The following is a 71,409-nucleotide window of genomic DNA, read 5'->3' as shown; positions in this document are numbered from 1 at the left end:
GGGCGCATACCGGCTCGAAAGGCTCGATGGAACCCCCATCCCAAGAACATGGAATGGAGCTCAATTACGCAAATGTTACATGTAGATCAATTCCAAACTTGTAAAGAAAAGGCCTAGAGCCACTTCTAATGGAAATGATTCTCCTTTATCACATTGTGTTGATAGCCTTACCTTTATATTTATGAACTTCCCACACTGATATGCCGGTATTCACCGCATAAATATGGGAAGTAAGTCGTTGCGTGTGGAAGGCGGCAAAACCCGCATAAACACAAAAAACGGTAAAAATTTCTAAGGAAAAGATAAGGAAAACCTTCATGCAGGTCAGTTATAGGTGAAGTTTGGTCATCCCACTCAATGAAAGTGACGATCCTACCCGCATAATCATGATAGAGGAAACTAAACATTAACCTATTAACAATCGCGCATCGAAAGGTTAACTTATTCAAAACACTTAGAAAATTTCTAAGGAAAAGATGAGGAAAACCTCCACGCAGGTCAGATAGAGGTAAAGTTTAGCCATCCTACTAAGTGAAAGTGACGGTCTTACCCGCACAATCACGAAAGAGGAAGCAGAACTTTAACCTATTATCTGCCACGTTGAAAGGTTAACTTATCCAAAGTACTTGGGAAATTGCCAAGTTAAACTAGAATATGCATGAGCAAAACATATAAGGATTACAAGGCAAGGCATTAACAAAAGATTTATATTCCATAAAAATTCAAGTATTACAAGAATAGCTGGGCACATACCCGCGTACAAGAATATAAATCTATACAAAAATAAAAATCTGTTCTAACAGTGGGAAGGGATCTAAAGGATCAAGCTTCAGGACCACTCCCACTTGAACCCGCACCATCAGTAGAGTGTGGCGGTTCAAGGAAAGCCTTGAGGATAGCTAGCCCATCATCAGCAGCAGTAATCTCCTTCACCTTCTCCACCACCGGATGCCGGAAGGCAGCGTACTGGTTCACTGCTTGGTCATAAGCAGCTTCAGTATCCACATCATATAGAGGGAAGTTGGAAGGCGGGATGCCCTTCTCAACAAACCCTAGACCAAACAAGAAGCCAGCCTTTTCCCCATCCTCATGGGAAGCGTTGAGGGCTGCGCTCATGGCATCGTCATATGATGTGTTCGTAAGAACCCGATGCACAACCTACAAAAAAGTATATCAAAAACTCTTCAAAGGAAAAGCGTAAAGAAATTGTGAAACTGCGCATACCTGAGACAACGCTTCTCGAAGAAGCCATTCCTTGGTAACCAGAGCCTCCTAGAGGGCAGCTTGAGCTTCATCTCGGGCGCGTTTGGCTTCGTTTTTAGTAAGGTTGGCAAGCAACACATCTTTAGCTGCAGCCTCTTCAACGCCCTTCAGCTTACGCTCAGTGTGGTCAAGCATGCCCCTCTGGTCCAAGATCTCTTGGAGCTTCTTGGCGTCTTCCATGGCCAAGGCATCATGAGCCTGCTGGAGCCTCTCCAGTTTGGCTTTAAGCTCCTCATTCTCGGCGCGCAGAGGCTCAGCAACAGCTTCAGCCTTGGTGGCCCTCTCGGTCGCGTTCCGCGCAGTTTCCTTAGCCAACCGAAGCTGTTCGTTAACAGCTTGGGTAGCCTTGGAACGGGCCTCGAGACGGGCCTGAACTTCAACCTCGAGGGCCTTGAAGGCCTTTTCCTTCTCCGCAGCAACGGCGGAGAGTCTCCTATTCTCCTCCCGGATAGCCCGCGCCTGAGCTACTTCTTGGATACGCGCCGCCTTTAACTTGTCGTTTTCACGACAAAGCAACTCGACGCGCGGCTGCATCCGGGCAAGGAGAATCCGAAGCTCGTTTGTCAGCCTACCCTCCTGGTAGCTTGACATAGCTTCCCCCAGCGCACCACTCGGGGCGGCGTGGCGCGCCCACTCGACGCAGTCCACAGCCGTCCGAAGGGTTGTTCCCCGGCGGATGTTCCACCGTGGAACTTACACCTCATTGGAATCCGACACTGTACAAAACAAAAAACAGTAAGGAAAAGATGATATATAAAAAAAAGGGATAAAAGGGATATAAGGCCAAGATAACCCCACGCACCTGTAGGGTCGACAACAGGTCGATAGCCACCAAACCCATCACCTGAACCTAAGGGATATCCATCCAAAAGGTCAAAGAGATGGGAAAGAGGCAAAGATTGGCTAGACGTCCCAACCCCGAACATACCTGAAGGACCGGCCGCGGTCGCCGGCGCCGGAGGAGACATGGTGGAGGCCGCCGCGGTAGAAACCAACGGAGGTGAACTCACCGGAGGTGAACTCACAACCGTGGCCGTCGCCGCGGAAGAACCCGCAGAAGAAACCACCGCCGGCTCAATGAAGGATTCCGTGAAGATGGCACTGACAGCCGGCGGGGATGATGTTACAGTTGGAACAGTTGCCTCAACGGGATGAGCAACTGAACCAATACTGCAAACAGGCGTAGCCGCCTGGGTCATCGCCTCGGGTAGGTTGACCAAACCTACCGTCGTGGGTCCAGAGCTGCTCCTTCCCGTTCCACTCTGGAATGCGGTTGCATCCACGCCTGCATGAAAACATATTTAAATATAATGGCGGAAAGATATGAAGTTAAAAGTAAATGAAGTTTATACTTACGAGTCCTCTTGAGCTTGAAGGTGCGAACAGGCGGGGACGAACCCGATGGAGCCGACCTCTTCACGCCGGTCACCGTCGTTGTACTGGGCTGCCCGGAGGTGACAGCTGTCTCAACCTCCGAAGCAGTGGTCTCACCACCACTAGGGTTCCCCGCCGCCTCTTCCCTTTCGGTCTCCGACTCAGACCGGTTCCCCTGATCGGCAGTGGAGGCAACCTTCGCCTTGCCCTTCCCGCCAGCAGCCTTCTTCTTCCTCGCGAAGAAAGGACCATCTGTGGATTCCTCATCAGAAGATGACAAAATTAGAGGAATTCCAGCATAGGTTTCAGCATTGAGAGGGCGAGGGTTAAATAATCTTTTACCTGGCCGCATGGCGCTCAGTATCTCGTGGCCTGGCGGGTAGGCCTCCACAAACCGATCCGCCGTCTGCTCAAGGATGGACAACTCGTTCTCGTCAAGAGCACGAGTACCCAACCGAGCGGGACCACCGCTCTCCCGCGGCTGCAGAAGAGACTGCAAGTTGTTTCCCTCTGAAAATAAAAACAGAACTGGTTAGAACAAAAACCCTAAATTAGCAAATAATATGAAGCATACCGTAAGGGATAGAGTTCAAACCGTATTCGAGGACGATGGGAATCTGTGGCGCTTCCGCCCCGGCATCTTTCCACACCCGGCTCATACCGAGCATCACCATCCCAGACTCCGCGAAGCGGTAAACTGGAGTCTGGATCCGGGATGACTTGGCAAACCATTCCGCCTCCTGGTAGTTGGAGGCGTGAAGGCTGGGGAGTGCTCTCCCGTTCTTGAATGTCATCGCAATAGGGACGACACGGGCAGAGATGTAGAAGAACTCCCGCTTCCAAGACCGAAGACTGCGCTCGGTAGCACAAATCTTCAAACCCTTGATCCGGGTGACCAAGGTGTACCAGCCTTGGATGCACCTCCAGGAGTAGAAGGTCATCAGGCGGTCGACATGGGGCTCCACACCCAGAATGAGGCACACCCATTCAAAATGGCGGATCTTGGCGATCGCCATTGGGTGTACCTCCGACAGGTGCACACCGTGTCTCTCCAAAACACGGTATACAAACTTCGTCAATGGGAACCTGAGATTCCCATAGACGAAGAATGCAGCATATACCCCTATCTTGCCTTTGGGGGCATCGTACACCGTCTGATGAGACGCATGAAACTCAGGCTCGAAAGATTCGAGCATGAACTTCCTGACGATGTACTGATAGAGGTCGAGGGGAAGAGCACACTGGCACTCGCCAGCAGTACTCTTATCGTCCTTGTCAGAAGTGGACGATGGGTTCTCGGCATACACGTCAGACTCCTCGGCGGTAGCCTCAAGATCATGAGTAGACATGCTTTAGATGCAAAGAAGGAACGATTTCAGGAGAATGCTCGACAAAAGTTAGAGTATTCGCCGGAAATCGTTTAGAAGAGTGAAGTGAAGGTGTGGCTTAAGATGCACCCTCCCCCTTTATATACGCATCGCAATGAATGCGATGAATTTAATGCGGATGAGAGAGAGAGCGCAGGTGCAATGAAACTATGACACGTGGAAAGAGCAAGCTGGCAACAGCTGTTGAAAGGACGCGTGCCGTAAAATTCGCGCCCACGCGCCTAAAAAAGCGTCTGGAATGACCATATACCATCACGTCACCATAACTTCCTGCACGTCCTGAAACTGTCAGAAGAAACCGTCGGACGACGCTAACGTCCCTTCAACAGTTTGGACTGTTCTTATCCTTTCACCAACTCTTCGAATTTCAAAAAGATTCAAAAATAAGAGGGGAATACACCCCTTTACCTTGGCAATCAAGTAACCATAAGACGGGTGCGGGTACAGTGTCAAGGCATAACCCTTCACATACTTAGCACCCGCAAGGAATTGAAGCCAAGAATACCTTGGAAGTAAAGTAACTATAAGACGAGTGCGGGTACAGTGTCAAGGCGAAACCCTTCACATACTTAGCACTCGCAGGGAATTGAAACCAAGAAGGATCTTCTGGGCCATGCTTGTGGAAAGGGATATAACATCCCCGCATAGCGGGAACATTGAGAACTAGGTTGTTTGATGCTCCAAGATGGAATTGGTTGTTTAAACATAATTGATCACTATGTCAAACTACCAAAACCTCTTGGAGAACATATACAACTGAAACTCAACGCTCCTGACTTGCGAGGAGGTTACACACCTACCCGCATCATACCCAAAGATCAAGCAGAACAGTGGGAAATTCTGCGTGACATTAGGAAAACCGCGGGAAGAATTCTCACGGAAAACCTTAAAACTAAAAACCCTTTTCAAAACCCCTTGCTTAAGTCCAAAAGTTCACCTCACTTATTAACAATTCATGAGAAGAACATTGGACTGGGGGGACTTGAAGAGGTAGGTCCCAGCAGAGCCCAGTTGGACCCGCAAGACTCACCTTGAAGAGGGACGTCTGCGCAAGGACCAACTGGTTCCGCAGGACCAACCATGCTCAGAGATGAAGACCTTACGCGCAGTACGCCAGCTGTTCCCGCAGGAAAAGCCTCCCAATGGTGAAGTACCCCGCCTGTTCCCGCAGTTGCGGATACAAGCCATCAGGGAAGGCTACCAGCACTAATAGCAAGGCTACACGCACAAGGCACTAACTCTCAATAATTCAGTCACCTGAAGGAATGAGCAAGGCGGGAATACTCTCGCCCAAATGAGCCAGTCCGTACGCTTCTGGAAGATCTTTTGTACTATACCTGCCAAGGTATGGACAAAATAGACAAGATCTGACCAAAGCAGCCCATGAACCAATCACAGGGTGACAGCTCACTGACAACAGTACGAGGAGCACGCTCTAGTACAAAATGTCACTATCAGCCGCTGCCTACTCACCAACCCTTGTCGTGGCACGTACATAGCCTGCAGTTGGTGGAAAAGGAATAGTACACAGCCGGCCATGTCACTATCAGCCGCTGCCTACCCACCAACTACCAGCATGGAACGTGCGTAGCCCACAGTTGGTAGAAAAGGAATATTATACAGCTGGCTGTACCTGCTTGGAAACCTACCTTCGGCTATAAATACTCCAACACCTTGGAACGGTATCATTATCTGGTATCTCATCTTCTCTAGCAATCTCTCTCAATATATACACATATTCAGAGCAATCTAGTCTGATTCTCACGCTGGAGGGTGGTCACAAGGAGGAACCCCCCCACCCCCCCTTCTCAGTGACGAGCTCACGGTGTCTGTTTTGCAGGTCATTAGAAGAATAACCATCTTTGCCGGACCTAACCCTCGTGGGAAACATCTATTTAACCCCCAGATTATCCGTAATCTGCCGGGGTCAATTAGTGTTTCTTCAGGTTACTTGCCCTACAACATGATCACCTTTAATTAACTCTTTTTAGAAGCGATTTATCCCGACCACCCTTAAAGCATCAATTGGCCCCCGACCACCCTTAAAGCAGCAATTAACCCCGCCAACTAGATGTGAATCTATACCTCATCCTGGCTGCAACTACGTACCACCCTTATTGAGAAAAACAAGCCAAATGAACGCCACTAACGTGATATACTAATATAACCATTCACAATCCAAAATAAAAAAAAAAGGTGTAAATTGTACATGCACTGGCTGTTTTTTTGTCACACCGGAACCTTATGAAAAACAAACTGTATTAGATTATTTGACTTTATGAAAGAAGAACAAAATTATATATTTTCCGAAAGTTTATATATAAAAAAAGAATTATTGGTAAAATTATGGTATAGATTATATTTTAGATTACCAATTAAACTACTAATTTTAAATATTTATATATTCCTCGGTAACCGAATTATGAAAATATGCATGAGATTAACCAAAGTTTTATTATAAAAACAAGCAAAGGCCAATGAATTCTACTTAACTGTAGCAATGCACATTAACGAGACTAACATGCAAATAAATATATTTAATTAGGATTACCATAACCAACACCAATTGCATGCCATGCAAATCCATCAACTTCCACTATAAATAATGAAGCACTTGATCAATCTTCAACCATCCAAAAAATCAATCAAACATCCAACTATCCAACCATGATAAAGCTTTTAGTTGTGTCAGTACTCGCCTTGGCAGCCACCCTAGCATTTGCTAAGGGTTCCGCTTACAAAACCACCATCACCCCCGTCGTCACAGATGATAACAATTGGTATCTTGGACGTCCAGACCGCCTCAAAGACAACTCTAAAGGCTCAGCACATGCTAATGACTTGCGTTGGACACTTCAAGATGGCCTCAGGGAGAACCCCAAAGGATCGGCACATGCTAACGACTTGCGCTGGACACTTCAAGATGGCCTTACGGAGAACCCCAAAGGCTCGGCACATGCTAACGCGCGACTTGCGCTGGACACTTCAAGATGGCCTGAGGGAGAACCCCAAAAGCTCGGCACATGCTAACGACTTGAGATGGACACTTCAAGATGGTCTCAGGGAGAAGCCCAAAAACGACTTGCGCTGGACACTTCAAGATGGCCTCAAGGAGAACCCTAAAGGCTCTGCACGTGCTAACAACTGGTATCTTGGACGTCCAGATAGCCTCAAGGACAACCCCAAAGGCTTAGCGGATATGTGAGTAGCACCGATTAATTATCTTGATTAAAAGAATTAGCATGGATGTGAATGTAATAATAATGCATGGTTGCTTATTAGCTTGAGATGTGTGGCGACCTTACCTTCGTTGTAATAAAAACACTTCACTTCCACTATGAAATGAATTCAGTTGGTCATGGTCTTCAATCTATATTTTTTTTTTCTCTTTTCCTTTTTTGGTTAACAAGGGAGATAACTTTTTTATAACTTATAAGTGATATATCCGAATTAGTAAGATGGGGGTGTGGGCATGTGGTTGCACCTATAATTTGTATAGTATATAAGCGAATATAGTGGCGAAGCTTGAACAAAAACACTGAGAGAGGGGGTGGCGATTCTATTTGTGTAACAAATTATTTAATGGAGGGTGACGGAACCAAACTTGTGAAAACAAGTAAACTAACACTATATAGCAAAATTTTCGAACGAAAACGAGTAAATTTACACTAGAGGGACCCCTTGGCCTGATAAACCTTCGCTGCCGCCGAGCGAACTCCAAAACATTTTGACACGGACACCTATGAAACTTTGTAACCGATCCCATGAAAACATCAACACCGACTCTTGAAAATAACTATATATTGAGAACTAGAGTAATGGTGTAATCTAATCAATACAACTGGCCAATACCTAGATATAATTGTAATGGTTCATAAATAATGGCTACATAGCCGTTTAATAACGGTCAACAAAAAAAGTTACTATGTTAGTAACCGGTTACTTACTATTGAAGTTAATCGATTTTGGTTAGCCAATCAAAATCCTAACCGGGGTTAACCGGTCACCGTTATTAAATGGCTATATGTGTTCCTCGCAAGACCACTTTGCCAAAGATGAAACCCGTAGAAAGAGTTTCAAGAATATACTTATTTATAAAATAAATTAAGTAATAAAAATTAAAAATTTATGGACGTTTTTTCATCGTTTAAAACTTGGTATAAATTGAGTCATGACCTCTCTCTCATGCACAAATAGCCACCAAAAAATATCGAATTTTTATTCAAGAAATGGGTTTGAAGGTATTATTGTTTTCTTCTTTAATCTCTTGAATTATTTTGGCTTTTCATTTATTTGTGTAAACGTATCTGTCATTAATTAGGTCAATTGAGGAGCACGATTACACGATCCGAATGTTATTGATCATATTATCAAAACATAGATCAATGGATCTGGCTCTTAAAGATCATGATCATATTTGTATTCCCTAATAATTGGTTCGTAAAGATCCGAATCGTGTGTTATAAAATGTCATTGATATTAATGCGTTTAATAATTATGCAATAAACTAATAGGAGGAATTTGAAGAGTATGTTGAGAAAGCCAAGACTCTCCCTGCGGGGACCAAAAATGAGGACAAGCTCGTGCTCTATGGCTTGTACAAGCAGGCCACGGTTGGACCGGTGAACACAGGTATGAATGCATCGGTTTGGTTAATTATATATGCTTGTGATTGAAAACGGATATATAAGATTATTATGTGTTTGTTTTGTCGGGTTTGTAGACCGCCCGGGCATGTTTAACATGACAGACAGGGCTAAATGGGATGCTTGGAAGGCGGTCGAAGGTATTGTTTTGTTACTTATTGTAACAATATTGTTTTTTATGATCATGTTTAATTCAATGTGGTTTCTGTATAATCTTGGCAGCAAAATCCAAGGATGAAGCAATGAAAGACTACATTACTAAGGTGAAACAATTACTTGAGGCCGCCTCTTGATTTGTGCACGGCGAATATGCATTATGAACGTTTGATGTTTTAATTGTTCTCGAAATCTTTCGAAATCTTTTGATGATTTTAGTGTCATCAATATTTTTCATATATCTATTTGATATGCAAATAAGACCAGAGGATTTCAAATGAAGTTATGATGCTAATTATGAATATGGACTATAGAAGTACATGTTTGAACATAATTGCTTGAATTAGGATCCTTGAAGTATGGTTAGTCTGAATTGAAGTTTACATTGGTTCAATAGAGGGTCAATAGGTGTATAATGAGCTGCTTGCAAGCTATTTGAGATCGTAAAAATCTTTAATTGAGCCGATATGAGGATGTCTATTGCAAAATAAAAATATTTATACATAATTATGGCAAAATGTCTAAGCATTATATATCGGTAATAAATAACTAAAATTATATTTAAAAATATATAAGAAAATGAAAATAATTAATAAATACAATATGGGGCCGAGTTTGAACATTTTAACAAGCCAGTCTCAAATGGTTAGCAGCAATATATCTAAATTATACATGTGTTAGGCAGCATGAAATAGCCAACAAAAACCTTGTTAGGTCTCATTTTTACACTAACCACCAAACCTAACACTACTTTTATATATGTTTTGACTTCAAGAAAAAACTTAGTTATCGTTTGGTATGCAGGAATGAAGGACGGAATGGAATGACTCATTATGATGGAATGGAAGATAGTGTATTTGGTTGACTAAAGAAATGGAATGACCCATTACATAGTTCATTCCATTCCCTCTAAAATACCCCAACTTCATTCCATCCATACCCCATGTTTTTTTTTTCATTTCATTCCTTCATTCACCCTACATCACCTTCACCACCCTCCCAACACCACCACCACCCAACATCAACACCCACTACCACCCCCAACCAAAGCCACCATCGCCGTCCACCGCCCACCTCCACCAACCATCACCATCGGTGCCAGCCACCCAGCACCGCCAGCCACCTGCCACATATATCAACCATCACCCCACCATCACACATGCCGCCCACCAACACCACTGTCACTACCACCACCATCGGCGTCCACCGCAAATCATCGCCATCAGTCCCAGCCACCCACCACCTCCAGCCGCCCGCCGCATCCATCAATTATTGCCCCACCATCACACACGCTACCCACCGTCACCGTTGCCCACCACCACCTCCACTGTGTTGATTGTGTCCAATTTTAGCTAGCCTTCGTAGAGGGCTCAGTATAACGCACTACACATATTTGATTCTTTTACAGGACTTTTTTTTTAAATATAAAAAACAAAATAAAATAATAAATCAAACCTAAAACCCATAACTTTACATAGAATCTGCAGCCTAAACAACACCATCCAATGCACATTTGCATGTTAAAGGAGGTCAATAAATCTGGATTTTCCACACATTAGAGATTAGACCGAAACATGTACAGAATCATTCAGTTTCAAATTAGTCAAAGAAGATAAAACTTAACTTAGAATTTCTCCTGTTGAACGAGAGGATATCATTGAGATATATAATACTCGTTTACACGCGAAGCACCATCTCTTGCTAGTATTCCTTCAACATCTCCAATAATTCTTGCTAACCAAATCTCCAAATTTCTCTGAATATCCCTGAAATTGTTTCTGATGGAGTTTAATGACAGACTTGTGGTTAATCTTGCTCGGCCTTCCACCAGATCGTTCCCATAATTACACGTGCTCCCTGTTTCTGTTTGTAAGGCCATCAACTTCTGCCCTGTTTCTGATGCTCGTTGCTGAAGCCGCAACGCTTCCAGCAAAAATTCTGTTTGTCTCTGTGTTCTGAACTCTAAACCAGCATTTGGTTCACATGGATCATTCTCCTGCTGAAAAATTATTTAATAATATTATTAATGTGTGCTGTGATCCTTGTTACGGGTGCCAATCATGTCGGGTTGGCTGGTTTTCAGTTTAAAATGTTCAACCCGAACACGACCCATATTTTTATTCGGGTCAAAAACATCAACTCCAACTCTCACACACAGTTAAAATCGTGTAAACCAAACACGATCCTATTAACCCATATATCTCAATGTGTCAAATGGGTTGGTGGGTAATACTCAAGTTGTAAGCGTGTTAATCGGGTTGGTGGATTGTAAAAAAATGGGTTATACCGGTCATGAACGGCTAAGTGGGTCAACTTGCTTAACTAAACAGGTTAAATAGGTCAATCCAAACACGACCCATATTTTTATTCGTGTCAAATACATCAACACTAACTCGCCCACACTAAAAATTGAGTAACCTGAACATGGCCCGTTTAACTTATTTATCTGAACATGTCAAACAGGCTGGTGGGTAATACTCAAGCTGCATACGTTATAATCAGGTTGGTAGATTGTACAAAATGTTATAAACGGGTTAGTGGGTCGACCTGTTTAACCAAATGAGTTTAAAAGGTCAATCCGAAGACGATCCATTTTTTATATCTGTTAAATATGTCAACCAGATCTTTATTATTTTCGTGTCGTGTTCGTGTGATGTCGAAGCCGAATTTTATTGCCTGACAGGATTCCATGTTTATCCAAATTTTCAGTTTTTTTATAAGTAATTAACGAATTAGACATGATTATAAAAATCATATAGGTTTAATTATAATCCAACTTTTTAATTAAAGAAATTAGGAGGCTGTCTGCATTATAAAGTAACTTGGGCGATCCCCAATTCATTTGCGTGTTTCCTTTTTATTTATATCTTTTATTTTACTATTTGACCAGTTGGAAACTGAATATAACCCAACCCAACCCAACTCAACTCAAATGGGTCAAAATTGCCACTTAATAATAACAGCTTATAAGTAAATATAGGTTACCATTCTTCTGCAAAGATCATCAATTTTTCCTGCAAGAGCTTGATATCTTTTTGCTTGCTTCTTCATTAAAGATGGAACTTTTGACAAATCATTCGAGCCAATATTTTCCAAATTTTGAAGCTCGTGTTCTAGAAGTTTTAATTTTGCGGAAACCCCAGATGAATCACCATCTACCTTCCAAGGGGACTCTCGCCTGATCAGGAAAGATTCTTTTTAGTTTAAACATTTTAAAAATGTGTGCTTTTAAAAACATATATATTTTAATAGAGATTACCTCGTTACATAATGCTTTAAATCGTGAACGGAGTCAACGGGTTCGTATTGTACACCCTGCAGAAATCATAGTTCAGAAAGTCAACTGTCTTGGTCAACAACAGTTTAGCTTACGGGCCTTACGACATATCACTGAATATTCTTTTATATAAAAAAAACATTTAATATTATCTTAATAAGTTTTTTGGCCTGTACAAATCTTTGAAACCTACTAGGTTTGACTTCTAAAGTCAAAATTCAACTTTTGGTCAAAGAGTAATGCAGCCATACAAAAAAAGACAAAAGCTCTGGCTTTTAGTGTAATAAAGTAACTGTCTTGCCACTTGCATATTCATGTACACTTTGTCTTCAACAGTATTAACTTTAAATTATGTTATCTTAACAAGTAACCTTAAAAAGAACTAAACATTTTTAATTAATTTGGTTCATTGATGATGTGGTCCATCTTTCATCCATGGTGCAAAAACTGCAATTTATGAAATCAACCACCACCACCAAACAGAAAAAAAAGTGGTTTCTATTTCATCATCTACCAGATACAAATATCTTATCCAGAATGTTTGAGTTTAATGCTTTATGTAGAGACAATATGCCAAATTGCCAAAAGCCAACCTGTGTTTGATAATGACTAAGTGTGGCCTAGCCAAGCCCAAGCTTGACTCATTTAATTTACAGATAACTCGTGTTCGGCTAGTTTCAAGCACTATTTCTAACACTCGAACTCGGGTCGAGAGTAATTTTTTAAGCTCGTGTTTGGCTGGTTTCCTATTTATTAACTATTCTATATCTATTCATAATTTTATATACCTGTTTAATAATTTAGATGTTTAAAATATACATTTATATTCAGAAAATATGTTTTATTTAGTTATTTTTATCATAATTTTATATATAATAATATTTATTACATAAAAACTATATAAACAACAGACTCGCGAGTCATCTCGAGCTCGACTCATTTAACTTACTAGAGACTCGTGTTCGGCTACTTTCGAGCACTATTTCCAAAACTCGAGCTCGAGTTGGGAATAACTTTTCAAGCCCGTGCTCGGCTGGTTTCCTATTTATTAATTATTCTATATATTTTCATAGTTTTTTTACATGTTTAAAATATACATTTATATTTTATTTATCATAATTTCATATATAATAATATTTATTAAATAAAAAATATATAAACAACATGCTGTCGTTTAGGCTTGAGCCCAATTCGTGAAGCTCGAGCTTGTTTTAGCTCGGCTCAAGTTGAGCCGATATCTAGTAGCTCGCTAACGACTTGGCTTGTTTACACCCCTAATTATCACTAACAATGCTAAATCTTTGTCAATCAACATAACTAACTATATGAAGCAAAACAAATCAAGATTTCAAACCTGCCATGAATTAGATCTTTCTGCCAAAAACTTCGAAACCGCGGAATTCGGAAACTCGGCCGGATTAAACAAATTATTATTATGCCCATCATGAACAGGCCCCAAATAATCATCAACCACATTATTATGAACCCCTCTCTCCACATAATAATCCCCAATCCCACTATTATTATTATTATTAATATTATCCGAACCCCTAAATTCCCCATCTCCGTCTTCATCATGCAATCGATTCGTCATGAAGTTAAGCAACTCATCTCTCTCATTAACCTCTCTCTGTAACCCATCAACCCTAATTTCAAGATCTTCAACTTTAGCTCTCAAATTGGCAATCTCTTCCACGTTGTCATCGATTTGCCTGAGCAAACGCTTCTCCTCCTGCTGCCAGCTGTGCCGGTGGCTGGCAAAGATCTCAACCACTCTCGCGTTGGCCTTTGAGTCCTCTTTTCGGCGTGAGTATAGCTGCTCGAGCTGGTCTTGGGCGATTAATAGCTTCTTGGAGAGTGATTCGTTGTGGGTTTGGAGGTATGGGATTAATGATAAAGATTGGGTTGGGAGGTGGGCTAAGAAGAGTGCGAAGCTTATGCCTAAATAGGAGGTGATAATATTATTATTATTATCTTGTTGTTGTGTAGTCATTTTGATGGGTGTGGGTTTAGGATGAAGAAGAAGAAGAAGAAGAAGAAGGATTCATGGAGTGGAGTGAGATTATTATTATTTTTGTTTTGTTTTGTTTTGTTTTGTTTTGTGTATTGAAAGGTATGGCAGGCTTTTTGGATGAGATGCGAACAAAGTAGGTGTAGGAGTAAAAGTGCTTTTTTCTCTAGTGGTAGACTGATTGGTGTATTATGTTTATGTACACACTTTGGAAAACGTAACGACTTGATTCCATCAACCTTCTTTATATTTGTGTGGGTTTTAGCATACTCGTAAAGCGTCACGTTATGTTAAAATCTCGTTTTTTTAATATTGTGTTGCGGTCTACAATTTTGTTACCAAATTAAATCCCCACACACACCCCCCCCACACACAGACCCCTAAAAAATCCTCAAACACCCCCGCACCCCTCCCCCAGCATTTGAGCCCTGCAATGTGTTGAAGCCCCTCCTTTGCCATTTGTTAATGTGTTGAAGCTCTTTCGGTCTTTAACGTCCTAGCCATGGTGATGCAGGAACGGAAGCATTCAAATGGCTCATGACACTTTCGTTAATCAAAGACCGATAGTTTGAACCATAGGTTCCAAGAAACAAAGTTCTTTAATATAAAACTCAATCAAAAACTAATGAAACTAAAGACCTAAAAACTTTATTTATAAATAAAAATAAACGTTTGGGTCGGGCCGGGCCGGGCCGACTTAATGGACCGGATGCTCCTGCATCACATGGGCTAAGCTTCTTTAGGGTCCGGGGTAGCGCCCCCCACCCCCCCACCCCCAGTTTTTTTTTTTTTTTGCACAGTTGTGTTAATTGACCCTTTTTTTGCTTGAAAATTTGTATACGTAGTGTAAATTTATTTGTTTTTTCTTAAAATTTGAGTATGTCCCACCTTGTTTTTGGTTTTTAAATATACATTTTGAATCCGTCCCCACCCCCTCGACGAACTCGTCCAAGTTTCGCCACTGGCCCTGACACGATGTGTCAAATGTTAAAGTCGGGCCACAGAAGCTTTTGAAGCCATTTTAGCATCCCACAACAATGGGTAAGTATTTTTTGTGTTTCAAGTGACACATGATCTTTCCCTCTCCTGCTTTACTCACAACCTCTTAAAAACATCATTTCTTTCACTCTCTTTTCTTCTAGTCACACTTACAGACTTGCTTATATGATGTTCTTGTAGATAAACTAATCTACATCCTCTCCTTTCACATCAGTCTAGGGAGTTATCAGCTTAATTGGTGGGGGGGGGGGGGTGTTTAAAAATATGTCTTTGTATGAAAAAGATTCCATTATTATCTCTAACATATCAAAATTCCAGTAATGTCTCCATCTAAACGCGGTGTCATGCCGGGTTTCGTACTTGTCATGACGCGTTTGCCCCTCCAATCTCAGCACACCATTTGTCACCAAACCCTACGTCACGACTAGTTTGAATCCAAAACAAGGCGTCGTGACATGTTTGGTGTTTAATAAACAAGGCAAATCTCTACGTTTCAACCTATTTTTGTACCAAAGTTGACGTTAAAAATATTAAAGTACAAATCACTTAAACACATTCTAGCTACATCCGAGACTCTTAAAACACATTAGTTTATCGAGTAAACATTACTAAAACAATTATTAATGGCATATACTCTTGCCTTTATCCTTTTAGCATATACACGTGAATAATGCTGACCAAGAATACACTATAGTGAAATGACTACACTCTTAATATACAACACATGCATTATTTATACAATTTGTTAGATATCTTAGAACCTTTGAAAATCTCTAGCAATGGAACAATTTATAAGAAACATGAAACCAAAAAATAAACATGCAAACGATGTTTGATAGCTATGATTATTAAAACATAGTGGTTATATGAGTTGATATCGTGAAAAATGAACTCCTTCCTAAAAAATATCGATATCACTATCAAGTATCAAGTAGCAAGGATCAAGATCATATACTAGTATTTAGTCCGATCTGTCAAGATGTATGTTCCAAACAAGCATGACAGACCCACGGTTGTGACTTGTGGTCTCTCAGTTGTGAGGTCTGATGATAGGGAACTGAAGAGGTAGGTCCCAGCAGAGCCCAGTTGGACCCGCAAGACTCACCTTGAACAGGGACGTCTACGCAACGACCAACTGCTTCCGCAGGACCCACCATGCTCAGAGAAGACCTTACGCGCAGTACGCCAGCTGTACCCGCAGGGAAAGCCTCCCAATGGTGAAGTACCCCGCTTGTTCCCGCAGTTGCGGATACAAGCCATCAGGGAAGGCTACCCGCACTGATAGCAAGGCTACACGCACAAGGCACTAACTCTTGCTACTTCAGTAGTCACCTGAAGGAATGAGCAAGGCGGGAATACTCCCGCCCAAATGAGCCAGTCCGTATGCTTCTGGAAGATCTTTTGTACTATACCTACCAAGGTATGGGCAAAACAGACGATCTGACCAGAACAGCCCATGAACCAATCACAGGGTGACAGCTCACCGACAACAGTACGAGGAGGAGCACCCTCTAGTACTGTTTGTCACTATTAGCCGCTGCCTACTCACCAACCCTTACTATGGGACGTGCGCAGCCTACAGTTGGTGGAACAGTGCATAGCCGGCAGTAAAGGAACAGTATACAGCCGACCTTGTCACTGTCGGCCGCAGCCTATCCACCAACCAGCATGGCTTGTGCGTAGCCCACTGTTGGTAGAACAGGAATACTATTCAGCCGGCTGTACCTTCTAGGAAACCTACCTTCGGCTATAAATACTCCAACACCTTGGAATGGTAAGGACATCATCTGATATCTCATTATCCTATCTTCTCTAGCAATCTCTTAATATACACTTATATTCAGAGCAATCTAGTCTGATTCTCACGCCGGAGGGTGGTCACAAGGAGGAACCCCCCCCCCCCTTCTCAGTGACGAGCTTACGGTGTCTGTTTTGCAGGTCACCTGAAGAACAACTTTCTTTGCTGGACCTCATCCTCGTGGGAAACATTACTTAACCCCCAGATTATCCGTAATCTGCCCGGGGTCAATTAGTGTTTCTTCATTGGCGCCATCCGTGCATAAAAGCTAGAACTAATTCTTAGTTTTTTCAAAATTTCTGAAGAAATGGTTAACGTTACTCCGATCCCAAGGCCAGTAAGTGACCAAGAAACCCCGGTGACCACAACCCCAGCAACTGGGGGGAACACCGGCGGTTATACAAATTTTACGAACACTACCCCGGTTACCCAAGCCGGGACAAGTGCAGTAAACAATATTTCACTGGGGTTCACTGATGCCCAGTTGGAGAAACGGACGAGGGTCCCTCGCCAAACACTAGATCAAGTTAAGGCGTGGGCCGAAGCACGTCAGAAAGAGTTCCAAGTTGAGTTGGATGAACGCTTGCGTTCACTTCAACAGGCTGACGAATTCGGCAGTACTCGCCAACATCTCAACATGAACAGTGAGTGCGAGTACTCAGACGATGAGCGGGAAGAATCCGATACCGACGCAAACCCTCGCCATAAGGCAAAAGGGAAGCGTAAGGAAACGGACTTCCAACCGACAAGGAATTTTGGAGAAACCTTTAAACCAACGAACGCGGGGAGAAACCCGCGTGACTTCTCCAAAACCTTTAGACCAACTGCTGCAAATGCAGGAAAGTCTAAGTTTGCAAGGGACATTGCGGAAGCAATCGCCCCGAGAAGTGCCAAACAAATGTCCAACATCGGCACTTATGATGGTCTATCCGACCCAGACGACCACTTGAACAGATTCATTGCGGGGGCAACCGTCAGTAACTGGACGGAACCCACGTGGTGTTATATGTTCCAGATGACTCTGGTTGGAGCGGCCAGGGCATGGTTCGATCGTTTACCGGTCCACCACATCTATAATTGGGCGGACTTTCAGAACAAGTTCAGCCAACACTTCAGCCAACAAAGGAAATATACTGAAGAACAGTGGACGATCCTCAACTGCGTTAGAGAGGAGGATGAATCTTTACTAGACTTCATCACTCGCTTCAACTCCAAAAAGCTAAGTCTGGGCAACATAAGTGAAGATCTTGTTCGCGCCGCTTTCATCCAGGGCGCCGAATACCCAGAGCTTATCCGCACATTGACGGGTAAGGACGGCATGCCATCCACATGGGATGCCATCATGACGGCGGCCAAGCGCTTTGCCGAGACGGAGAAGCAACTGGGAAGGGATCTTCCCCAGAGTACACACCTCTACACGCAAAGGACTAGAGAAAACAATGTTCGGATCGCCCGGCAGAACAAAAAGAGGAAGCTAGGTATTTGGCAGTCAAGGGTAAACTTTGACACCTCATCCAGCTCTCACCCTCTTGTTGGCGGAAGAGATAACACACACCCTTCAAGCCGAAAACACCGGTGGACGCCGCTCACCAAAAGCGTCACGGAGATATTTGCCACCGAAAAACTACCATGGCCAAAAGCTCCAATGATCCGGCAGCGACCTAATGCGGATCAAGGCAAATCCTGTGACTTCCACGGGACAAAAGGTCATAGTACGGAGGAGTGTACATCCTTGAAGGATATTGTTGAAACATTCGTCAAGGATGGAAGACTTGCACACCTTGTGGCATCAATCAAGAAGGGAGGAAGGAATGATAACCGGTACAGAGGCAACGGACGAAAGCCCGTTGACATCAGCATCAACATGGTTCATGGTAAGATCAGAGGAAGAAAAAGGCGAGCGACAGAACCATGCGCGTGGAAGGAAGCTGAGGTGCGCTTCCCGCGAGTGCCAGGAGGACCCAGCAAAGAAGGCCCTATCGTCATCAAAAGCCAGCTGGGGCACTACATCACTTCTCGCACTCTTGCTGACAACGGCGCCTCGTCAACGGTGATGTACAGGCAGTTCTTCGACAAGCTAGATGACGAAGACAAGGAACGCCTGGAAACGATCTATACCTCGATGGAAGGGTTCGACGGTAGCACAAACACCCCCTGGGTATCCTATCTTTCCCCGTCACTCTTACGGACGGGAATCACTCACGCACAGAAGACGTGGATTTTGTCGTGATGAGGAAGCCACACCACACATACGACATTCTCTTCGGAAGAGACGGAATGGCAAGATTCAACGCCGTGGTATCTTCAGTCCACGGTATGATGGGATGGCCAACAGCTGAGGGTGTAGCGATGATCACCGGCATTCCCCAGGTATGCATCGCATCTGTCTCGTATAAACCCAAACCAAAGATGGCTAAACCAACCATCACCGAATCGGAAAGATGGGCCTTCAACGGCAAATACCCTGACCAGGCCGTTTCCATTGGCCCAACAGTTGTTGATCCCACACGCACCTTACTCAAACGCTTATTACAGAAAAACGCTGACATCTTCGCGTGGACACCGTGGACACCAGCTGACATGACTGGTGTACCCCGAAGTAAGGCAGAGCATAAGCTGAAGTGCGATCCGGCTGTTACGCCAGTCGTACAAAAGCGTAGAGTAATGGGGCCAGAACAAACTAACGCGTGTAGAACCCAAGTCAAGGAACTCCTTGACGCAGGCATCGTACGCGTTAGCAGATATCAAACATGGGTTGCAAATCCCGTTATGGTACCGAAGAATAACATACAATGGCGCATGTGCATAGATTTCAAGGACTTAAACAAAGCATGCCCCAAATATTGTTATCCGTTACCCGAAATTGATCTTAAGGTGGATTCGTTAGCACCGTTTTGCCTTAAATGCTTCCTGGATGCGTATAAGGGGTACCATCAAATCCACATGGCCGTTGATGATCAGGACAAAACCGCTTTTCGGACGCCCGATGGCACATTTTGTTACCAAATGATGCCATTTGGACTTAAGAATGCCGGGTCCACATACCAACGCCTGATGGACAACCAGTTTCATGCCCAAATTGGGAGGAACTTGGAAGTCTACATGGATGACTTGGTCGTCAAAAGCCCTGACGCAGAAGCGATGTTGAGAGACATCGAAGAAACTTTCAACACGCTTAGGAAGATAAACATGAAACTCAACCCGAGCAAGTGTGCCTTTGGAATGGAAGAAGGGAAGTTCTTGGGGGTCATCGTCACTAAAGATGGCTTCAGAGCGAACCCTGAAATGGTCGAAGCCATTATCAAAATGGAATCACCTACTACCATCAAACAGGCTCAGACACTGAATGGACGACTAGTGGCACTTAATCGCTTTTTGGCAAACCACGCGGATAAGTCGTTTCCTTTCGTGTCAACGTTGAGAAACTGTTTAAAGAAAATGCACTTCCGCTGGACACCAGAAGCGGAAGCAGCTTTTCAGGAGATTCGGTCACGCTTGATCGAACTCCCAACGCTCACAGCACCAAAAGCGGGAGAGGAGTTAACCCTATACCTTTCCGCAACAGATAGAGCAACCGGGGCAGTCCTGCTAGTAGAGCGAAAAGGCATCCAGATGCCAATCTATTATGTCAGCCATATCCTAACAGACGTAGAAACCCGGTACTCTACCCTCGAAAAATTAGTCTTAGCACTTATACACGCTTCACGCAGGTTAAGACGATATTTCCAGGGTCACCCAATCACCATTCTCTCCAACTTCAAACTTGCAAACATTCTACGCAAACCCGAGTTATCGGGACGCCTAGCCAAATGGGCAATTGAGTTGGGGGAATACGCGATAAAGTATAAGCCAAGACCAGCCATAAAAGGCCAGGTTTTGGCCGACTTTATTGCGGAAGTGCCTGCATCGCGGGAAAAAGAGTGCCAGGAAGAGGCTCAACCCTCTCCAGCACAGGACATCAATGATGTCTGGCGACTCTACACTGATGGAGCAGCCAGTAACGAGGGTTCAGGCGCAGGGCTGAAACTAACCAACCCAGCAGGCCAAGAATACACTTACGCTATTCGACTGGATTTTCCAAGTACGATCAACGAAGCCGAATATGAAGCATTCTTGGCCGGGCTGAGGATTGCGCGTAAGATGGGAGTGAAACACTTGGAAGCCCACGTGGATTCCATGTTAGTAGCCAACCAAATCAACGGAACGTACACGGCTGTGAACGACACAATGGCCCTGTACCTCGCACAAGCAAAAACCCTTATGCGCGATTTTAACGATTGCAAAGTCATACACGTCAAGCGTAGTGAAAACAAATCTGCGGATGCGTTAAGCAAGCTTGCATCATTAGCCTTCACCCACTTGGGAAAGGACATCCGCATTGAACTCCTCGAGGCACCTTCGGTCCCGCACAAGGAAATTTGTGTCATCCAAACCGGCACAGAAACGTGGATGACACCAATAATAAAATACCTTGCGGCAGGTACACTACCAGAGTCAAAAACACAGGCAAGAAAACTACGCTGCAAAGCACTGAATTATCAACTCATCGATGACATCCTTTATAGACGTAACTTTCTTGGCCCACTCTTAAGATGTGTGGACAACCAAGATGCTGACTACCTCCTAAGGGAAGTACACGAAGGCATCTGTGGAATACACGCAGGTCCACGCACTGTTGTAGCTAAGCTAAACAACGCGGGATACTTTTGGCCGGGGATGCATACGGATGCGCTGGCATACATCAGAAAATGCAGGTCTTGTCAGCTCTACGCACCCAACACGCATCGCCCGAAGAATGAACTTGTTCCAGTCACCTCTTCATGGCCATTTCAGAAGTGGGCCATCGATGTGACAGGCCCATTTCCTACAGCAGCAGGAAATGTTCAGTTCCTAGTGGTAGCCATCGACTACTTCACCAAGTGGATAGAAGCAAAACCCTTAGCCCAAACAACCGCGAAACATATCAAAAAATTTATTTGGGAATTTATAATTTGTCGTTTTGGACTCCCACAGAATTTGGTGAGCGATAACGGCACCAACTTTGCTGACAAGAAGCTACAAAAGTGGCTGGAAGAACTTCAAATCACCCACACTTTTACCTCAGTGGCGCACCCGCAGGGTAATGGTGAGGTAGAAAGAGCAAATAAGAGCATCGTTGAAGGCATAAAGAAAAGACTCTTGGAACACAGATCCGGCTGGGTGGACGAGCTTCCGCACGTCCTTTGGGCAAACAGAACGCTGAAAAAGGCCAGTACGGGAGAAACCCCGTTCAGTCTCACTTATGGCACTGAAGCCATGGTCCCGGTCGAAATTGGTTTACCCTCACCAAGGGTCTTGATTCAGCCAGAAGACAATGATGCGAAAAGACGGTTAGACCTTATGCTAACCGAGGAACGCAGAGACTTAGCCGCAGTGCGTGAAGAGAACTACAAGCGACAAATGCAAAAGTACTACAACACGCGGGTAAAACTCTGCAACTTCAATGTAGGAGACTACATACTGCGTAACAACGAGGCTTCGAACCAACAACGCCCAGGAAAACTGGCCCCGGTCTGGGAGGGGCCATACATCATCAAAGAAGTTCTGGGAAAGGGCGCGTACCGGCTCGAAAGGCTCGATGGCACTCCCGTCCCAAGAACATGGAATGGAGCTCAATTACTCAAATGTTACATGTAGATCAATTCCAAACTTGTAAAGAAAAGGCCTAGAGCCACTTCTAATGGAAATGATTCTCCTTTCACAATGTGTTGATAGCCTTACCTGTATACTTATGAACTTCCCACACTGATGTGCCGGTATTCTCCGCATAAATATGGGAAGAAGTAAGTCGTTGCGTGTGGAAGGCGGCAAAACCCGCATAAACACAACGGTAAAAATTTCAAAAGTTTAAGGAAAACCTCCACGCAGGTCAGATGTAAGTAAAGTTAAGCCATCCTACTAAGTGCAAGTGACGGTCTTACCCGCACAATCACGAAAAAGGAGGCAAAACTTCAACCTATTATCTACCACGTTCAAAGGTTAACTTATTCTAAACACTTAGAAAATTTCAAAGGAAAAGATGAGGAAAACTTCCATGCAGGTCAGATATAAGTAAAGTTAAGCCATCCTACTAAGTGTAAGTGACGGCCATACCCGCACAATCATGAAAGAGGAAGCGAAACAAACTTATAATTTGCCACGTTAAAAAGTTAACTTATCTAAGTACTAAAGAAATTGCTAAGTCAAATCAAAACATGCGTAAAATAAACAAGGCAAGGAATTAACACAATCTTTATTCCATCAAATTCAAATATTACAAAGATTGCTGGGTGCATACCTGCATACAAAAGAAGCTATACAAAAATAAAAATCTACTCTAATGGTGGAAAGGGATCTTCAGGATCAAGCTTCAGGGCCACTTCCACTTGGACCCGCACCATCAGTAGAGCGTGGTGGTTCAAGGAAAGCTTTAAGGATAGCTAGCCCATCATCAGCAGCAGCGACTTCGTTTACCTTCTCCACCACCGGATGCGGGAAGGCGGCATACTGATTCACTGCTTGGTTATAAACAGCTTCAGTATCCACATCATACAAAGGGAAGTTGGAAGGCGGGATGCCTTTCTCAACAAACCCTAGACCAAGCAGGAAGCCGGCCTTTTCCCCATCCTCATGAGAAGCGTTGAGGGTTGCGCTCATAGCATCGTCATAAGACGTATCCGTGAAGACCCGATGCACAACCTACAAAAAGAAAAAATACAAGTATCAAAACCTTTTCTATTCACAAAGAAGCGTAAAGACATTATGAAGTTAAGCTTACCTGAGACAACGTTTCTCGAACAAGCCATTCCTTGGCAACCAGAGCTTCTTGGAGGGCGGCTTGAGCTTGGTTACGGGCGCGTTCGGCTTCACTTTTGTTGAGGTTGGCAAGCAACACTTCTTTAGCCGCAGCCTCTTCAACGCCCTTTAGCTTCCGCTCAGTCTGGTCAAGCACCCCCCTCTGGTCCAGGATCTCTTGGAGCTTCTTCGCGTCTTCCATCGCCAAGGCATCATGAGCCTGTTGGAGCGCCTCTAGTTTAGCTTTAAGTTCCTCATTCTCGAGGCGTAGAGGCTCAGCAACAGCTTCAGCCTTGGTGGCCCTTTCAGTTGCGTTCCGAGCAGTTTCCTTAGCCAGCCGAAGCTGTTCGTTAACAGCTTGGGCAGCCTTGGAACGGGCCTCGAGACGGGCCTGAACTTCAACTTCAAGGGCCTTGAACGCCTTCTCCTTCTCCGCAGCAGCCGCGGAGAGCCTCCTATTCTCCTCCCGGACAGCCCGCACCTGAGCTACTTCTTGGATACGAGCTGCTTTTAACTTGTCGTTTTCACGACAAAGCAGCTCGACGCGCGGCTGCATCCGAGCCAGGAGAACCCGAAGCTCATTGGTTAGCCTACCCTCCTGGTAGCTAGCCATGGCTTCCCCCAACGCACCACTGGGAGCTGCGTGACGAGCCCACTCAACGCACTCCACATGTGTGCGAAGGGTTGTTCCTCGGCGGATGTTCCATCGTGGAACATACACTTCATTGGAATCCGACACTGCAAAAAACAAAAAGTAGTTAGGAAAAGATGATATAAAAAAAAAAAAAAAAAAAGAAGCCAAAAGAACCCTACGCACCTGTAGGGTCAACAACAGGCCGATAGCCGCCGAACCCATCACCTGAACCCAAGGCAAAAATCCGTCCAAGAGATCAGGTAGATGGGAAGGAGGCAGAGGTGAGCGAGAAGCCCCATGCATACCTGAAGGATCGGCCGTCGTTGCCGATGACGGAGGAGGCATGGTGAAGGCCGCCGCGGTAGTAGAAACCAACGGAGGTGAACTCACTGTAGGTGAACTCACAACCGTGGTCGCCGCTGCGGAGTCCGCAGAAAAAGTAACCGCCGGCTCAGTGAAAGATGCGGTAAATATGGCACTGACAGCCAGCGGTGATGTCATCACAGCTGGAACAGTTGGCTCAACGGAGTGAGCAACTGAACCAGCGGAAGCAGGCGCAGCCGCCTGGGTCGTCGCCTCAGGTAGGCTGACCAAGCCTACCGTCATGGGTCCGGAGGTACTCCTCCCCGCTCCACCATGGAATGCGGTAGCATCCACGCCTGCACAAAGAAGATAAGTATTAATGATGGAAAGCTATGAAGTTAAAAATAAAGTTTGTACTTACGGGTTTTCTTGAGCCTAAAAGTGCAGACAGGCGGGGATGAACCCGATAGAGCCGGCCTCTTCACGCCGCTCACCGTTGTCATCCTGGGCTCTCCGGAGGTGACAGTCGTCGCAGCCTCCGGAGCAGTGGTCTTATCACCACCGGGGTTCCCCGCCACCTCCTCGCTCTCGGTCTCTGAATCAGACCGAGGCACCGGATCGGCAGTGGAGGCCACCTTCGCCTTCCCCTTCCCGCCAGCAGCCTTCTTCTTCCGCACCAACGGAGGACCATCTGCGGATTCCTCATCAGAACACAAGATTAGAGGAATTCCAGCAGAGGTTTTAGCATTGAGGGGTCGAGGGTTGAATAACGCCTTACCTGGCCGCCTGGCGCTCAGGATCTCGTGGCCTGGCGGGTAGACCTCCACGAACCGATCCGCCGTCTGTTCAAGGATGGGCAACTCGTCCTCATCTAGAGCACGAGTACCCATCCGAGCGGGACTATCAGCCTCCCGCGGATACAGGAGAGACTGCAAGTCGTTCCCCTCTGAAATAAAAGAAAAAAACAGTTAGAAGACAAACCTATATAAACAAAGAAGACAGAGCGTACCGTAAGGGACAGAGTTCAAACCGTATTCAAGGACGATCGGGATCTTTTGCGCATCCGCATCCTTCCACACCCGGCTCATCCCGAGCATCACCATCCCGGACTCCGCAAAGCGGTAAACCGGAGATTGGACTCGGGATATCTTTGAGAACCATTCCGCCTCCTGGTAGTTGGAGGCGTGAAGGCTGGGGAGTGCTTGCCCATTCTTGAACTTCATGGCAAGGGGGATGGCGCGAGCGGAGACAAAAAAGAACTCCCGCTTCCATGAACGAAGACTGCGCTCGGTTGCGCAAATCTTCAAACCCTTTATCCGGGTTATCAGAGTATACCACCCCTGGATGCACCTCCAAGAGTAGAAGGTCATCAGGCGGTCGACGAAGGGCTCAACGCCCAGAATCCGGCACACCCACTCGAAGTGGCGAATCTTCGCGATCGCCATCGGGTGCACCTCGGTCAGGTGTACACCGTGCCTCTCCAGGACACGGAACACAAACTTTGTCAAAGGGAACCTAAGATTCCCATAGACAAAGAAAATGGCATATACCCCGATCTTGCCTCTGGGGGCATCATACACCGTCTGATGAGGTTCAGGAAACTCAGGCTCGAGAGACTCGAGCATGAACTTCCTGACGATGTACTGATATAGATCGACAGGCAGAGCACACTGGCACTCGCCAACAATACTCTTGTCATCCTTGTCGGACGTGGATGACGGGTGCTCGGCGTACACCCTAGCCTCCTGGGCTGTAGCCTCAAGGTCGTAAGCAGAAGACATCTTGCAAGTATGAAAAAGAGAACGATTTCAAGAGAATGCTCGACTGAAAAGGTGAGTATTCGCCGGAAATCGTTTTGAAGATGAAGAGAAAAGTGAAAGTGTGGATTACAAAGGACCCTCTCCCCCTTTATATACTAATCGCAATTAATGCGATGAATTTAATGCGGAAGAGAGAGAAATCGCAGGTGCAATGAAACAATGACACGTGGCAAAAAGCAAGCTGGCAACAGCTGTTGAAAGGACGCGTGCCAGTAATTTCGCGGCCACGCGCCCGAAAATTCGCGCCCACGCGCCTGAAAAAGCGCCTGGAATGACCATATACTGTCACGTCGCCATAACTTCCTGCACGTCCTGACACTGTCAGAAGAAACCGTCGGACGACGTTTCAATAGTTTGAATGTTCTTATCCTTTCACCAACTCTTCGAATTTCAAAATTTCAAAAAGATTCGAAAGCAGGAAAATACCCCTTACCTTGGCAAACAAGTAACTATAAGACAGGTGCGAGTAAAGTGTTAAGGCAAAACCCTTCACATACTTAGCACCCGCAAGGAATTGACGCCAGGAATACCTTGGAAGTAAAGTAACCGTAAGACGAGTGCGGGTACAGTATCAAGGCAAAACCCTTCACATACTTAGCGCTCCGCAGGGAATTCAAATCAAGAAGGATCTTCTGGGCCATGCTTGCGGAAACGGGAATAACATCCCCGCATGGCGGGAACGTCGAGAACTATATTGTTTGAAACTCCAAGATGGAATTGGTGGTTTTAACATAATTGATCACTATGTTGAAAACTACCAAAACCCCATGGAGAATCCACACAAGTGGGACTCAACGCTCCTGACTTGCGAGGAGGTTACAGACCTACCCGCTTCATACCCAAAGATCAAGCAGAAAAGTCGGGAATTTCTGCGTGACATTAGAAAAACCGTGGGAAGAATCCCCATGGAAAACCTTAAAACTAAAAACCCTTTTCAAAACCCCTTGCTAGTCCAAAAGTTAACCTCACTTATTAATAATTCATGAGAAGAACATTGGACTGGGGGGACTTGAAGAGGTAGGTCCCAGCAGAGCCCAGTTGGACCCGCAAGACTCACCTTGAACAGGGATGTCTACGCAACGACCAACTGCTTCCGCAGGACCCACCATGCTCAGAGAAGACCTTACGCGCAGTACGCCAGCTATACCCGCAGGGAAAGCCTCCCAATGGTGAAGTACCCTGCTTGTTCCCGCAGTTGCGGATACAAGCCATTAGAGAAGGCTACCCGCACTGATAGCAAGGCTACACGCACAAGGCACTAACTCTTGCTACTTCAGTAGTCACCTGAAGGAATGAGCAAGGCGGGAATACTCCCGCCCAAATGAGCCAGTCCGTATGCTTTTGGAAGATCTTTTGTACTATACCTACCAAGGTATGGGCAAAACAGACGATCTGACCAGAACAGCCCATGAACCAATCACAGGGTGACAGCTCACCGACAACAGTACGAGGAGGAGCGCCCTCTAGTACTGTTTGTCACTATTAGCCGCTGCCTACTCACCAACCCTTACTATGGGACGTGCGCAGCCTACAGTTGGTGGAACAGTGCATAGCCGGCAGTAAAGGAACAGTATACAGCCGACCTTGTCACTGTCGGCCGCAGCCTATCCACCAACCAGCATGGCTTGTGCGTAGCCCACTGTTGGTAGAACAGGAATACTATTCAGCCGGCTGTACCTTCTAGGAAACCTACCTTCGGCTATAAATACTCCAACACCTTGGAATGGTAAGGACATCATCTGATATCTCATTATCCTATCTTCTCTAGCAATCTCTTAATATACACTTATATTCAGAGCAATCTAGTCTGATTCTCACGCCGGAGGGTGGTCACAAGGAGGAACCCCCCATTCTCAGTGACGAGCTTACGGTGTCTGTTTTGCAGGTCACCTGAAGAACAACTTTCTTTGCTGGACCTCATCCTCGTGGGAAACATTACTTAACCCCCAGATTATCCGTAATCTGCCCGGGGTCAATTAGTGTTTCTTCAGGAACCAAAACCTTGTTGTTCAAATCAAAGTTATTATTCTGTCTTTCATGTGCTTTTTAATGCTATTTGATATACACCTACTCTTTTTAGACAAGTAACAAGCAACAGTAACCAATTCTATTAAAACATTTCAGGTGATGGAAACTAGTTCCACTAGATTAACCAAGTTGTTTGTTGCTATCAAGTAGAAAGCATACACATCAATCATAACATAAAACATATTTGCATTATACAATATAAACTCGATAATTTAATACTCGATTATTTAATAAACTCTTTAAGATAATATTTTTTGCCTGTCCCGACTCGGGGATAGGGTGCTAAATTAATAATTCGCTAAAATTATAAGATAATACATTTTTGATAATTTCTTTAGACACCATATAAAATATAAATTAATAATTCCTTATATATAGCATATTACATGAATGATTTATGAAAGTTTCTTGAAAAATGACTCACTTGTCTTTTGTTTTTTGTTGAAATCAATTTCCCCTTGAATCTCGTCTCTAATTTTCCTTAGCATGATAAGAACTTCTGGTGTTGTTTTCTCATAGCTCAACAAGAAATTGTTCAATGTGATTGCCGTTTTAATAGCTTCGTTTCGCGAAAGGGGCTCCATTGTAGAACTTTCATCATCTTCTTCAAATTGGGCCGTTCATTTGATATACATGCATTGTATACAATAATTAAGTGGAAGCTTGAAAGGTGTTTGTAAACTAAGTATTCTACTATAAATTAATAAAATATTAATTAATATATGAATTAATAATTATTAATTTATTGATTAATTAATAACTCTTTTAATTAATAATTTTGATGGTCCCAAGTGTATTATTTTATAGAGTTTCTATTGTATAACCCATTTAGGTCATAATAAAAACCTTAGGGGTATTTTGGATGTAAGTAAAATATTAATTGGGTCAAACTAAAAGAATGAAAAAGTTGGAATTTGTCATGATGCCCAAAAGAAAAATAGATGAAACAGGTTGAGAAATGTTAAACAGGGCATCGATACACGTATTTAAAATGCATAGTCAACCATCATTCAAAAAAAAAATTAACTCATCTTGACCTAAACTCATATTAACATTTTTTTAATGACTCATACCTATCCTGACCCTAGCCAACCCGACACCCAACCAAACCATTTAACCCAACCCAATCCATCTATCTTGCCAAAAATATAATAATATTAAATTTGGTATAAGATCGGTTACAATACCCACCAAATAACGGAAACCAAAATTTGCAATATAAAATGATACAACCATTAATTCAATTCAATTCAAATTCACTGTACAAATTTCACATATAAACCCATCCTCTGACTCTTAATCCGATTCACCATTGCATTGCATTGCAGCATCTCCTTATGATGATCAAGCCCTAAATATTTATGCGTTTGCAATTCGAGATTTCGATGATAAGCGAATGAGATTTGTCTTTCTTATGATGATCAAATGTGGTAATTCTGTTACTGCTTGTTACAATTAATTTAATTGTGTGCAAAGCATACATATATTGGTTAATTTTACAACTTTATTTGTGTTTTAATTTAGGGCAATTGCATTATTGATCTTGTTGAGTAGTTGAAGAAAGTCAGGTCACTACTGTCTACACAACACTTTGTGTAAAAATACTAATGTACATGTCATAAAAAACACCGATTATCATTCATGTTACGCATTAATTTGTTTATAGTCTAACTATAGGATTATACGTCTTATATGTAACATAAATACAAATTCAACCAGTATAACAAGTATTAAGGTGCATATGTTTGTATATTCAGTGTAACAAGTGATACAAAGGTTATTAAATTATCATAAAACATTATATCGTGTGCCAAAGCTATAGTATATCATTTTCATTGTATTTTCTTATATGCTAGCTATTGATGTTTGAACCGTAAATAATGCTTACTTATCAGTGATAACTTATTTGTTTCCTCAGATTTTAGCTCTTTAATACGTGGTAGTTGGTTGGTTTGATGAAACATGTCTCTTCTCAGAAGGTTCATTCATAGAAAACCGCCAGATGGCTTGCTTGAGCTTGTTGACAGAATCTATGGTATTTAACCACCATTTTTATGCTTTATCCACAAATCCATTTCATTTTAGTAATTTTGTCTTCTTATTTATGAAAACCTCTCTATGCTAATTACTTGCAGTTTTTGATTCTTGCTTTTCGACTGAAGTTCTACCTGAGGGACTCTACCAACTTTATTTACACGAAATTAGTAACGAGTTACACGAAGTGTTTCCCGAGTCATCTTTTCTTGCGTTTAACTTTCGAGAAGGTGAAAGAAGGAGCCAATTTTCAGAAATACTATGTAAATATGACATCACTGTAATGGACTATCCAAAACAATACGAGGGTTGTCCTCTATTACCGTTATCTATCATCCATCATTTCCTCCATGTCTGCGAAAGCTGGCTTACTCATAATAATAATCAAAATGTCATTTTGCTTCATTGTGAGAGAGGCGGTTGGCTAATTGTAGCATTTCTTTTAGCCAGTCTTTTGGTTTACAAAAAACTGCATACTGGAGAACGAAAAGCTCTTGAAATTGTTTACAGAGAAGCTCCAAGAGGTTTATCTCATTTATTGTCACCTTTAAACCCGTACCCGTCACAGCTTCGGTACCTACAATATATATCTAGAAGAAACTTATCTGAAGAGTGGCCCCCACCTGAAAGAGCTTTGTCTTTAGATTGTCTTATACTCCGTGCTATTCCAGATTTTGATAACAAAAACGGTTGCAGACCGGTTATTAAAATATATGGCCGAAATCTTTTTAGCAAAGACGGGCTTTTGACACAAATGATATATTCAACTCCTAGAAAAGGTAGAAACCTTCAGTATTACCATCAGGTAAGACTTCTGTTTTTTTTTCGGTTTCTTTTTTGTTTCTCATAATAATTATTTGACATGATGCAGAGGCAGAATGATGTTATTAAGATTGATATCCAGTGTTTGGTGGAAGGTGATGTTGTACTAGAGTGTGTGCATTTAGACATTGATTCTGAGAGAGAAGTTATGATGTTTCGCATAATGTTTAATACCGCGTTTATTAGATCAAATATTTTGATTCTTAATCGTGACAACCTGGCCACGCTTTGGGACTCAAAGGCACGGTTTCCTAGAAGTTTTCGAGTTGAGGTGAATCGTTATGTTTAGATTAAGAGAAAATTGCATAAAAAGGTAACCAAGTTTGGTCCAGTTCCTATATTAGCTAAAGAACTTTCTTTTCAACCCATAACAGTTCTAACTCTTGCCACGTTAATGCCAGATGAAATATAAGTTGGACCAAAGTTGGTTGCCTTCTTATAAAACATAGCTTATATACTACTACTGTTCTGTATGTAATAGGTTCTTTTTGGAGATGTTGAGAATATTTCAACACCTAAAAGTCCAATTACAATGTTTAATGGAGAACAAAAAGGCGGATTGCCTATTGAAGCTTTTAACAAAGTTGAAGAACTCTTTAGTGGGATTGAATGGAGTGATGGCGGTGATGATAGTACTGCTTTATGGCTAGTTAAACAACTGTCAAATTTGAATGATGCAAAAGAATTATCAATTCTGAGGAATACTAATAAAAGTACATATACTTCACCTTTAGGCTCTGAGGATGAAAATACTCCCTTTAGTGTTGCTGACAGTTTGGATTTTTTAAACGATACACCTACTCCGACTGCATCCCCGGTTATCTTTCCTGATGAATCATCACCAGTTCAAGCTTCAGTTGAAGATGTTTCAACTGCTTTTCAACCACCTTCACTAGCTGCTGTGCTTCCGTTGCCACCACCTCCATTACCACCACTTTGTTTAACTTCTAGTAATTCCAAGAGTCCACCGTCACCTTCAGCATCGCCTCCTCATCCGCCACCACCACCACCATTGGCACCATCACCGCCTGATGCACCTTCTCCTCCACTTCTACCAGGGGTGTCGCCACCAACACTGACTGGTGCACCTTCTCCTCCTCAACCACCTTCTAGTGCACCTTCTCCTCCACCACCACCACTACTTATGCAGCCGCCTGGTGCACCTTCTCCTCCACCCCCACCAATACTTATGCAGCCGCCTGGTGCACCTTCTCCTCCACCCCCACCAATACTTATGCAGCCGCCTGGTGCACCTTCTCCTCCACCACCACCACTACTTATGCAGCCGCCTGGTGCACCTTCTCCTCCACCCCCACCAATACTTATGCAGCCGCCTGGTGCACCTTCTCCTCCACCACCACCACTACTTATGCAGCCGCCTGGTGCACCTTCTCCTCCACCACCACCACTACTTATGCAGCCGCCTGGTGCACCTTCTCCTCCACCTCTGTGCGGTGTACCAGGTCCTCCTCCACCGCCAGGTCACAGTGGCGGTGGTCCACCGCCACCTCCTGGGCCAATGGGCTCTAACGGGCTGCAGCAACTTAATCAATCCAGTGGACGCTTACGTCTTTCTGGTTCTTTGAATAGTGGAAAAGGTTCTAAGAAAATGACTTTAAAGCCGCTGCATTGGGTAAAAGTTACTAGAGCAGTGCAAGGGAGTTTATGGGCTGATCCTCAAAAACAAGAAGAGCGGTCAAGGTAATATCTGTATATCCGATACAGAACATGTATGCAACTAATAATAATAATATGTTGTTTTCTGAGTGTTTTGTAGGGCTCCTGAAATTGATATATCGGAGCTTGAGAGTCTGTTTTCAGCTGCTTCTGTTTCAGACAATAGCAAAGGTGGAGCTCGCCGAGGTGCAAAAGTTAATAAACCTGAAAAAGTTCAACTGGTAAGTGGATTTCATTTAATGTTTATCAAATTGTGAACAATGTTATTTCAAATGTAGTTATGGTTAATAGTTTTATCTTAAATTTGATTTTCAGGTTGATTTGCGTAGAGCATATAACTGCGAAATCATGCTTACAAAGATAAAGATTCCTTTGCCTGATATGCTTGTAAGTTCATTCTTCATGCAGACGCTTACTTCATGTTAGTCACATTATATTTTTCTTTTTTATAATTTTCAAAGTAGTATTTAGTTATTTAAAAGTTCATTCTCATTAGAATGCCATTCTTGCGTTGGATACTTCTGCTTTGGATATAGATCAAATAGAGAGTCTTATCAAATTTTGTCCCACAAAAGAAGAAATGGAAACATTAAAGGTACTCTGTTATTAGTGTTCTCGATCAACAAAACGTTATCTTTTCCTGATAATTTATGATTCATTTGTCCCAGAACTATACAGGAAACAAGGAAATGCTTGGAAAGTGTGAACTGGTATTTTACTCTATTAAGGATTATGAATTGCCCAGAAAACAGTTATTACTTAATATATACGTAACGCACTTTGGTCCATGACCTTTTAGTTTTTCATGGAGCTAATGAAGGTCCCACGTGTTGAGTCAAAACTTCGAGTATTCGCATTCACAATTACTTTTACCAGTCAGGTATATACCTTATATTTTTTAACCATTTTCTAAACATTATTGTTAGTTTTGGCTGTCTATGCCTTTGGTTTTAAAACTTTTTAGGTCAGTGATTTAAGAAGAAACCTTAGTGCAATCAATGATGCTACTAAAGAGGTGATCTGTTTTCAAAATTTGAACATATGTAATTTTATTGGATAATAATAATAATAATAATCACATGTATAATATAGGTCAAGGAATCTGCAAAGTTGCGACAAATAATGCAGACGGTTCTTACACTCGGAAATGCATTAAACCAGGGCACCGCTCGAGGTACAGTTAAAAATAACATCTGAAGTTATAATAACTTGTTTGGAGATTTTATAATTTGTGGGCCCCGTCAATCGTTTCATGGTTCATACAAACAGATGAATGATTTGTGTTACAGGATCTGCCATTGGATTTAAATTGGACAGTCTTCTTAAATTATCTGATACACGTGCAAGGAACAACAAGATGACTCTGATGCATTATTTATGCAAGGTGAGCTTTTTTTTAAAGATTATATGTATTATTCTTATACATATATATGTCTAAGTTTATAAATATCTAATTTGGTTTCACCAGCTCCTTGCTGAGAAGCTGCCACAGTTGCTAGATTTTGACAAGGATCTGAGTCATTTGGAAGTCGCTTCCAAGATACAATTGAAGACATTGGCTGAAGAAATGCAAGCAGTGAGTAAAGGTCTTGAAAAGGTTGAGCAGGAACTCACTGCCTCCGAGAATGATGGCGATATATCTGCTGGCTTCCAAAAGGCGAGTTCTTTATTTGAAACAGATATTATATCAGAAAAGATATAAGAAAACAAGAGAATGCAGTATGTAACTAATGGGTATTTTGGTAAAAACAACACTTTTAGGCATTGAAGAGTTTTCTTGATACCGCTGAAGCTGAAGTGCGGGCCCTAATCTCCTTGTATACTGAAGTGGTGAGTTTTCGGTTTTCCAGTAATTCCTAATATTCTTATAAACATGGTGATGTTACTCTCTTTTAAGAATATATGGTTTGCAGGGAAGAAATGCAGATTCACTTTCGCAGTATTTTGGAGAGGATCCCGTTCGATGCCCCTTCGAGCAAGGTTTGGTCTTGTTTTGATTTGTGTTATGTCTTATGTCTAACGAGTCAAATGGGTAAACATAAAAAAATGGTAGTTAAAAGTTGTATATTTAATCCATACAACTTATAGTTCCAGTCTTTGTGAAAGATCTCATGTTCGTTTTGGGTTTGTACATGCAGTAACACAAATTCTGGCAGTGTTTGCTAAAATGTTCAAGAAAGCACGTGACGAAAATAAACAGCAAGCAGACGCCGAAAAGAAAAGATTAGAGAAAGAAGCTCTTAAAGAACAATCATCTGCCAAAAGGACTTCAAGGAAGGAAGCTGCTTATTCTCATAAAGACTTAAAAAAAACATGATCTGTGATAAAAAAACGAGACGTGGGTAATTAAAATCAATATATGACTCCCATAAAGTCAATAAGAGACCGTTGCAGTTGGTGAAGCGGTCTAGTGAAGTTGGTTTTGTTTCGGAAATGTACATGAAATGGAGCAATTTGGGATCCTTCAATTTATATGTATCTCCCTTGTATGTATAGAGATGTTGACTAGGTAGTAACATACAAACTTTGTACATAAAAAGATCAACCGACTTGGTTTGTTAAGACTTGTCGACTAGGCGATTAATATGAAGAGTCCAACCGGATAAAACCTCCCAAAAGAAAAGCGGGTTAATGTTACAAAGATATAGCGGAACTTTGTGATTACAACGGAATGGCTTGATGGTATTATGATTGGTAATGATGCTTCATCAGTATCACATTAATGCATGTTTTAAATATGACCAATTTAAAAAGAAAACTCTACAATAAAGTATGTTTGAGTGGGAGCAAGTTTAGAGAAGTGTATAGTGATTTCAACTTTCAAGTAGCAATGCCATACTATTTGTAACATTGAAAGATACAAAAAATTCTTGCATTTTGTAATATTTTACTAAAAGTCAAAAGAGTTGACCTTTGTTGGTTTAATATTTTATTAAATGACAAGCAATAATCAACCCGGTCTAGGCATGCAAATAAGCCGAATGAACATGAACGAGGGAATGATCATGTTTGTTCATTTAACTGTAATCGAACATGAACCATTAATGGAACGGATTTTTGTGTTCATGTATGTTCTTTAACTAAATGAACACGTTCGTGTTTATTTATATTGAACAGATCACAAACTTAAACAAAGAAACATAAACAAACACAATTGAACATACATAAACAAATACAAAAAAAACAAGGATGGAAAAGGCCAGAAGGGCGATGATATACCAAACTTGTAATTTAAAATTTAAAATGCTAAAATTAAAGGAAAAAAAAAACATAACATAAATGCAAAAAATTGAATTTATGACAGCTATCTTTGATTGAAGTGAGTAAACTTTGTAAATGGCTTCTCGGATGGGATGAAGAAACTCTTTGAATGACTTCTAGTGTGACACTAATACCAAACCGAAGAGACACTAGTATCCGATGTCCAAAACGCCACCTTGTTTTTTTGTTTCTTTGTAATAAGTCAAAAGCATTATGATATATTAGATAAAAAGAAATAATGAAGTAGCAAACATAAATCGATGGCTTATGATTTGTTAGTTAAATAGAAATCCACCTGGCTGCAACAATGCCTTTAATTAACATATTCCAAATGATTTCCATGGTGAACTTTTGAAATGTCAGGAGCATTTGAGGGTATTTGTAAGCTATGTAAAGAGAGTTGTACATTTCCCAAAGAAAGGAGTCCATTAGTTGAGAACATGACAGGGCAACCACTGAGTTATATTAAATGTTGTATATATACGACATTTATATTTCTTCCATACTGAGATAAATAAATGTTGTTTGTTTGGTTGGTTGGTTAGTGGAATATTCAACAATACTTAATTTTGATCATGCGTCCTGGATTTATTTCTGATGTCCGCGTCATTTTTATTTGGACTAAATGTTTTGAAGAGGTTAGTTAAAGTGTCACGTCACGTCATTGTCACGTAGGCAGTGAATTTTAACTACTCAACCCAAAAAACTAATGTAATTGAGATGTTAGTTAATCATCAAAATTCATTATTTTCTTACTGATCATTTATTTAAGTTGACATAATACATTCTTCTTACCGATTATTTTATTTAAGTTAACATAATACATTCTATAAATAATAAAAAGAATGCATACAATAAAAAATAAATTAAATTATGGGTCTTCTTTTATTCATGTAGGGCTTTTTATTATTTAACCTTTCTTAAAAAGCCCAAAAAAATAGCATAAACCCAACAGCCCAAAAAATAACCTAAACCCTAGTACCCTACTATATATCTTTCTTCTCATTCATATTCAGACACACACACAACAATAACACACAAAGAAAGTTTCTTGATCTCTTGCTCTGCTATTCTATCTTTCTTTTTAATCTCCGTTCGGGTTCAAATACTGAAAATTATTTGCTCATCATTGTGAATCCGACACCGGACACGCTTACTCAGGTTTTTTGTTTGTTTGTTTTTTATGAATTTCGATTAATTGAACGTGAACATAATTTTAAACTGTTGACTCTGATCAACAGGCCTATACACAGCATAGCATCAAACATCAGACACTTATCACCCGTGGTGGACCCAGGAATTTTGGATAATGGGTCCCTGGTTTTTCGGTTTCAGATCGGTTGTTCAGGTCGGGTCGAGGCGAAGAAAATAATAAAAAAACAATATCATAATAAAACACACGTAATACAATGTCATTCGTAACAAACAAAAAGTTACAACTCTTAAAATTGTTCCTTAGAACTTTAAATTTTTTTGAAAACAAATGCAAGTAGCTCTCTTTTCATATAACAAATGCAAGTATCAATAAAACTTCATCTCTTTAACCAACATGATAGGATGAAATTGGTTTTCGTTCGGAGAGATCTCATGGAAGGTCTTCCAAATCAATTTTATTAAAAGTATTTATTGAAGAAGATAATGACTCAACTTTCTTTTCAATAAGGATTGCATAATTAGCTCTAAAATTCAAGTTTTTAACAAAATAAGACAATCTAACAATTTGATAATTTATACAAAACTATTTGAATTAGAATGATGAAATTAGAACTAGACAATTTTTAAAGGTTTAAATTAACTAAACTAATTGAATATGAACTAGTTCAACACTTTTAGTATGGGTTCTACTTTCTAGTATTTATGGGGTCCTTAATACGACGCTTCTAGTAAATTTTTAAAAAATGTTGGCGTCCCGGGACCCCGATCCACACTATAAGGGTCCGCCCCTAATCGTCACTGCAGTCAACTATGTTGACTTGTATTTGTCAAGAACAACAGAGGAAAAGGACTTTGAGGAGAATCAGATTAGGGTATTTGCATTGGTGTGCCTTTGGTCTACGGCCCTATACATAAGTTAAGCCCTCTATCTCAAGAAGGTTGATGTTCGAGATTCAAAATTCACCATCTAAAGTTTGTTAAATGTGTTGTTGAGTTTCATCTCATTCTTGGACCGATTGACAAGATTCATATCCCAATCGTGTTCATCTTCTTTGGGTATTACGAAAATACATTGAAGCCAATATTTTTCCAATATCCAAAAAATCACTCAGTCAAACAACTTGGTAAGGTATTTTTATCTTTTAAATACTCTTATTTATTTAACTAATTATTTTATTTACTATGCAGATACGAGGTTTCTGCAGTATCTCCCTAGTGAGATTGCTGATAGTCTTATATTTCTCGACATTAGTTAGTGATGACTTGTTTTTAGACACAACTGAGGTATTACTTTTTGATATAACGTTTTTATTTTCACATGACTGATTTTTTCCATGTTTTTTAACTGCTAGGAAAAAGTAACCGACTGCATGGCGCTTATTTTCTCTTTGTTTCAAAGTTTCAAAGAAATCATTTCTCGACATTAGTTAGTGATGACCTGTTTCTAGACTTCATTTTAAAATTCCCCATGTAATATGATCATAACCGGATAGTTGTTGGTTTCTTTTCTTTTGAGGAGACTATGATATGTTTACTTACCTATTGCTATCGATTTTAAGGATATCTCCGAGCTCAAGCTAAGCTTAGATATGTTTAAGGTTTTCTTAAAATATATAAAAATAATTATAACGCATATGTATATAAATTAATTAATGAGCAATAATAAATGAGCCGTGCCTGAGCTTGTAAGTTGTTAGATTGGTTTTTAATTTAATTTTTTAGCTTAACTAATAGAGTACCATTAATTATTTATCGTTAACTCTTTTGATTAATTATTTATTTTTTATATCTAATTTTGTTTATATGTTCTTAATCAAGTTAAAATGATTATTAAACTAACAGAAGTTAGTTGTTTGTTCAAACTATTCGTTCATGTGGTTATTCTATCATCGTTAAATAACCTCATTGATCCAACTTCCTAACTCATTTTTAAAGCAACCATATTTTTGCATCTTACAAATAAGGTTAACAAATTCGCTACTGCGTTGATGTAATTCTTTGGTATTGTGTTTTATGACTCCACCGGTCCCAGCCCAAACTAACCCTATAATAATATTATTATAATACGGTGTCGGTTATTAGAACTCCGAGTAATAAAAAATAGTGAACCCATAGAAAAGTTTTCATGTCCGCCAGTGCCTCAGCTACATGGACTCGAAAAACTGAAACTTAAGCCAAAATGAATTCGGAAATTTGAATTTGTGATTTCGAATATTTCGGCCTGATATTCGATAATTATTTATTCATATTTTATTTTTCTAATTACTTAATTGGTTTGTTGAATCAACACGCCCATTAGAACCGAATTTCAATTGTCGAGTTATTGTGTATATCAGTTCGAATTTAGTTTCAAAACTTCAAATCCGAATCATGATTCAAGGGTCAAGTTATTCTACAATGGGTAATAAAAATAAGAAGTGCGAGAAACCATAAATAATTGACATGTGTCAAGTAAGGACCAAAGAAAAAGGGTATAGAGGTAATTGTACACATTTTCTCTCTCCACATGCAAAACACATGTTAATATCCTCGTCATTTTAGAGCGTCTATAACTTTTTCGTATGATATTTAAAAAAAAAAAAAAATTCATCGTAATAACAAGCGTTTTTTTATCTTTAATATGAGTTTGATTTTTGTTATATAAAAATTAAACAAAAATTACGTCATTGTGTCTTTTCGCACACCATTGTGTCTTTTCGCTTGTTGTTGTGTCTTTTTTCGTCATTGTGTCTTTTCACACATCATTGTGTTTTTTCGCTTATCATTGTGTCTTTTTTCGTCATTGTGTCTTTTCGCACACCATTGTGTCTTTTTGCTTATCATTGTGCATTTTTTCGTCATTGTGTCTTTTCGCACACCATTGTGTCTTTTTTCGTCATTGTGTCTTTTCGCACACCATTGTGTCATTTCGCTTATCATTGTGCATTTTTTCGTCATTGTGTCTTTTCGCACACCATTGTGTCTTTTTTCGTCATTGTGTCTTTTCGCACACCATTGTGTCATTTCGCTTATCATTGTGTCTTTTTTCGTCATTGTGTCTTTTCGCACATTATTGTGTCTTTTCGCTTATCATTGTCTTTTTTTATTATTTTGTCTTTTCGCACATCGTTGTGTCTTTTCGCTTATCATTGTGTCTTTTTTCGTCATTGTGTCTTTTCGCACACCATTGTGTCTTTTCGCTTATCATTGTGTATTTTTTCGTCATTGTGTCTTTCAACCAATCATTATGTTTTTTTAAATACTAATAACACCGTTGTAATAATAATATGTAAAAATAATGATAAATAACAACAAATTATCTAATACATAAAACACAATGATTAATTCATGTTACACAATAACTTGAAATGTAAAACACAATGGTGAATACGTATAACACAATGACCTAAAACGTAAGACGCAATGGTGAACACGTATAACACAATGACCTAAAACGTAAGACACAATGGTGAATATATATAACACAATGATTTGAAACGTAAAACACAATGGAAACAACATATTACACAATGAACAACAAAAAAACACAATTAGAAAAACCCATTAATTTTTTTTATTTTTATATAATAATATGATACTCATATTAATGATTAAAAGCGTTTATTATTATGGTGAATTTTTTTTTGAAAAATAATGTTGTATGAAAAAGTTATGAACATTTTAAAATGATAGGATAATTGACATGTGTCTTGCATGTGGAGAGAGAAAGTCAATAAATGTGGGTTATTACATTCATGCCATTTCCATCAATTTTTATTTATTAAATTAATCTCAGTCATTTAAATCTAAGATCAATGTACTGAATTACTTCTCACTCTTCTTATTTTTGTTGTCCTTTGTATTTTAACTTTACCCTTGATTCAAATAACTCGAAAGCTACTTTTGATGAACAACCCTACATTAAAATTAAAAAAAATTAAATTATATATTGTCACACATTAAAAATTGTATACGGACATACAGTCTTTAAAATCAACCAATTCAATAGGAAACTGACTAGTAAACAAAGGCTCCACAAATTTTAACATGCCTAATAAATACAAAACGAAAATGACTTGAAATTTGGAGGGAAGGTGACTCCACAAATGCACATGTTATCATGTCTGAAAAAATACAAAACAACTGACAGATAATTCATACATGAATCCAAGGCCATTTGTCATTATGATCCAGGACACAAATTCGAAATGTGTTCTCAGCTCATTTAATAATTAATACTCCATTGCCTTCTTCACTTATTGATGATGATGCAAACATCCCACGAAATTACCAGCGCGGCTGCTGATGATACCACGTATGCTGCTTCACAGGTTACTTCTTCATCTGTCTTCATTTTTGATGCTCAGATTGTAACTTTTGCTTGTGAAATTTGTGATTTTGGGTTATTCTTGCGGTTCACTCGTGTACCTATTAATTTGTTGATGTTGTTTCGTGATGCGACACCACATAAATCTTATCATAACTACACACCACTGACACATCATAAAGGTCGTATACATATCTATAAAGGGTCACACGGGGTCTTAATGACATATCATTCGGGCCATGATGTTTATACGAGCTGTATGAGTTAGTGTTCTTCCAAATCATACAGGCCGAATAACGTGTTGGAGTTAGTGTTATAAACTCACAAAAAGTGATACAACTTCATAATTTGATTGGTTTGCAGGTTGATAAAATTGTGAAGGAACCCAAAATTGCGATAAAAAGTTCTCAAATAAACACACATCGTGCAGATTTATCCCTCAATATACCAAAAAAACATGCACATTTCGGTCCTGTTATTTCATCCGATGGTGAGACCTCATCACGGGGCTTTTTCAAAGGTTTAAGCTTTAAGAAGAAAACTCCTGGTGATGGTGAAAAAAGTCCTCTTCTGGATCATGCAGTACAGCCCGAAAGCCCTCTCGTCACCAAGATTAAGTCCATATTTTATGGGAATCGCTCTGCATCTCTTCCGGTCAAACACGGGTCAAACTGGTCCCCTTCTACACCTGTTTCAGCTAGGACATATAGTGAGCAACAAAAATCTCAAGTATATATCTTATTCCTGCCAATTGCATGTTGGATGCGCGTTTAGATTGTGATTTATTGTCATTTAAAAATGATTCTTTATTGTCTCTCGTGCAGATAAAGGCAGCGAAACCTCCTGTTTCAAGGTCCCTCACTATGCCGTCACGGAACATTGTTATCGTAAGATCAATCTCATTTGCAGCGCGTAAAGATAATGATCAAATTGATAGTGATGATGGTACATATAGACTTTCATGTTGTAACTACAATTATTTGTTATGTGTTACTTAATTCTAACATAATTCAGATATAATATTTTTTTGTTTATAGATCAAATCAGGCCGGTTGAAGTGGAAAACGAGGAGGAGATTGCTGTGGAAGAAGCAATTTGCAGGGTATGTATGGATACATGTGATGAAGGGAATCAATTTATGTTAGCATGCTGCTGCAAAGGTGCACTTAAACTTATGCATGAAAAATGTGTAGTTAAATGGTTTAGTATCAAAGGCGACAAAATGTGTGATGTTTGTGGTAGAGAAGTCACAAACTTACCTGTTATGTTGTTTCGTAAGCGTAGTTATGCGCAACTACCAGCCATAACTGCACCAAATCAACAAGGTTTGGATCCAAGAACTATAAGGTGCATAGTTTCTCAACCTTTATGTATTTAGTTAATCATACTTGTCGATTAGGCGATAAATATATATGGCCAGGAATAGCAACTATCGCGTTTTTTTTTCTCTTTAGTTTAAATGGATGATTCTTATATGTTTATGCAGTGCCGGGCAGGATATTGTGCGGCTAATTTTGATAAGTACAATTTGCTACTTCTTTCTAATCGAGCAGCTTCTGGTGAGCGAGCATTTTCATCTTGGCGAACTTGATCCAAAAATTTCTTCTGTTTGTGTTCCAACTTTAAAATTTAAAAATAAGTGTATTTAGATAATTTTTCCAAAAAGAAAATATGTGTTTTGTATATTTTTAAGAATGATTTGAGGCTAATAAACTAGAAGTACGGTGGTGCAGTAATAAGATCTTTCGAATCTTGTATTTGCAATAGCCTTTATTTTTTGTATTTAAATTTGCAGGTTGATGAGCTAAAAACTCGAGCAGTTGTGATTGCTGCACCTTTCGCTTTTACATTTGGTATTTTATCATCTACATTTGCGGCTGTACTAGGTATATTCCGATAAAATTTTTTGTGTTATATCACACACACACACACGTATATATAGTGGCAATTTTAAGTAGAGAACTACAAATTAAAACTACATATATGGAACCAAATCTTATTACAACATTGTTTCAACTACAGCAATTAGAGAGTATATTTGGAGATACGCAGTTCTTGAATTTGCACTTGTTGCTATGCTTCTGCAAGTATTCTATTCGTGGGTACGTTAATTACACGATTTAAACGTCATCTAGTGCTTAATAAAACCATTAACAGTTGACTTTGTATGTTGCAGCTTCAGTTGAAGGCAACATATGCAGTAATGGTGTCTTCGGTTATAGGGTTCGGATTGGCTATGGCTCTAAATGCATTGTATATTCGTTACACTGTTTGGCGACTTCAACGTCTTCAAGATTACAACATCCTCAATTGATTTATATAAATATTATAATTACGTGTCGGCTGAGATTATTGTATGGTTAATGAGTTTGTAAGTTTTGATCAATTGCATGATTGAAATACATGATGAATTATATTTATAAAAAAGGTACACTTGTATGTTGCTTTGTGTGTTGGATTGGATTGGATTATGGTAATTGTTCAAATGTGATCCTCAAGGGAATCAGATGGCTTCCAATTCTGGTAAAATGACATACTGAAGTTAGTAACATGATTTAATGACTTCTAAATTAGTTTAATTAATGATAAAAGGTTACTAATGCTAAAAGTAGATTACAGATGCAAACATTATGCGTAAGTGTATTATGTGATTCGGTTGTAGTAGTTATCTACTTAAAATTGGTTATATATTGAACGAATGTACGTAACTTTTATTGGATTATGTATATTAACATTATTTTACATATATTTTTTACTCTATATTTCAAATGAGATTAGAAACACATAACATTTTTGTTGAAAGTCATACATTTGCCATTAAATCAAGATAGGGGTTAAAAATAAATACATGTGATATATTAATATAACACATGATATATATCTACATATACATATATACATGTGTGTGTTTATGGAGTAAAGCGATGTATAACTAAAACTAGACTAGATAAGAAAATATAACTTACTTGAGAAATCCTTTGGCGGCCAATATTTTAAATTGTTTTACACTGTACCAAGTTACATATATGAATCTTTTTGTTGAAACAACGTGAGAATTTGATCATTAAAGAATGTTTAAGAAGTTTCCTTTTAAATACTTTTAATATAATTAAAGTGTCATTTTTCTGGATAAGGTAATTCGTATATGAGTTGACTTTTCTTTACGTTGACATTTCTACATAAGTACAAAGTATACTAATACGAATTCGATACCCGGTAGTAATTAGATATTCTTTTTATGTTCTCAACTTCCAATATAAATTTTATTAAAAATGAAGTTGTATTTAAAATAAAACATTTTTTAGGATGAGTAAACTATACCGATCAGTATTGGTTCCATATTGGTACTGTGAAACAATAAAGCAAAATGTATATACAAACTATTCATAAAGCAAAATTTCCCTAACAATGTGTTTTGGGTTTCTACGGAATCACTTTATAAGCCTGAATGAAACACAACTAATAAAAAGTAGTATTAAGCGTTACACACGTGTTGATATATAGGCCGATTTGTACTTACCAGTTTCTCAAACATTTCAAATAACTAGATATTATTAGAAAAGCTATCCAGATATTATCATGTGTGGTACTAGTCTAGTAATATGGGACACAAAGTTTCAATGTGTGGAATCAATTTTCTGGTCACCAATTTATATTTCATTGTGTAGTACGTAACGATAGCTTGTTAGTAACCACCAACCAAAGTCACAAACACCTCTTGACAACTGCAGTTCTCAGTAGGTCCAACTAGAGATGGCCAAAAAAACCGGACGGGAACCGGTTTACCGGTTTAAACCGGAAACCGGTTTTTACGAAAACCGGTTTTTTAAAAACCGGTTTGACCGGTTTACAAACCGCCGGTTCGTCTTTCGGTTACAAGTTCTAGATCCAAAACCGGTTAACGAACCGGTTAATGGAAAAACCGGTTTTTTTTATTAACCGGTTATGGAAAAACCGGTTAACCGGTTTCTCCATAACCGGTAACCGGTTAAAAACCGGTTTTTGAACGTTGTATAACGGCTATATGCCCGTTTTTTTTGTTTTTTGACCGTTTTTTTTTTTTTACCATTTTACCCCCACAAACATCTATATATAGTTTAGGTTGGGTATTGGTTAGATCACACTCGATTATACAACTCCAAACGCTCTAAACGTTTATTTCATACGCGATTATTTTGTTATCTCACGCTCAATTATACCACATTACCGTCAACATGGGTGCCTCGAACACGGGAGAAACGGTCGTTCGGGTCATCCCCACGAAACGAAACCATGATGTTTGGCAACATTTCGACCTATGCGAAATGTCTAACGGTAGCCAAAAAGCTCGATGCAAACATTGTTTGAAGTTTTATGGCAAAGATGCAAACTCCACTTTAAAAGCGCATGTACAAAGGCCCTTTTGCAAGGCCTTGAAGGACGAATCGGGAAGTAGTTCGCAGCCGGAGATGACGAATCAAGGAGCGGTGTTTACGTACGACATTGAAGCGGTACGTCAACAGTTTTCAAACTTTGTGATTCAACAAACACTTCCTTTCAACCACTTCGACAACCCTCAATTCACGGAGATGATGCAAAACTATGTTCAACCACGCTACCAACACGTAAGTCGTTCGACCCTTAGAAGAGATTGTCTTAAAGCATGGAAAAACGCTAAATCCAAACTAATTTCATACTTTTCAAACTTACAAACTGGTGTAAACTTAACAACGGATGTGTGGTCGGTACCTCATGGTTCGCCCGACTCATACATTTGTGTGACGGCTCATTGGGTTGACCCTGAGTCGTGGCAAATGATGAAACGAACCGTTGCGTTTCAATTGTTTGATTACCCGCACACGGGTAGAAATATTTTTCAAATCTTGGATAAAGTCATTCGACAATACAAGATTGAACATAAAATCTTTTCAATTTCGTTTGATAACGCGTCCAACAATACGGCCGCGGTTGGCCATTTAAAATTAAAGTATAAACCTATTTGTGATGGAGCGTTTTTTCATAGCCGATGCATTGCACATATTATCAACTTGGCCGTGCAAGATGGGTTAAACGTGATCGAAACGCAAAGAAACAATTTTAAAAGAATGTTACGAGATGTTTTTAGCAACAATAAAACATTTTCAAGATACAAAAAATTTTGTGTAGAAGCTAATTGTCAATGGTTGGGGCCAAATTGGGATTGTCCAACAAGATGGAACTCGATTTGTAATATGTTTGAGAAAGCCATCCAACAAAAAGAATCATTAATTGCGTTTCATCAAATTTTGTCAAGTAGGGGTAAATGTGCACCGTACGATCCTAGAAACTGGTTATTGATTGAGATCGTTACGGAGGTCCTTCAAATTTTTAAATCTTGCACAACTAGTTTATCCGGGGTTTACTATCCAACAAGCCCCATTGCTTTACCAAAAATTGCTGTCATGTGCACAAAGTTGAGTGAACTTCATTGTAGGGGTGCACCTTATTTTGATATGGGTGTAAAAATGAAAGAAAAATTTAGAAAATATTTTCAAGAACTACCCGCTGTTTTGACATGTGCTGCTGCGTTAAACCCTTGCATCAATGTTGGTGGTGTTGAAGCTTTAATAGAAAAAATTTGTGATGAGCTAGGGTTAAACGACGATCAAAACCCCTATTATAGCCAAACTTTAAAGAATGCTTTCAACACCACCTTGTCAAACATGTATGATGTCTACCTTACAAAATACGGGTCGTCTTCCCAAATTCATGACTCGTTAAGAGCTGTTGCCCAATCCCAATCCCAAACCGACCTTGAAATGGGGATGTACTACATGATTTGGGAAGACGCCGGTAAACGTCAAAAGGTAAACACCCCAAGCAGTGAACTTGGAAGGTATGGTGGTACCAACTTTGTGAAACACATGACTCCGGATGAATTTAGAAGTCTTGATTTGCTGGCTTGGTGGAGAGGTAAGGAGGATGAGTTTCCGATCCTCGCCGCCATGGCCAAAGATTTACTAACGGTCCAAGCTTCCACGGTAGCTTCGGAGTCTGCTTTTTCTGTTTCTGGCAGGGTTATATCGATTAGGAGGACTCGACTCACTGCACCAGCTATAGAGATGTCGATTTGCTACAAGGATTACTTGGACTCTTTAGATAGGGCACAACATCAACGCTCACTCGAGGGGGAAATGGAGTATGAAGCGGGCTTGTATGAAGACGAGGTCAATGAAGGACACACTCAACCAATGACCGATGAAGAAGCCGCGTACGACGATTACCTAAGAAATAGCTCGGGATCGGGTAGCGAAGAAAATTAGTTAAAGAAACAGCAAACATGGAGGCAAATCATGAGTAAGAAACAGCAAGTTGTTCATGTAATCGTGTCTAAGCATTCTTTTTCCTAATATGTGCTCTTATTTACTTGTTGATTTGGATTTTTCTAATTTAGTTAAAGAAACAGCAAACATGGAGGCAAATCATGAACAAACTGCGATTGGGAACAACAGGAGCATCTGCTAGTTCACGATTTAATGTTTGTATTTTTGAGTTAAATCATGAACAACAGTTCTTGGCAGAGATTTCTTCAGTGTTAATGATTTAATGTTTGTATTTTTGAGTTACGAATATGCGATAACGATTTAATGTTTGTATTTTTAATGTAAAAACTATAAATGAAAGTTATGTGTTTTTAATCTTTGGTTTGTTTATACTGTGAAAAAATAATGGTCTTCATTAAGTACAAAATATAAAAAACAAATATTCGTATTTGAAACCGCGAAATTTAAAAAAAAAAAAAAAAAAAACCGGTTATTAAAAAACCGGTTAATAAAAAAACCGGTTTCTAAACCGGTCCTAACCGGTTAGACCGGTTAGGGTTTTGACAGAAAAAACCGGTTATTAACCGAACCGGTTTTTTTCCGGGCCAAAAAAAACCGGTCCGGTTAATAACCGAACCGGTTTTTTTAAAAAAACCGGTTTGTGCACCTCTAGGTCCAACTAATCAAATTCGGGTTTTCTCTTGTGTTGTATCCTATATGTGGCCCCTACGTGGAAGATAGAGTGAAGAAGAGTTTGTAGTTACAATTTACAAACCAATGTTGTGAGGGAAAATGGAGAGAGAAGAAGGAAAAAGAGGAGGCCGGGAGAAAGAGTTGGTTGGATAATGTGAAGGTGTTTTATGAAGATCTCAATTGGAGATGCTCTAGCCATAAGACGTGTTGCAATTTCAGTCCATGTCAACAGCCAAGATTTCTGATCTAGTATCATCTACTTAGATTCGAAGTCCGTGATTTATGAACCTAGTGAATTAAACATCGCAAACGCTACACACTGGCGACACACTAATCAAATTAAAAATATTGTATTTAGTTTTCATCGCAAACGTGTAGTTTAACTAATAATAAGTATAACTTTTTACATAAAATTTATGACACATTTGTGACAAAACTGGATACAATATTTTTTTTAATATTTATTTTTTTGATTACGTTTGTCACTACTTTGTAGCTCAAATTTGGTGTTTTTTACATGAGAAATGCATTGCAAACGTGCAACAATTTGCGACGCGTTTTATTGCGTCACAAAGTTTGATAACAAGTTGATCTTTTTTCTAGTAGAGCATGATCTTCAATGATGATCAGCTTGAGAAGAAAAAACGAGCGTCAAAACAATTAAGGGTTAGTTTCATGATTATCTTAAGTTCTAGATAATCACCAATAAACAAATAATTACTCTTTCCATATGAAAGTAGAAGTTAAGTTTTAGTAAACTAATTCTTAATTGCTGTTAATTAACTTGAAGATGGATAACGAAGTTAATTAAATTACACTTTGTTTAATTGAACAATTTAAGTGAATTCCAAGATGCACTCTTTTGTGACTTTATAAAGCCATGCAAATTTTGGTTTTTGCCAAATAGTAACAAAAATGGCGGCCTTTACAATATTATGCCAATGGCTATGCTTAATACTACTCATGTTGTCAAGAGCCGAAGGCTCAGATAAAGTTAACATTACTTTCCTCGAAAGCGCTGTTGCTAGAGGAGCTGGTACTTTTATTTTGTTTTCTCATACCCTACGATTCGTTCAGGGTCTAGATTCGGCCGAACGTTAAGTTCGTTTTCGAAAAGAAAAAAAAAAAGCAACCCTGTTGGCTGAGTTGGCTGAACCGGCCAGTTTTGAGTGTTATAACAGTTTCAGACAAAACAATATGTTTTTCAAAAGCATATAATTTTGTATTAACTTTTTTAAAAGATGACTATTTATAGAAATAACTTTTTATTCCTAAAAATAGAAAAATAAATAATAAATCTTAAAGTTTCTATGTAGTTTATACTGCAAACTTAATAGTAAAACATGTAGCAGATATTTCAAACCTGACAAACCGGCTGACTTGCTTCAGTTTCAATTAGCAATTGCTTCTGCAGTTTATGAACACCCCTACCCTGCATGACCGATGTTTGAGTACAATAATATATTTATTCATGCTTTTTGAGTTTAGTTTTGCATAGCGCGTGTTCTATATTTATTGCGTTGCTAACGACACATGTAATATGCGGTTCAGTTTGTTTAGATGGAAGTCCACCAGCATACCAGCATGATAAAGGGTTCGGAGATGGTGTTGACAAGTGGTTAATTCACATACAGGTTGAGATTATTGCCTTTAATTATGTGTTTGTTTGTTGATGTCCGTATGTTACATTATAAATACTTCAATTATATATTATTGTTTATCATATCACCCTAATAATATGGAAGATATATAAAAGAGTAAACTAGTGGCGTTTATGAACATATAAAAACTCAATGTTCAACTAAAATTTTGTTTATTGTAAATATAACTTAATTAGGTGTTGTAAATATTGTATGTAATCTTTCTCTTAACAATAATTTACAATACAGATGTAACCTAGAGCATCAGCATTCCTATAAGTGCACCAGCAACACTGTACCTTCACAAACCGCCACATCAGCACCACATTATATTATTAACTTTTCTCAAAACCGCACTTTTTCCACAACACAAAACTAATATTCACAAACGTGTCCTAGTAAAATTATATATATATAATATGTATGCATATATATGATTTGAGGTGGGGGGGTCCACTTCCCCGTCCGCATCCAAGTTTAGCACAAACTTCACCAACAAAAAAACTTCTCTCACAATGCTACCTCATCCTTTTTATTTGTCCTTGGCTTGCCACTTATATCCCGACCTTGATTCTTGCATCACGTTATGGATATATACAAAGTTATGAATAGTAATATCTAATCTAAATACTATAATATTTGGTTTTTGTTACATGTGTTAGAATATACAAAAATTTTACGTTGATCGTATTGATCTTTTAAAAAAAGTCCTCCAACGCAACGCCCAAACGCTCCCTTGTCTCCAACGGAATTCAGCGTTGTACCAATCTGATACGAGCAGATTTTATAGAGAGAGAGAGAGACACACACACACATACAAGAAATAATTATTTTAACTGATTGATACCTATTCTCATTACTCGTTGTTAAATATTACAACTGACCCTTAATCTAGTCCGAACACTATTAGGACTATAACATCCTAGTTAAAAAGTACTACTCCACCTAATTATAACAAAGATCAGTTGAAATTGGAATATTGTGGTTAGGGAGGAGGATGGTGCGAGTCAACCGAAAGCTGTCTTTTATATGTGAACAAGACCAATGGAGTTGGTTCATCCAAACTTATGAACAAGTTAAGGTTCTCAGGAATATATAGCAGCAAGCAAACTTCTAATCCAGGTACACACACAAAGCTCCAACCACATAATATTTGATGAAGCTAATTTGTTTGTTTTTCAGGCTTCTATAACTGGAATAGAGTTGTCATGAGGTACTGTGATGGAGCATCATTTACCGGAGATGTCGAAAAAGTTGACCCTGTAAGTCTCTATATATATATATATATGTATTAGTCTTGCATTTTGTAAATATTAATTAATGGTATTTCTAAATGAAACATAACTGTTTTTCTCACACATTTTGTATATTTTCAGGCTACTAATCTTCATTATAGAGGTGCAAGGATATTTACTGTTATAATGGAGGAACTGCTAGCACAAGGACTCAACAATGCATCAAGTGTATGATCCTCTAATTATGAATATATGTATATATAGGTGTGTGTAGATGTATGTGTTCAATCTGATTATAGGAGTACACTTATGTTATGGTGGCAGGCTCTTCTAACTGGTTGTTCGTCTGGAGGGTTGGCTGCAATTTTGTATTGTGACAAGTTTCGAGCGATGCTGCCGGCAACTAGTCAAGTAAAATGTGCTCCGGATGCTGGTTATTTCGTTCATGTGTATTAATCAATTTCTCTTAACTCATTTTCTTATAGAATTTCAAAAGGGGGCATGTTATAGCCACACCACCCTCATTTGACTTCACATCATCAAAAGGCTGTCCATAAAACACTAGACAGCCGTTTTGATAAAAAAGTCAAACTTTGAAAACTATTGATTAGAACGGTTGTTTGAACAATACTGTTAAACTTTGAAAATTATAGGTATGAATGGCCGTTTGGCTAATTCTCGGACGGCCGTTCTGACCATTGTCAACGGTCAAACTTTGAAGCCTTTGGGTCAAATTGGCCGTCTGACTTCTATACGGATGACTGTTTGAAACAGCGTCGGATTAGACGTCAGAAACAGTATGTATAGTTGGCCCTAAAAACGTCTTTTTTACTGACACGTTATCTCGGATTCACAGGAGAGACATTTCTGGAAAGCACCACTTTCAAATGTTCTTCACCAAGATTGTTAAACTACATGTTCTCTCCCTCTCTTTCTCTCATATTATATATATATACATGTATGTATACATGTTATACATATTGTTATGCTAGTTCTGATAAGATAACTTGATCTTGGTTGCAGAACTCAAAGATAAACTTGCCTTCCTCATGTACTTCAAAGATGAAACCTGGCTTGGTAAGCTCCTATATACATTTGTTATTGTCTTCTAAATTAATACTATCATCTTAAGTTCGAATAAAATGTTGACAACCATTTTAAGCTTCATAAAAGGTGTAAGAAGAACTTAATGCTAACAATTTCAATGCTGTTGCAGTGCTTCTACCCACAGTTTATTTTGCCAGAAATAAAGACACCGGTGTTTGTTATAAACTCGGCTTATGATTCGTACCAGGTTCATCATCTTGATCATGTGTTTTTTTCATAAACCATGCTTCTTGATTCGTGTTAACTCCAGTTCTTTGACTTTAATGCTGCATTCAGGTACAAAACATATTAGCGCCCGAGGAAGCAGACAAACATGATTTATGGTCTGCATGCAAGTTGAATACAACAAGCTGCACCGGGACACAACTCCTGAGACTTTACGGTTATTCTTCTATACAAACACTCGATGCATTAATGAGTTTGTAATATTACAGCCTAACATAGATATTAAGTTTCAATGATACTTGATTTTGTTACTTTCAGATTTTCGGGTAGATTTCCTAAGAGCGTTGAGGTCAGGAATGGGTAAATTCAACTCCACAATGAGAGGAATGTTCATCAATTCTTGTTATTCACACTGCCAAACAGGAACTCAGTCCAATTATCTTGGAGCTCCGGCTTCAAAGCTGGACAACAAGGTAAGCATTGTAACTTTTTCCAATCCAAAAAATTATATGTTAATATAATACTTATGTGACGTGCAGGCTATTGCGGAAGTACTCAGCGACTGGTTTTATGAAAGAAACACGACTCAATTGATCGATCACCAGTATATATTGCCTCGACAGTGTTAATTATGTTTTAATAAACGGTTCATTGATGAAAACTTATGGTCCTTAAACTGTGTAATTCTGTAAATAGTATTGGTCTTATGTATGTTGTGTAGAACTATGTCATTTTGTAAATATTATTCATATAGAACCCTGTAATTTCTTTCAATATGTGTAATTATTTAAGGATAACTGTTTCAAGCCATATTTATATTTTAATCTGACATCCCAATTTACAAAGGATACAAAAAAGGTGAGAAAAATAAACCTCATTTGAAAACTTTATGGAGGGCCATTTTTTAGATCTTCACAGAACAAATCAATCAATCATACCCAGTGAAGTCCCACCAACAGAACAAAGTTAAATAAAACTCGGTACACATTGTCAATGGGTGCTAACAGGTCGTGTTCACGGGTTAGCAAGCTGAACCCTGTACGAACCCAAAACCGTGTAAGCACATGAAGGCCGACATGGCAAACGTATTCAGTAGTTGACATGAACGCGACATGTTATGTATAAACTATAAATAAAAACTTCATTCATATTCTTTTTTAACTTTTAAATTTTAAGATACAGAATTAAACCCAATTTTTAAAAAGCTATAAATGTGTTAAATGACAACCTGTGAGCTTTCCATTTTTACCCGACCTGCTAACTAAACGTGTTCACGGGTTCGACCCGAAACCAGCATTAATCAATTTAGCCTAAACACTATCCCATGAATTTTGTGTTAAGTTCGCGTTACGTAAGAAATTCACACCGGCCATAAGTGCTAATGTAAGGTTTTCTGGATAAAGGTAATATAGATTAGTTGACTTTTCCTTTTCAACCTTTAGATCTGAATCATGTTTACTTACAGAATCTAAGGCACTATTTCAGTAGATTAGGTAATATATGCAGTTGCTCTGGATAATATTTATGTTAGAATGTTGACTAAATGAATATAAGTCAAAAGCTGTTTTGGTCAACTATTTCTCTCTCAATGATTATTATGATACATGAGCTGGACAACATGTTCAATAAATTACACATTCCATATACTCATTTAACTAAACCCACTTGAGCTGATATATGCAGCCTTTTCTGATCATAAAAGGACATGAAATATTTGGTTTTTGGCGATATCCAAAATGGTGTCCTTCACAAGACTATGCCAATGGTTGTGTTCGATACTAATGCTACTGAAAACCGAATGCTCAGACGATGTTGAAATGACTTTCATCCAAAGCGCGGTTGCTAAAGGCGCTGGTAACTTTATTTTTCCCAAACTTTGTGGACGTGTGTGTTACGTGTTTTTTTGTCTTATAAGTTGTGTGGTGCAGTTTGTTTAGACGGAAGCCCACCTGCATACCAGTTTGATAAAGGATTTGGAGAAGGTGTTGATAAGTGGTTAATTCACATACAGGTAATTAATCAGCCTCAAATGTACGTGTATGGTCAATTTACACACGCATTTATACACAGACATTTGCATACGCGTGCGTGTGTATATATTTTATCAAAAAAGAATTGTCTTCTTTAAGTATCATTTACTATAATCTTAATAATAAAGATCATTTTCAACATTCGATTGTGATTAGGGAGGAGGATGGTGTGAATCGACAAAAAGTTGTCTTTTACGGGTGAACAAAAGCAATGGAGTGGGTTCATCAACACTTATGCAGAAGTTTAATTTCACAGGAGTTTTTAGTAGTAAGCAAGAGTTTAATCCAGGTACATTACAAGTGCAATATCTATATCACACTAAACTCAACTTATATAATATATCTTTTGTGAAAATTTATTTTATTTTATTTTTTTTCAGGCTTCTATAATTGGAATAGAGTCATCATGAGGTATTGCGATGGTGCATCGTTCACCGGAGATGTTGAAAAAGTTGACCCAGTAAGTCAAAACGAACAAACGTACCCAATAAAATATCATCCCCTCTAAAGAAATTCAAAGCTTTTGTTTTTATTGTGAATTTTGCCAACTTTCAGGCAACTAACCTTCATTATAGAGGTGCAAGGATCTTTAATGTTATTATGGATGAATTGCTAGCAAAAGGACTCAACAAAGCATCTAGTGTATGCAACTCTTTCTATGTTAATGTATAAATAGATGTGTGTATGTGTATGTGTATGTGTATATGTATATGTTCTATCTAATAATAAGAGTAAACTTATAATGGTGGCAGGCTCTTCTAACTGGTTGTTCGTCTGGGGGGTTAGCTGCGATTTTGTATTGTGACAAGTTTCGAGCCATGTTGCCAGCAAGTAGTCAAGTAAAATGTGTTCCGGACGCTGGTTATTTCGTTCATGTGTAATATTCACTTTTCTTTTAACTCATCATATGCTTATTGAATTTCAAGAAACATGTCTTCATATAATAAATACATTATCTTTGATTCACAGGAAAGACATTTCTGGAAAGTATCACTTTGAGAAGTTCTTCACCAAGATTGTTAAACTACATGTTCTCTCTCTCTCTCTCTCTCTACACACTCATATTATACATATAAATATATATATATATATATATATATATGCATGCATGTTATACATATATGCATATAGTATTGCTAGTTCTGATAAGGTATTTGAATCTTGGTTGTAGAACTCGAAGATAAATTTGCCTTCCTCGTGTACTTCAAAGATGAAACCGGGCTTGGTAAGTTTAGTTTTCTTTCTTGCTACTCATATCTGCTCCAGAAGAGTAACATTTGACTTTCAAGGTCAAACTACAAATATTAAGCTTCACAATTAATGCACAGTCATCCGGCCTTTGAATAATAAAATTGGCATTCAGATTAATATATGGTTATACTTATAAGTTAACATAACTTGATGCCCATAAATCATGATTTGAATTATAACAAGTTGACCTAGAAAGTCAAACCCTTCTTTTACTGTGACAAACTAACATTATAAAACTTTTGCAGTGCTACTACCCACAATTCATTTTACCAAAAGTCAAGACACCCGTGTTTGTCGTAAACTCGGCTTACGATTCATATCAGGTTCTACATCCTCTCGTGTGTGTTTATATGTTATATCATGTGTGATAATGCTGACTCGATATTCCATTCAAGATACAAAACATTTTGGCACCAGAGAAGGCAGATAAACATGATTCATGGTCAGCATGCAAATTGAACATATCAAACTGTTCCCCTACTCAACTTAAAAGATTGCAAGGTCATCCTTATAAACAAAATATAGATGCATAATAAGTTGTACAGTACAACCTAACATTAATAAGACTTATGTGTTACTATCACTTTCAGATTTTAGATCAGATTTCATAAAAACATTGAGGTCAGGAATGGGTAGATCCATATTGAACTCCAAATCAAGAGGAATGTTCATCAATTCCTGTTATTCCCATTGCCAAACAGGAAATCAGATTAATTGGCTAGGAGATCCTGCTTCTAAGTTGGATAACAAGGTAAAAAGTTAAAAAGACATACACTTTTGACCTTTTAAAGTCAAAACAAGTATCCAAATAGTCTTAATATGTATGCAGGCCATTGCAGAGGTGGTTAGTGACTGGTTCTATGAAAGAAACACGACTCAGTTGATCGATCGCCAACATACATTGCCTCAACAGTGCTGATTTCTTCATATTCTTAAGTTTTTAACAAATGTTTCATGGAAAATAATGTTATCTTACTTAGAACTATGCAATTCATCGAATAATATGCATACTAGACACGTATTTGCTCTAAGCCTCTCGGTATCAATTCAAAACTAATAACGTGACAAGTAACGTAAGAAAACAAAAAATTAAAGATCCGTTGAAGATGTATATAGCTTTGAATGCCTTAAAAATGAAAACCAAGAATAAAACGCCAAATTTCATGCGAGCATTTAATATAACCAAAGTACCCGACTCTCGGTTTCAAGGAATGATGTATGTTTAAGATATGAAGCAACTTTGTATGATCCTAAAATGTAAGTCCCTATTAAAGTATGTTTCGCTCTTTTTTCCTTTTCAACAAGTATCAATCCACTATTTTTGGTAACGAGCTTGCGGTTCCCGAGAAAATGTGACCAATCAGTGGTAACTCAGATGTCTGAGAATGCCGACCGCCCAAAACCGCTTGTTGTTTTTCATGATACATCGCCCAAGTGACTAGATAAAGCCCCGAGATGATCAAGAATCCTCCAGCAATGCTGTTTGCAAAACAAATAGTTGGAATGTATATATAAATGAATCAAACGAGCCAAAAGAACACAATACGGGGCATGTTCATGCTTGTTCGTTTAACTTTAACCGAACAAACGATCGAACACGAACAATTAAACGAACATAGTTTCTTGTTTGTGTTGTTCGTTAAGAAAATGAGTGTGTTCGTTTGTTAATACTTAATAGCATAAACGAACGGTTCACGAACGTAAACGGACACTGACAAATGAACATAGATGAACGAGCATAACTTAGCAAACACTAACTAAAAGGAAACGACGTTGGACCAAAAAAATAAAAACAAAAGAAAACAGACTAAATTACAATCGGTGATATTTTAATTTCAAAAAGTTTTGACCAAACTATAATGGGCCTAAAACAATTTAATGATTTTATATAAAGTTATAAACAAGCATAAATGAACAAACAAATACAAATTTAAATCAATGAACTAAACGAACGATCGCGTACATAAATGAACAAACCAGACAGGTGTTCATGTTCGTCTAAATAAATGAACAAAAAGTGAAAAACATGTGTTCATTTCATTTGTTTTGTTAAATAAATGCATATAAACGAACTTCCAGTCGAACGGTTCACGAACGGTCCACTGAGTGTTCAATTTGTTTACATGCCACTATTAATGGATCAATTTGGGTATTTTGCATCTCTAACAGGTAAAACATATAAAATAACAATACTAGCTTAAAAAATAAACTGGTCAACTTTAAAATTCGGCCAATGTGTTGCAAAAAAACTCATAAATCTTTAACTTTAAAGTTGGTTTATTAATGAAATTATATAAATTCTTATAAACATATCTCAAAAACTACCCATTTTAGCTCGTTAATATATAAGTTGACTCATACTCGATGAACAAAAAGAAAAGATGGGAACAAACCTTCCCAAATATATCGGGCTTCCGAGGAAGATTCTAGACAGAAAAGCAGATGCAGCAGGTTGAAGTGGATTATAAAGTGCAACCAACGCGGGTCCAAGAATTTTGTTTGACCAAGTTAAAAGTCCATAATTTAAAGCAGATGCAATTGTTCCCTGATAGCGAACAAACAATATATCAAGTTTACGATCTGACAACTTGCAACCTTGACAAAATGGAAATAAAAAATAATACTTACAGCATAAAGTACCGCCCAAAACTCGGATTCAGTTAAACTCCAATCTGTTGACTCATTGTTCATGAAAAACGCTGTCGATACTAGAAAAATAACACCAAAAAGATAGGAATATGCTGTAACCGATAAACTTGCAGGATACCTAGCCAACACAGGGGCCTGGATAGATTATTAAGTAAAAAGTCAAACTTCAAATTCATTAAAAAAGAAAAGTCAACCAAAATGAAACTAATTACCTGAATAGCTAGAAAGGCTGCCATGCACATGCAGTTCCCTAATAAGCATAAGACACCAAGGTGCCAAGTGTCAACCCCGAGACCAATAAAAAAAGACAATAACCATCCAGCTGGCTCGGGTTGGCCCTGTGCGCTAATTTCATTACGTAAAGAAAGGTCATTTTCGGAATAACCGAATACAACAGGCCCACGGAACATGACCATGAAGATGGCGCCACAAACACAAACAAATGTACCTCCAACTTTCACCTGACCTTCAGTTTTGTGCAAATTCACGGTTTCTGTACTGCAGGTAAAACCACTTCATATGGGCTTGAAGAAATATATATGTATATATAGACTTAACATTAAAAATAAATAAATATGAAAACAAACTGACCCCATAATTGTAGCAAATATAAACGTAAATACAGGAATTGAAGGCTGTACAGCTGCAGCATATGTTGGAGTCGTGTAGCCAAGACCAAAAAGAAATAATAATTGGTTCCCAAATATCCTATTCAAGGTTAAAAGATCCAATATTTGCATGAGGAACATAATAATTCATTAAAAATAATAATAATAATAATAATAATAATAATAATTGTAGTTTTAAACATGTAATCTTACCCAGTTAACCCAAGAAAGAAGAATGACAAGAGGAATCGTCTTGTTATAGGCGGTCTGGTTCTCCTACAAAATAATACATAACTACCTTAACTTAAAGCTTTTTCAGATTTTGCATTTAATAAATGCATGTTCATTACTAGCAAATGATAACTAGGATGTTTGTTGAAGTATAAACAGGTGCACTGCTTAAAATTATTAATTTAAAAGTTAAAACACAGCTAAAAACAGCATATGCATATTTCAATTAAGTCCAAAGATTAATTTTCTCATTACCTACTAATCATATCAAATTATCACAAAACTATTCATTTTCAAACTAAGCTACACCTATAACAAATTAACAATGGTAGGTGCAAGTGAAATCAATGATAGAAATTTCAAATCAAAAATCAATTTCTAACCATTGCAGCTCTAAATTTTCTAACTACTAAAAAGATCTACACCAATAAGACTGTCTGCAACGCGACAACCCATCGTTCCCACATGCAGGCCTCGTCAGCATGCCACATCAGTTTTTTACTCATTCTTAAACAAACACATCTGTACCTACAGCACCGTCATACTCATCCTTCCCACATGCAACCTACTTTTTAAACATTTAATTTATTGACAAAAACAAAAAGAAGAAAATAAATAGATAAATAGACGACAAGCAGCTGCGGATGGAACAGCAATCACCACGGATGGCTTCGCAGACCGTCTAACACTGTAACACAACAAATGCATATTTCATTTAAGTTCATGGATTAATCTCCTCATTACCCACTAATCATATCACAAAACTATGCATTTTCAAATTAAGCTATAACAATGGCATCTGCAACTGAAATCAATAAAAGTAATTTCAAATCAAACATCAACTTCTAGTCCTAAAAACGCACCAAACGTCCATTAACTGTTCGGCGGGAAGTTCATTTATTTAATAAACGAACGAACGAACATGAACACATCTTTTCTTCGCTCATTTATGTTTGTTCATTTACGTTCATAAAGTGTTCGATCATACATTGATCATACATTCATGTTCGTGTCCGTTTAAACTTAAACGAATAAACACGAACATCTCCTAAATTCCAACTACCAAAAATATCTAATACAAGTCCATACAAATCCTAGATGACCACAACACATTTAAACATTAAACAACCTTTCGCGAAAATAAGCGATGGGAGCGAGGATCAATAGCGCAAGGACGTCGCGATAGACGCAGAACACAAGGCGACTAACACCAAAATTCAGAGCTACTTTCGTAATCACGTGAGATCCTCCGGCGAAAAGCTGCACCATTGTCATCGCTAAATGTGCTCGCCGTGGTTCTCCGCCGGCAAACGCCATCACCATTGAAATGATATATGTGTATGTGTATGTGTATGTATATGTGTGTTATATATAAAGAAACAAACACAAATGAATGGTTAATTAATGAGAATAATCAACGAAATTGGGAAGGAAATGATGTGAATTGAATGAATGAATATTAGTGAAACCCTAAACCCCAATTCCAAAGATTGATTGATTAACGCCATCAACAACTAGTCAATAGACTTAACGCCTTTTCTACGTTAATCTCTGCGAAGGGTTAACGCTGGTGAGTTTGTAAGGTTATACAAGTTCAGGGGGCTATGTGTAAACAATGTAAACTATGGGGACCGAAAACAGCTATTCCAATCTAAAACCAAGCTTTTCGACCCGTGTTTGATCCAAAGAAACGCCATAGACTTGATCTCGCTGATGATTTTTTCAATCCTTACGGGAATATCCGAGAATAAGAAGTTATTACGAGTGTGCCATAGACTCCAGAAGAGGCTAGTTAAAGCTTTAACTAACCCATCATTTAACAAACATGTTACGTTTTAACTATATATAAAAAAATTGTAAGGACCCTAACATTTTAAGCCCTCTTGGGGGTAAAGGGGATGACACCTAGAGGGTAAAATGGGTTTTTGACCCCAATCTTTACATTTAATGTCGTAGTTTGGCGGTGGATTTTCGGATGACGTGGTTGCTGGCGTCACATTATACCGTCTCCACAACACAAAGCCTAATAAGCTATTTAGAATCGGTTTGATAAAATTTTGCATCAACAAGGTTAAAGAGTTTGTGTTGAACTTGACTATATTTTAATAAACGAGCTTAAGCATGAGATTCATATACCAAGCTTTGTTGGATTCGAAATCAACATAGTATTATTTACACCCCGATTTGTATGTTTGATTACTCAATCCATTATGACCAATTTGAATATATGATTTTATTCTAGATTTAAACTCTTTATAGGTAACGGAGTTAAACTAGTCATATTTATTTTTTGTATCACTTTGTTTGCTAGTTTTTTAATAGAATTTTAGGTATGATAAATTTGATATGGAAATGTAAAAATTACGAGTGACAACTTTACTACTACACGGACCAACATCCAAGGCAAATATAACCGGAAATAGAATAGATCAATTGGACACTCAACTTTTAATTATGTGGCTCACCGTCATAAAAGTCATATACGTACATCTAAATGATAATTTTAGAATTCGTGGGTCTGGATATCTATCTGAAACGTTTTATGATTAAGTTTATATTAAAATATTAGAATTACTCTATAAAATAGTAACCAACTTTGAAAGTTACTTCAATCAGGTCACTGATAAAAACTTTTGTTCCAATCAGGTCATTGAACTTTCATTTTTGTTTCAATCCTAGATATTTTAACTGGATAGCAGTTAATCTAGTTTTTTAAAAAAAAAAACCCTAAAAAAATTCAAAATAATTAATAAAAAAACCATAATTCAAAATATAAAACAAAAAAAAGTAAAAAAACTAAAACGTTTCGTCCGTTGACCTCGATTCAACAAACAAAAAAACAAAAAAAACGACCTGAAACCCGTTTTGACCTTTCTGACCCAAACCTATTGACCCTAACCCGTTCCGACATGGAACCAAAACAACCCATTTTGGTCAAAACGTGTTGAAACAAGCTGTTAAGTGCTGAAGAACTGAAAAATCGCTTAAACGAGTTGTTAGGTGCTGAAATGAACTGAAAAATCGCTTAAACGAGCTGTTAGGTGCTGAAACGAACCGAAAATCGCTTAAACAAGTTGTTGGGTGCTGAAACGAGCCGAAAAATCGCTTAAACGAGTTGTTAGGTGCTAAAAAGAGCCGAAAAAATCGCTTAAACGAGCTGTTAGGTGCTGAAACGAGCCGAAAAATCGCATAAACGAGCTGTAAGGTGCTGAAACGAGCCAAAAAATCGCTTAAACGAGCTGTAAGGTGCTGAAACGAGCCGAAAAAATCGCTTAAACGAGCTATTAGGTGCTGGAACGAGCCGAAAAATCGCTTAAACGAGCTGTTAGGTGTTGGAAAGAGCCGAAAAATCGCTTAAACGAGCTGTTAGGTGCTGAAATGAGCCGAAAAATCGCTTAAACGAGCTGTTAGGTGCTGAAATGAGCCGAAAAATCGCTTAAACGAGCTGTTAGGTGCTGAAACGAGATGAAAAATCGCTTAAAGGAGTTGTTAGATGCTGAAACGAACCGAAAAATAGCTTAAACGAGCTGTTAAGTGCTGAAACGAACTGAAAAATCACTTAAACGAGCTTTTGCTGTTAAAAAGAGCTGTAACGTATTGAAAACGCGTTGATACGTTGGTCCAAAAACAAAAACTGACCCGAAACTCGTTTTGACTCGTTTCGACCATAACACGTTTCGACCATAACCCGTTTCAACCATAACCCATTCCACCCATGACCTGTTTCGACCCATCCCAACCAATTTCCCACCTCTAAATTAACAATATAACTAAAGCGATTGTAATTTATTGAAATTTTCCAAAAAAAAGGTTTTTGGACATTTTTGCATTTTTTTTTTCAGTTTTTGCAATTTATTGCAATTTTTCGAACTTTTTTTTTACAAATTTCTGAATTTTAAAATTATATTTCACATTTTTACTAATTTTTGCAACCTTCAAAAGTTATTATGCAAAGTAAAAACATTGAAGAATTAAAAAAACCTATATTACCAGCTATCCAGGTAAAATATCTAGGATTGGAACAAAAATGAAAGTTCAATGACCTAATTGGAACAAAAATTTTTATTAGTAACCTGATTGGAACAACTTTCAAAGTTGATACTATTCTATGGAGTAATCCCTAAAATATTTTTAATAATAACAAAAGTTTCTATCGGATAATTTATAAAAAAAATACAGGAACATATATTCAAGTTTTGTTTTGAAAAACTTTAGTAAGTCCAGTTTTACTATAAACTAGTGTTTTACCCGACGTAACAAGTCCAGTTTTACTATAAACTAGTGTTTTACCCGTGATGGTTGGTTAATTTGTATATATTTTAGTTCGTTTATTCATTGGCTTTAATCGTTTATTTTAGGAACTTCGGTACTTCATACGTGTATTATTGTATTTCAGGTCACATGCGTTAAAGTACTCATTTTGGACCTGATATGACACGGAATGAAGACCCGGGATGTCCAGCACGCAAAACGAGAAGTGTAACACCCCGGCTAAAGCGGAAACGCCTGAGTGTGACGTATAGATTGCTCAAAACACATGTGACACTATTAAGTGACAATATTATCATTAATTCATTTAAACACCATGTACACAAGTTTGTAACAAGAAATACATGAAAATACAAGAACAATTAACATCTTGACCATTTATTAATATAACATAAGTACTAATGTCTTTGTCACGACAACATCTTCTAAATAAGGTACCTGTAGCATATATATAAAATAAAGGTCAACTATATGAATAGTTGGTGAGTTCACACAAGTTTTGATATAAGTACATAAAAATCTACAATTCCATGAACAAGTGTAAATGAGCAAGTAATGTCCTTTCCAACTGGGATTGTGCACTAGCGTACTCAGATAAGCGCAAGTAAGGTCCTTTCCAGTTGGGATTGTGCACCAACGTACTCGGATAATGAGGCCCATTTCCACTCATAACAACAAATGTATTGAGCGCAAAGGGGGGCGTATGATCATACTATATTGAAGTAATCCATGTGCAAGTAATTTTGAGCAAGTAACAAGTAAACACACAAGTCCATGTAGCGAATTGTAGTTTGTAAATAATGAATAACCGAAATTGAAATTTGCATAGGATATATATGCTACCCCAAAAGTAACAAAAGAGTAAAAAAAGGGGTGTGAGAAACTCACCTTGAAGTTGAAGACAAACTTGAAATAAAACCAACATCGCGTAAATGAAACCAAAGCAAATGAACTTCACGAACTAGAATTGAAAGTACAAAATAAATATTAACTAACGACATATAACAAGTAGATAACTCGGGTTGTCGGGATTTTGAAGTGTTGTATTTTTTATTATAGAGTTGGATATTATAATATTATTTTATATATTAACGAATTTTAACGCATTAATATTTTAATATTAAATTACAAGATAAATACCGAGTTTGGATATTATAACGTTTATGGGATTTTGATATCAACGACATATTTTATTTTGACAATGAATATGTTAATAAAGTTTAAAGTTTACGAACAAAAGTATATTTAAATAAAATAGGTTCTACGAGTTTTAAACAAGGTTTGACGAGTTTAATAATCTATAGCGATCATGAATTATTGATCATTAATGAAATTTTATGTAGAAAATAATTTCGTTGGCGTGTTATAAAGTTTAACGCAATAATGATTATTTATAATATTAATCGGGTTTTCTAACGAGACTTATCGGAGACGAGAGTCGGATTTTTAGATAAAAGTGATAAATATAATTTATAACTAATTTTATTAATTTTTTTTTAAAAAAAGTATATTATTTAATTTATAAGGGTTTTCAATATTTTGATTGATTAATATAAAGAAATAAATAAAAGGTTTAAGGATAAATAAAACAAAGATGGTCTTACCCGGGTTCTTTCATTCATACTCAAGTGACTAAACCGTCAGACCAGCTTGTTTGTTGAGTTTAAAACAGAAACTTGAGGATATAAACTAATATTCAAGTTCATCATCTTCCTTATAAAACCCTAGGTTTTGATTCTCCCAATCCGTTCCTGAAGGTTCCTGGACGGATCTTACACGGGATATCGCTATCTACGTAGGTGCGGAATCCCTGCGTAGGTAGTTACGAGCGTAGAATATGTAAAACAATCACACGCGATACAAACGAACACGTTATATATTATAACTTGTAACACGTCTATTACAGACTCGATCTCTCGTCTATTGACTTACTGAAATACACGTGACTAACCAAAACTCTAACACTAAACACACCGTCGGCTACAGTATATATAGACACGACAACTTCGCCTGATATGTTCAGGCGAAGTTGTCCATAACTTCGCTCGTTCAACAAGTTCGCCTAGGCGAACTTGTCAACAACTTCGCTTGTTCAACAAGTTCGCCTAAGCGAACTTGTTGACAACTTCGCTTACATACATAAACATAAACTTAAACATAATTACATTACAGACTCGATTACAAACGCTAGACTATGAACTACTGACATTTATGTACCAACAGACTCCCCCTTGGCAGTAGCTTCATATCTTGATCTTCAAAGCTTGAGTCTTGTAATCTCTCGTCTTCTCTCTTCATCTCTTCAAGCATGCACTCCCTGTCTAACACATACAGAAACCAACTTCTGGTACTTCTTAGCTTCCTCTTTCCAAGCAGGAATGTAGAAAATCTTCTTAGCATGTAGTACCTGCAAGTCAGCTTGAGACAGATTGACTAAGTGCATAGGATCATACACTCTCATGATCTCTTGCTCATCTTCATCCTCCATGACCGCTTCAGCAGTTTCACAATCCACGTACCACCACTTCAAGTCTTTCAAGACGTTCTTGGGCATCACCTTCATCGGCACTTCTTTTAAATGACGGACTGGTTTATACTTCATAACCATCCATGGTTTGCCGTCTGCCCTCATCCCTCTATCTTTGTCTTCTACTAACTTCCCTTTCTGAGGCTTCAGAAGTTCAAACATTTTGTCTTTAATGGCCTCCTTCCAAACGATTTTCCCAATTACTCTAGCCATGTTATCATCGCTTCTGTTTATCAGCCCCAGTCTTGCTAATCTTTCACCTCACACGCCGGTAAGGTATTCAGGGATCTTAACATCTTCTTGAAGTACTGAATGCCGTCGTAACGTTTGATCACAAATAGTTTCAACTCTTCATCGTACAACCAGCATATGATTCCCTTCTTTGATTCTGCATATCCCTTTATATTATACGACTTTTTGAACATCGTCGGTACTGCTGGCTTCTTCGTCTTTACAAACCACTGAGCGCAGCCTTCCTTCCAGTTTGGCTGATCTTCCCACTCAGTGTTGTCAACCGCAGCATCTTCACAAATAGTCGACTGTTCAACCACAGGGATCTCATGCTCTACATTTTCTTCAACAATCTCTCCTTCTTCTATCACATTCTCAACAACAATTTCTGCACCAATCTTTTCAATCTCATCGATTGGCAGAACATCATCTTCATCTATCAACTCATCCTCCTCTAACATATCGTCTATCTCTTTCAGCGCATCAATCATATCATCAACAACATCCACATCATCACCAACAGCTACCACATCATCACCAGCAGCAGACTCCCCCTCAGCTGTGGAAGCCCCAAGAGCTATAGTAGTTCTTGGCAACTCACCACCTGCACCTTCCGGTGCATTGGGATCATCGTCTTGATCTTCTCTTCTTTTGGTCCTCAGCTCATCTCCTCTACAGCTCATCTCCCCCTGAGATGCCAAGAACACCTTCAAGGCATCTATAACTTTTCCGTGCTCAACCAGGAGGGATGCCTGCAGTTGATTTGCTTCCACTAGGCTTTGAATAGTCTTTGACTGCTCAGCTACAATCCGCTCTAGTGAAGCTATTCGTTCCGAGTCTGAAGTGGGCGTGTCCGCAGGTGGTACCGTACCCGATAACCCTGCAGTAGTGGTGACTGTAGACTCGACAAATCGTGCTACTACCACCGATGGAGTAATCGTTTGAGGTGGTAGAGACACAATTGCTGGAGTCGACGTCTGGACAGCCGTGATTGATGGAATGTCAGCCGACGATGTAGCCACTACAGGAACAACCGTAGCGCTTGTACTCGATACCTGCACAGAGGTAGGAACAAAGGACATACCAGACAAGGCAGGTGGAGCAAAACGTACCAATCGTGAAGTCTCTCCAGCTCCTACACCCATACCTGTCCTTTCCCTTCGTGACCGCTTTCTCACCAGCTGCACAGCTTCTTCTTCATCATCTTCCTCGTCGTCGTCGTCAACAATTCTCTTTTGTTTACCAACCGTTCTCTCATGCGTTACCATCATCCTTCTAGCCTCTTCCATCACATCATCAAAATCAGCTTGTGGACCCGAGACTTGAATATTCTCTTGTGGATCAACTCGGTCCATATCAAACAATCCTTGCCCGCCGAACATGGCGTCAAGGTCAATCTCTGCAGCTGACACAGCAGCAGATACAGCAGGCGCAGCTGATACAGCCTGAGGTGCTGCCGCCTGTTGTGGTCTTGGGTCTCTGAACTCGTCCCCTGCCGCAGGCACATACTCCAGGTTTATAAGGTACCCAAAGAGCGGAGTATGCCTGGGACGCAGCTCAGGCTTGCTTCGTGCGCTGGAAGTGCGACACTGTGCAAAGATACGTTTTGTCACACTTTCCACGTATCGAATAGGGCGTCGTTGAGGCAGCGTCGGAGCCACATGATTGAAAATCATCTGTAGGAAACGAGGATACATTGTAAACCGCTCACGCGCCACAGCCCTTCGTTTCCTATCGATCTCGTAAAAGATCATCTGGCTGAAAGAATATCGTTTATTATAAGTCAACGCAGTCATAGCAGACTGCATTGTCGCACCCATACCATCAGTGCCTGCCTTCCGTCCTGACATACATACGATCATGACGTGCATAAGGAAGCGCCACTGATCTAAAAGGAATCCCTTCCTCCGTTGAGTGTCCCCTAAGAGACCAGAATATCCCATCCTGAGGAACGCCCCATCACGGAATGGCGCAACAAACTCCGTTGGGTCATCCCTCGTCTCTTCACCAAACTGCAACGCCACCCGTATATGTTCAGAAGAAAACTGAACAACTTGACCGTTTACGGTGGCTCGCATAACCGGGGGCTCAACCCGGCAATCATACTCTACCGTCTGCCAAAAGTCTTCAATATTCGGTAGGGAAATAGGCAGGGTAGTGGTTATTGCATGATATATTCTTGAGCGCAGGAGAAAAGTAATTATCTCCCTGTAGTCCTCCACGCCCTTTGCATCTGGGTCAAGTGTTATGAACTGGTTATGAGCTGGGAAGAATTGTCTTTGATCATCACCGTCATCACCTGCACCTCCTGCACCTCCAACAGCAGCCATATCTGCACTAAACGAACCAAGTTAGATAAACGTTTAAGTTGTACACAAGTTCGCTTGATTACCAGGAGCGAAGTTGTGATCAAACCTGTATAGGCGAAGTTAAAGGTGAGGCGAAGTTGGGAACAACTTCGCTTCATCTTTAAGTTCGTCTAATTATTTTAAGTAAAATGGTCTGGGCGAAGTTAATGATAACTTCGCCTCTTCACAACATCGCCTCAGGCGAAGATAAGGGTTAGGCGAAATTAATCCTCAGGCGAAGTTGCGGATAACTTCGCCTCAGGCGAATTTAATCGTCAGGCGAAGTTGTGGATAACTTCGCCGAAACCCTAACTTCGCCTGAACTGAATCGGCGACTGTTAGGATTCTAACAGCCGGAATCCGATGATTCGGCAACGTTTGACGATCCAGGAGGCTCTAACACATGATATTACGGATGGTTAGATGAAAAGATCGTCCATGCACACGTAATACAAGTTTGTAGATCTCGGTTTTGAAAGGTCACCGGACCGAGGTCACGAAACCGTTCAAAACGACCTATGAAAAGCATCACTGTCTTTGGGTATACGGTTAATCGATAACACACACCTTGAATCTATGAACGAAACTGAGAAAAAGGATCGAAATCGGAAACGAAACAAGTTCGCCGTAAAATATATATCTTCGCCGGAAATTTCGGATAAGTTCGCTGGATTTTCTGTGAACAGTTTTGACCCTTAAACTCCTTTATATAGAGGCTCTGTTATACAGGCGAAGTTACGGATAACTTCGCCTAGGCGAAGTTATTCACAACTTCGCCTGTTCAACAACATCGCCTCAAATTTCAAAATTTAACCCTTAAGATTTTAACAGTTGTCAATTAAGTTAAAAATTGTCCTTTAAGAAATAAAAAACATGATCAATTCTAAGTAACCAGTTAAGAAATCATAAAGCTATCTAAGTACAAAAACGTAAAAAATTTAAAGTATAAGGGATCAAATTTCAGTCTCGATAGGGACTGCTACGTTTTAGAAAAGATCCGAACAGGAATCATACTAACTACGTGACTGTCACATAGATTCGTGTTTAGCTGTATTATGACATATAGAGACAGGTTGTAAGCAGGTAATATGCTTAAGATGGTTTTCATCGTTTCTGTGATACTAGTTAGGTTCAATTAATCCTTAAAATTTAAGTGGGCAACAACTCAGAAATATTTATGCCTCCTATCTAACCTCAAAGCGTATTTGGCTTTCCCCGTGTCACCCCGAATTGACTTCGACCCATAGTGTCTGATTAACTTGTAAGTATTCTTGATCTGTTTCCCTTTCTTCTTTCTTACTCAATGATTGTGAAGTCTTGATATCTTGAACTCTCGAATGTTACACTAACTCATAAGTACTAAATTTTTTTTTTTTTTTTTAAACTAACATACTTATAGACTTCAGAGTAATAAACAACTGCAAGTCCCGAATCTGGATCACTGCAGTGTCTTGAAACGCCTTCTTCATGGGAATCAGAACACTTACGGGCTCGTGTATGACTGGGTAATCACTTTTCTGCCTATCATGCGGAAAGATATACATGAAGACACGCAAAACTCTTAAGGAGTTTCCACATAAAATCAAGTAAAATTTAATTTGTATCACATCTACTTTTACGCACCATAAAAAGTTACCATGACATACAATGATTGTCCTAAAGCCTTTTAAGCCTAATAACTTCACTAGTTAAGCACACAAAGTTAGTATATCTATCATTTTCCATGGTTGGATCAATTTTCCGTTCAACATAGCTAACTAACTTCTTACGAAGTAACAGACTTGAAAAGTAATTTCATTTCCCTTAAAAATTTTGACTTCAATCGCCCCGATCACGTCAAAGTCTTCAGGTAAACGGCAATCCTGAAGATCCAATGGATCAACTGGACCGACCACATACAAGTATGTGTCCTTCTAACTAAGTATGACCGACTAATTTTCAGCGACAGAAAGAAAACACATCATAACCGCCCCGGTCACTTTCAGTCATCTGTTAATGGCGATCTCATTCTCTACAAGTAGAAACGAGGACCAAAACATATCCGAGAATGTGTCCATCAAACTGAGGTAACCGACTAATTTTAAGCAATAGTGACGTTTTTTTTTTTTTTTTGAATAAACACAAAAAAACATGGTTACTCGGGATTGATCATCCCGTTCAGCTCAATTAGGTTTTGAAATCTGGATTTATCAAACGCTTTTGTAAATAAATCAGCGAAATTTTCTAGCGTATCGACCTTTTCGACCTTAATCAGTTTTTTCTCAGCACAATCCCGTTTGAAATGATGACGAATGTCAATATGTTTAGTTTTACTATGTTTCACGGGATTGTTAATTACTGAGATGGCAGCAGTGATATCAATAAAAATAGGAGTGAGTA

The 71,409-nt window shown here is 39.1% G+C and overlaps 7 protein-coding genes across 8 annotated transcripts; 5 read left to right on the top strand and 2 right to left on the bottom strand.

The window, feature by feature from the left end:
- Positions 1–8,254: 8,254 nt before the first annotated feature.
- LOC143562864 (acyl-CoA-binding protein-like) lies at positions 8,255–8,964 on the top strand. The gene is made up of 4 exons (XM_077050555.1): positions 8,255–8,266; positions 8,540–8,657; positions 8,749–8,811; positions 8,894–8,964. The coding sequence occupies exons 1-4, from the start codon at positions 8,255–8,257 to the stop codon at positions 8,962–8,964; spliced, it is 264 nt and encodes an 87-aa protein (XP_076906670.1).
- Positions 8,965–10,324: 1,360 nt separating this feature from the next.
- On the bottom strand, positions 10,325–14,097 carry LOC143562857 (uncharacterized). The gene is made up of 4 exons (XM_077050549.1): positions 13,459–14,097; positions 12,087–12,142; positions 11,813–12,005; positions 10,325–10,823 (listed from the first exon to the last, which is right to left on the bottom strand). The coding sequence occupies exons 1-4, from the start codon at positions 14,095–14,097 to the stop codon at positions 10,482–10,484; spliced, it is 1,230 nt and encodes a 409-aa protein (XP_076906664.1). The 3' UTR covers positions 10,325–10,481.
- Positions 14,098–30,472: 16,375 nt separating this feature from the next.
- LOC143562847 (formin-like protein 14) lies at positions 30,473–35,615 on the top strand. The gene is made up of 16 exons (XM_077050542.1): positions 30,473–30,545; positions 30,646–31,349; positions 31,416–31,637; positions 31,848–33,067; positions 33,144–33,264; positions 33,359–33,430; positions 33,540–33,638; positions 33,712–33,753; positions 33,843–33,923; positions 34,008–34,058; positions 34,136–34,217; positions 34,333–34,427; positions 34,512–34,700; positions 34,805–34,873; positions 34,957–35,023; positions 35,182–35,615. The coding sequence occupies exons 1-16, from the start codon at positions 30,473–30,475 to the stop codon at positions 35,358–35,360; spliced, it is 3,366 nt and encodes a 1,121-aa protein (XP_076906657.1). The 3' UTR covers positions 35,361–35,615.
- Positions 35,616–41,651: 6,036 nt separating this feature from the next.
- LOC143562832 (uncharacterized) lies at positions 41,652–44,329 on the top strand. 2 transcript variants are annotated; one of them, XM_077050535.1, is made up of 8 exons: positions 41,652–41,769; positions 42,129–42,494; positions 42,596–42,710; positions 42,803–43,112; positions 43,252–43,324; positions 43,561–43,651; positions 43,788–43,867; positions 43,942–44,329. In XM_077050535.1, exons 1-8 carry the CDS (start codon positions 41,701–41,703, stop codon positions 44,077–44,079), a joined length of 1,242 nt encoding a protein of 413 aa, XP_076906650.1. In that variant the 5' UTR covers positions 41,652–41,700; the 3' UTR covers positions 44,080–44,329. The 2 variants fall into 2 exon arrangements, with proteins under 2 accessions (XP_076906650.1, XP_076906644.1); XM_077050529.1 differs by having other exon boundaries at positions 42,590–42,710.
- On the top strand, positions 44,273–53,636 carry LOC143562191 (pectin acetylesterase 8-like). Its single transcript, XM_077050078.1, has 13 exons — positions 44,273–44,288; positions 49,647–49,775; positions 50,291–50,373; positions 51,369–51,501; positions 51,562–51,641; positions 51,756–51,842; positions 51,939–52,063; positions 52,471–52,531; positions 52,638–52,691; positions 52,831–52,908; positions 52,998–53,103; positions 53,205–53,359; positions 53,426–53,636. The coding sequence occupies exons 1-13, from the start codon at positions 44,273–44,275 to the stop codon at positions 53,513–53,515; spliced, it is 1,197 nt and encodes a 398-aa protein (XP_076906193.1). The 3' UTR covers positions 53,516–53,636.
- A 968-nt stretch (positions 53,637–54,604) lies between these two features.
- Positions 54,605–57,454, top strand: LOC143563412 (pectin acetylesterase 8-like; the record flags this gene model as incomplete). Its single annotated transcript, XM_077050957.1, has 13 exons — positions 54,605–54,740; positions 54,815–54,897; positions 55,073–55,205; positions 55,297–55,376; positions 55,472–55,558; positions 55,669–55,793; positions 55,886–55,946; positions 56,088–56,141; positions 56,413–56,490; positions 56,563–56,668; positions 56,758–56,918; positions 56,997–57,266; positions 57,313–57,454. Coding segments are annotated over 12 exons (1,194 nt in total), but the record flags the coding sequence as incomplete, so codon positions are not given.
- On the bottom strand, positions 56,935–61,266 carry LOC143563402 (WAT1-related protein At4g19185-like). The gene is made up of 7 exons (XM_077050949.1): positions 60,785–61,266; positions 59,638–59,700; positions 59,408–59,524; positions 59,029–59,314; positions 58,796–58,951; positions 58,561–58,712; positions 56,935–57,646 (listed from the first exon to the last, which is right to left on the bottom strand). The coding sequence occupies exons 1-7, from the start codon at positions 60,976–60,978 to the stop codon at positions 57,475–57,477; spliced, it is 1,140 nt and encodes a 379-aa protein (XP_076907064.1). The 5' UTR covers positions 60,979–61,266; the 3' UTR covers positions 56,935–57,474.
- Between the last annotated feature and the right edge of the window lie 10,143 nt (positions 61,267–71,409).

Source organism: Bidens hawaiensis, unplaced genomic scaffold (assembly GCF_021521415.1).
Source record: "Bidens hawaiensis isolate Kalapana, Puna unplaced genomic scaffold, B.hawaiensis_p1.1 tig00001179_1, whole genome shotgun sequence".
NCBI classification, from domain to species: domain Eukaryota; kingdom Viridiplantae; phylum Streptophyta; class Magnoliopsida; order Asterales; family Asteraceae; genus Bidens; species Bidens hawaiensis.
This window is presented reverse-complemented; position numbering and strand designations above follow the sequence as displayed.

Bases quoted from the DNA above. Each gene is read 5' to 3' on its own strand.
- LOC143562864 (XM_077050555.1), top strand. The intron at 8,658-8,748 runs GTATGAATGCAT...TCGGGTTTGTAG, and splicing joins GGTTGGACCGGTGAACACAG to ACCGCCCGGGCATGTTTAAC. The intron at 8,812-8,893 runs GTATTGTTTTGT...TAATCTTGGCAG, and splicing joins TGCTTGGAAGGCGGTCGAAG to CAAAATCCAAGGATGAAGCA.
- LOC143562857 (XM_077050549.1), bottom strand. From the start codon at position 14,097: ATGACTACACAACAACAAGATAATAATAATAATATTATCACCTCCTAT. The intron at 12,143-13,458 runs GTTTGAAATCTT...TGATTTCTGCAG, and splicing joins AAAGATCTAATTCATGGCAG to GGTGTACAATACGAACCCGT. The intron at 10,824-11,812 runs GTAACCTATATT...ATTTTTCAGCAG, and splicing joins ATGATCTTTGCAGAAGAATG to GAGAATGATCCATGTGAACC.
- LOC143562847 (XM_077050542.1), top strand. From the start codon at position 30,473: ATGTCTCTTCTCAGAAGGTTCATTCATAGAAAACCGCCAGATGGCTTG. The intron at 30,546-30,645 runs GTATTTAACCAC...AATTACTTGCAG, and splicing joins GCTTGTTGACAGAATCTATG to TTTTTGATTCTTGCTTTTCG. The intron at 33,431-33,539 runs GTAAGTTCATTC...CATTCTCATTAG, and splicing joins TTCCTTTGCCTGATATGCTT to AATGCCATTCTTGCGTTGGA.
- LOC143562832 (XM_077050529.1), top strand. From the start codon at position 41,701: ATGATGATGCAAACATCCCACGAAATTACCAGCGCGGCTGCTGATGAT. The intron at 43,325-43,560 runs GTGAGCGAGCAT...TTAAATTTGCAG, and splicing joins TTCTAATCGAGCAGCTTCTG to GTTGATGAGCTAAAAACTCG. The intron at 43,868-43,941 runs GTACGTTAATTA...TGTATGTTGCAG, and splicing joins TGCAAGTATTCTATTCGTGG to CTTCAGTTGAAGGCAACATA.
- LOC143562191 (XM_077050078.1), top strand. The intron at 52,064-52,470 runs GTATTAATCAAT...TCGGATTCACAG, and splicing joins GCTGGTTATTTCGTTCATGT to GAGAGACATTTCTGGAAAGC. The intron at 52,532-52,637 runs GTTCTCTCCCTC...TCTTGGTTGCAG, and splicing joins CCAAGATTGTTAAACTACAT to AACTCAAAGATAAACTTGCC.
- LOC143563402 (XM_077050949.1), bottom strand. From the start codon at position 60,978: ATGGTGATGGCGTTTGCCGGCGGAGAACCACGGCGAGCACATTTAGCG. The intron at 59,701-60,784 runs GTTGTTTAATGT...ATTATTTTGTAG, and splicing joins ATCGCTTATTTTCGCGAAAG to GAGAACCAGACCGCCTATAA. The intron at 59,315-59,407 runs GTCAGTTTGTTT...TTTTACCTGCAG, and splicing joins ATATTTGCTACAATTATGGG to TACAGAAACCGTGAATTTGC.